Source organism: Heloderma suspectum, chromosome 5 (assembly GCF_057233095.1).
Source record: "Heloderma suspectum isolate Gila_16-S chromosome 5, 16-S_ref, whole genome shotgun sequence".
NCBI classification, from domain to species: domain Eukaryota; kingdom Metazoa; phylum Chordata; class Lepidosauria; order Squamata; family Helodermatidae; genus Heloderma; species Heloderma suspectum.
Window position 1 is genome coordinate 166,154,247 of NC_139462.1, and position 72,089 is coordinate 166,226,335.

General features: G+C 43.1%; 1 protein-coding gene across 2 annotated transcripts; it reads left to right on the forward strand.

Annotated features, from left to right (window-relative positions):
* Window positions 1–1,489: 1,489 nt before the first annotated feature.
* Window positions 1,490–35,878, forward strand: ABHD5 (abhydrolase domain containing 5, lysophosphatidic acid acyltransferase). 2 transcript variants are annotated; one of them, XM_084858244.1, is made up of 8 exons: window positions 1,490–1,661; window positions 16,249–16,378; window positions 19,525–19,610; window positions 20,684–21,056; window positions 26,127–26,281; window positions 30,075–30,186; window positions 31,837–32,023; window positions 34,119–35,878. In XM_084858244.1, exons 3-8 carry the CDS (start codon window positions 19,571–19,573, stop codon window positions 34,206–34,208), a joined length of 957 nt encoding a protein of 318 aa, XP_084714370.1. In that variant the 5' UTR covers window positions 1,490–1,661; window positions 16,249–16,378; window positions 19,525–19,570; the 3' UTR covers window positions 34,209–35,878. The 2 variants fall into 2 exon arrangements, with proteins under 2 accessions (XP_084714370.1, XP_084714369.1); XM_084858243.1 differs by lacking the exon at window positions 16,249–16,378.
* Window positions 35,879–72,089: the final 36,211 nt, after the last annotated feature.

The following is a 72,089-nucleotide window of genomic DNA, read 5'->3' on the forward strand; positions in this document are numbered from 1 at the left end:
AAATAGCTGTAATAACTGTTGCAACCTCCAGTCAGCTGAAGGGTTGTGGTGTGAACTATAGCAGTTCACAGGCTGCTATGTGAGATGGGGCTTCATCTCAAGCTATCTATCTAGAGCTATAAGCTCTAGGCTTATTGCAAGTTAAGAAGACAGTATGAAAACGTACAGACAAAATCACCACACCACAAGACTGGCTATTGCAATAAAAAACAGGGAAATGTCTAGATCTGTTACGTGCACACTTCTATATCTCTATTAGAATATTTAGAAATGGTTGAGCCCCATCAGTTCTGGTCAGGAGAATACCGTGGATGTACTGGACACACACCCCTCCAAGAAATCCATTGGATATCCAATGTATCACTCCATAAACGGAATTATTTTGGATTAGCATGGAAGAATAGTGGTGGCAGTTGAAGGGAAAGCTACATTTCACTAGGCCTGGCTGTTGCCATAACTTAACTAATGAAGAGGGGAGAGAGAAATTTTGTGGGAACAATGGCAGCAATGTGCAAGGTTAGGGAGGCACACAGTGGAATGATTTATAGGCCTGCTCTGAGGGCTAGCTCCAGATCTGCAGGGGCCCTGGGCAAAGTGTTCTCTGGTGGACCCCTTCCTCTGTTACTGGACCCTGGCAGGCTTATCTTGACTGTAGTGGTAGCAGTTGAGCCAAGGGCATTGTGGGAAATTAGAAGTGTGGCTAGATTCAGCCATCTAGTACTGCAGGCCAGGAAAACAAATTTAAGTGGAGCCAATGCAAGCATCTGAAGTGGGCCCTGACTGGCAGCTGTCCCAAGGATGCCAGGTGCTGATTCCAGCCCTACCATCAAATTGATTCCAAGAAGTCTGCCAAGCAGTCCGTGCTCAATATAGACAGGGGCAGATCCTAGAACTCCCCACTGGATTCTGTAATTTGGTAATCAGTCACTCTACTGCTTATAACAGTGAAAAATATTAACAAATGAGCCTCGGGCTTTGATGTGCCTTACACTGAAGCCAATGTCAAAAGTCCTGTTAATATTAATACCGGTTTTAAGTTTTGTTTTGTGAACTGCCCGAAGAGCTTTGGCTAAGAGGCAGTAAAGAAACGTAATTACCATCACCATCTGCCCTGATAAATGTTATTGAAGGGTGAGATACACCTCTATTAATAAAATAGTAGCGCCATATTGCACAGAGGCTTTGGACTTCAATTCCCATCAGCCCCACCCACTATAGCTAATGGTCAGGAATGCTGGGAGCTGAAGTCAAAGGCATCTGGGGGGGGCACCAGGTTGGGGAAGACGGCTGCAAAGGATGGATGACTGCGTAGCCGCAAGGAGCAGCCCGTGGAAGGAGCGAGCGGCCCGTCCCCGTCCCAACGGACTAACTGGCCAATAAAGGCCGCGGGCCTGACGCCGCGCCTCCTCCTCGCCAACAGCCGCTCTACACGCCGCCGCTCTATGGTGGGGCGGGGCTGAGGACTGACGCGCGAGCGCGACTGCCTGTCGGGCGGGTCCCGTGATGGCTGGCGGTGGCGCCGCTGCCGCGGTCGCTCTGTCGCTCGCCGCGCTCCCGGCCGCCGCCGCCGCCGCCGCCGCCGCCCCAGGAGCGGCCTTCGGACGTTGCCCCCGCGCCGCTGCCATGGCCGAGGATGAGGGCCCGGAGTCCTTCAGCGAAGGGTGAGTTCCGGGAAGCGGGGACGGGGCGGGCGGCTCCGAACGGACGCCGCCGCCGCCGCCCCTCCTCCAGCCTAGCGCGAGGTCCTGAAGCTCCCCAGCACGGCCCCCTCCCCCTCGCAGAAGTGGGCTCCGTCCAGCTCGTAGCGCAGCTGCCCCCTGCCGCCGAAAGGCGGGCCCGTGTGCAAGTCCGCTTTCCCAAGACCCAGCCTCCTAGATCGCCCCCCCCCCCATGCCCAGATCGTGCCGGCGTCTCTCCCTGCCCCCTCGTTCCGTGCGGCTGCTTCACCGTATGCGGGCAGCGGCTGCCACCCCGGTTGTGTACGCTCCCGACGGGAAGCTGCAGCCTCTCCCGGTTCTCTTCTTACAGGTGTACTTTAGCGGTATGATGCGCGCGCATTCATGCTTCACGGGTAAAAGAAGTGCACCCACAACAACAACAACTACTGCTAATAGTAATTCTGACGTATGGTATGGCCCTTTGCGGGCATTCTGTGTCAGGGGTTAGTTAGATGGAGAGTGGCCCGAGTTGTTGTGCGGGGGGGGGGGGGTTGATTTAAGTGTTTCAGGATGGGGTAGTGTTGAATTATTCTCCCGCCTATGCTTGTCTCTCCCAAACAGCTGCTACTCCTAGTAGGTGCTGTTTCTTGTCTCCACCCCCCACCTCCCCTGAAATATCTGAGGAGAGGTAGTTTAAGAACATAAGAGCCATGCTGGATCAGACTAAGGGTGTGTCTAGTCCAGTTTTCTGTTCACACAGTGGCCAACCAGCTGCCTGTGGGGAATCCGCAAGGACGACATGAGTACAATAGCACCCTCCTGACCATGTTACTCACCAAGTGGCATACAGAGGCACACTGCCTCTGGTAACTGTAGGTAGCATATAGCCATCTGACTAGTCAATTTGGGGTGAAAGCCTGCCTGCCCCTAATTCATCACTGAATTGTTCATCACTGCCTGCCTGCTGCTAATGTGCTTTATATACCTCCCCCCCCCCCATTTGTACATGCCTGTGTGCGCACACAACATTGACAGCCACCTGATTCTTCTGACAACACTGGTCTGCCACTGTTGTATCTACTTTGGCCCTTTCTGCTTGCTATATATTGGGTTATTCCTGCTCTCATCTGTACCGGAAATGTAAGGCAGGCCTTTTGTGTCTATTACTCCAGTGATTACATATGTTCCTGCTGCCTTCTCTTGAATCTACTTCATAACCTTGGCTTATCATCCTGGACCCAAGTACACTACAACCTCAGTATACAGTTTCTCCATGTGTAAGCTCCACTATTTTGTACACATTTCATACAGTAGTTTGATTTTTTTTTTAAAGAAGAGGTCTGCTAGGGTTCAAGTTTGCTTTATAACAATAGTCTCTCTGGTCTGAAAAGTGTGCTCCATAATTCAAGAGGTAGTTGATCCATGGTGCTTAGTATACTCTGCTAATGCTTGCTCAGAGGCTTTCTCTTTATTGAGCTTTACATTTGAAAGCTGTTTGAGGGTAAATTCTGGAGAACTCTGGCTCAGATTAAATTCTCATAAAGCTAGCCCCACTTTCTGTGTCTGCTGTAACAGTCCCACATCCACTCTTTCATTATAGCAGTGCCATCTGGCTACCACCCCACCACAGGCTTGTATGTGTGTATATTTTCCCCAACCATAATTCATTGGGTCCTCTAATCCACAAAGACTAGTGCTACTACATACATATGCTATGCTGCCTCTTACGCAATTTCTGCTGTTTCCCATACAAGCCTTCTCCAAAAGTCATAGAATAGTAGAGTTGGAAGGCACCTATAAGACTATCAAGTCCAACCCCCTGCTCAATGCTGGAATCCAAGTCCTTTTAATGTGTTCTTTATTTGGCAACCACAACAATGCTTCAGTGTACATTCCCTTCCAGGACACAACTGATAATCTGCACAACTGACAACCTAATAAATACCTCAGGTTTAGCATGTATTCTGTCAATATGTGCACCAGTATGTAGTACAGCCCTGTTCTTCAGCCCTTATTACCATTTGAACCTTGTTTGCATTTAGTTGTTCTCTTCTTCCTGTACCTCATCCACTTTATACCTCTACTCTGTGTATACCTTCTATACACATCTATTCAGTTGTACCCTTTTACTATATTTGCCTCACCTCAAAAATACCTCTGGCGTAAACACTACTTCTGCTGCTCTCTCAGTCAACAAGGTATATTTTAGTAACATCTTCTTGCCTAGGTGTTTGCCCTCTAGTTTCACACGTTTCTCCATTTTGTCCAGTACTGTTTACCTTGACTGGCAGTAGCTCTCCAGGGTCACAGGCAGAAGTCTTTTGCATGACCCATGAAAGCATGATCCTTTCAGCTGTGTGCAGGCATATGCTCTAGCTATGGTCCCCACCTCGTAATTCTTTTCTTTCTTGTCAATATACAGACCAACTCCATAAATATTCAGTATTATGCTTTCTCTGAACCCTTTCAATCTCTTCTCGGTATTCCCTTTTCTGTACAAGCTTCCCACTATATATCCTCTGTAATGCTTATTTATGTATGTATATTTCACTTCAAATTCAGCACATCACTCTTATTCTTCTTTACTCGATTTCTCCATTACCCAGTATATCTTACATATACATTTAAATAAAGGTTTTTGTTCCCTTAACTCTTGCGCTATTGGCCTATGTACAATGATACTCTTCTGCTCAACCCAATAATTAGACCCCTTTGTACAAGTTGTGTATCTAGCATATCCTGCCCTGGCTCTATGCCAGCAGCAGCATAACACAACACATTTTGGGCAGTATCCAAGCATGTCATTTGCCAGCGCAAATGACACTGCACTAGTGGAAACTAGGTTTGGAACTATGTGCAAGAGGAGAATCCAGCTAAAGTTACACTTGCGCAAGTGCGGTTGTGCATTATGCTTACACAACCTGTTGTATAGCTGGTTGTGCATTACACTTGTGCAAGCGGTTGTGCATGTGCTTGCACAATGGACTGCACACGTGATATGTACAAACGGTTGTGCAAGAAGTTGCATGACTGGCTGCGCAAGTGTAATGCGCAACAGAAAGATTCGGTGGAGCTCTACTAGCACTATTTGAGTTTGCAGAATGACACCGTTGGATATTGCCACTGGTGTCCTCTGGCTCTGTGGACTGCAATTCCTATCATTCGTAGCCAGCATGGCCAGTCCAACACATCTGGAGGGCGCAAGGTTGGGGTTCTGTACCCATTTTTTGCATCCCTTGACCTTGTCTTTTCTCCAAGGTGTATATTCTGTCACAGTGCAACAAAAGTATCTCCACAGTCAAACCACAGCAGTTTACTAACTGTGTACCTGACCTACATAGATTCCCCCCGCCCAAGACAAAATGATACTGTATAGAGTGCACTACTGTAATAATACTATATGCAGCACAATATAGCAGTGTATGTAGCGCTAATGTATAGCACTTATGAGTGTTCAAAATGTTCCATGCTCAAAAAACCTGCCTTGGTTCAAACTCTGCCCTATTTGCATGTCAGTGAAATACTTATACAGTACAGGCATTTATTGTAATGTGAAACATTTGTATAGTTTCATTCGATATCACTGTGCTTCTGAGTCACATTCACATGATAATTTGAGTTTTGACAGCTGCAGCTTTTTAGTCAGCATTTTAGTCAGCTTGTGGTAATGTTCCACCGGTCACACCTGTTGTGTAACCTCTGCCACCCAATATTCATTGATCCAGGGTTCAGTATTAACACTTTAATATATTGCTGCAGCAGGAACATTGGTGTTTTCAGTATGCCCAGAACTAGTGATGAATCCCAGAACAATGGGCCATCAGATTATGTATAGAAACGCAGGGCCATGAGGACTTTAAACCCTGCACACCTTTTCCTCAGCTTGTTTGATGAGGGATACTTAGGGTCTAACTACATGTGACATTAGTTGTGTGTTTAATCAAGGTGCTTTCCTGGCTGACATTTGCTGACATTTAAACAAATGTGGTTTAGCCCTTAATTCAGGGGTGCTGAACCTCTTTCAGTCTGAGGGCCAAGCTCCATTTCAGAGAAGCTCTTAGGTGCTACAGACCAGTGATGCTGTGTGAGGATGAAGTCAAAAGGGGTGGGGCCAAAAATGCCAGCACATTTTAGCTTAAAGGTGTTCCTGACTAACTAAGCATTAGGAGAAGCATTTCAACCATTTAGAATTTGGTTGGGGGGAACTGCACAACAGCTAGAAACCAGCTAACAATTTGTGGTCAGGGGGAAAAGGATGGGGTGTGGGGAAGGGGGCATGGCCATCTGAGAAACCCCAGGAGGGCCGGATTTGGGCCCCGGACCTGTTTTCCACCCCTGCCTTGATAGTGTCACTCCCTACACATGATTACCAGACAGATGTGTATTATAGTACTTCATACATTCATTCTGTAGCATGCTTGAAGTAACCTAAATCTCCCACCACCACCCGCCTTTTGTATTATGGAGAGAGCCATGACTTTAGAGCAAAATGGTAAAGAGAGTGCTTACTACATTTAAGGTGCAAACCCATGCATGTTTAGACAGAAAAAAGGCCCACAACTCCCAGCATGCCCCAGCCAGCATGGCTGACTGGGGCATACTGGATGTTTTAGGCCTTTTTTTCTGTCTAAACATGCATAGGATTGTGCCCTTAGTTAAGTAGGCCTCTCTTCACAGGAGCACATCCACTAGTTCGTTCAAACTAAACCTTTGTGGGGACTAACATCTGAATTTAAACGTGGTTTTCCTTGGTCTGTACTAAAGTTTCTGTTTTCCAAAAGTTCAACAAAATCTACTATAAAGCCAAAAGGATGTTCTTAGAATCTCTTGTGAAAGAGGCCTAAACGACATTATGTGATTATTGTAGTAAGATCATCTAGAGCTTTAGAATGCATTATTTAGTGAAACCTAAATAGCAATTATCACTTTTAAGTGAACCTTCAAATCAGCAGTCCTGGCACTGTTAACAGTTTACATAGTCCTGGAGAAGATTACTTGCTGACATAAACTTAGGCGGAGCTGTACATGATCTATATCTCATCATTAAGATCAGTCTGTGTCTTTCAGCACACGAGAGCATGGCCTTCATGTAGTGGGGCAGTAGGGCATGGGATAAGTAAGTATAGTTCATCAATTGCATTTTGGGGATTTATTAGACCCTTGACAATAGGAAGCATATTTAGATAGACTAGTTTGAAGATTTGAGGTGTGGGATCAAACGACTAGTTGGAAGAAGACGTCACATATCTCCCATACTATCATTAATTTATTTGGGGGTTGCATCCAAATATAAATTTAAATTTAAAAAAATATAGTCACTAACCCTGTCCCATAAACAGGTGTGCAAGAATTTATGCAGTGATACAATATGTCCATTAGCAGTTACCTTGCTTCTGTAAGCAAAAAGAGCATCTTTGGATCTAGTTTATTTTCTTGTGCACTTTAGCATAAAGTGTAAAATTGCCCTCTTGTAAGCAGACACTTTTCATACCAAGAATGGCACTATTGGATCTACTGGAGGGTCTTTCTTTGTGCATCTGCAAGAGTTTCTGTAAGCAGACTGAATATACTGGTGCAGGTTTAGATGCTGACCTAACCTATTATGCCTTTCAGAACAGGTATGACTGCTTATAAGGCTTTGTTCCACATTTTGTTGTAGTACCATCTCACAACTCTTGAGAAATAATATGAATAACTAACCATGGGTTTGAGTACAGTTAAGACAACCTTGAGGTATGCAAGGAAGGAATATATGACATGGGAAGGAGCAAGCACACCAAAAAATGGGGTCAGGTGGGTCTTACCTCAGTGGTAGAGTACAGGTAGAGCACATACTTTGCATGAAGAAAGGCCTAGGTCCAATCCCTGGCATCTCCTGGTAGGGCAGGAAAGACCCCTTTCTGAAACCCTGGAAACATTGCTGCTGGTTAGTGTAGACACTACTGCGCTAGGTGGGTCAGTAACTTGGCAGCTTCCTATGTACTCAACTACTATTTTATTTCAAATGAGACATCACTGAATTTCAGATATCTGTACCTTGGAAACCATTGTTTATGCCTGGATGTGCACTTTACTAAGACTGTCTTGAATCCAACAGTGTTCTTCCTCCAACAGAACAGAAACCGTTGGTGGACTTCCTAGTTTTCTGCTCCCCCCTGCAGCCCCTTGCATGCTCCCCAAATAACCCACTAGAGCAGATTTGTGGGGACGCAGGAAACTGCAGGAGGGAAGAGTGGATGGGGAAATCCCATTCTGCCAGCAGTTTCTGTTCCACTGATGGAGGAACACTGTTGGATCCAAGCCACTGCCCTAATATCATGTAGGTCGAGAATTCTCTTCTTTAAACCCAGGGAAACATGATGGAAGGCATATCTTATTTGCAGTTCTCATGTTAGTATTTGGCAAGTCAAGGACCAATGTAATTCTCCAGTTGTGTGCTTAGGAGATCCTGGGTGGCAGGAATCTCTATTGTTTTTACTTTGATTGGTAAGTGCCATCTTCTCTCAATACAAAGTTCAAGTTTCCTATACAAGGAAAGAGTTGTTTTTACCTCTGACCTAATGTAGCAACGTACTGCAATAATCTGCCAAGGGCCTCTTGGAACAGCTGGTGTACAGTACACTTCCTAGAAATATTGTGAAGTAGCTCCCTCCCCTCTCCCTAAGTATTCCTCTCCAGTGTAGGGAACTATAACCCACTACTTTGTTTTAAAGATAAACTAACGGGAGAGGATTACATGTACCCACATTAAGGAAAGCTCATTCTGATAGATCTTCAAAATTAACTACCTGCCAGTAGCAACCTGATAAACAATTATTGTACTTTTTTTAATGTATGGCAGTGTATGTGACTTTCCCTAATGTCTGAATTACACAGTGCTAGCAGCTCAGATTATCAAAGTAACTTCAGAGTTAGCATTTGTGTTCTTAGCAGGGATGTACGAAAGTCACTTAACTTTTCGCAGCTTGGCTTCGCGGTGGGGGGGAGGCGCTTCGGTTCTCCCCCCGAAGCTCAGGTGAGGGGGGGGAGGCTTCCCGCCTCGCCTGGCCGAAATTCAGGCCGGGGGGGAGGCTTCCCGCCTCGCCTGGCCGAAATTCAGGCTGGGGAGAAGCGCCCCGTCTCCCCGGCCGTGAAACAAAAAGTAAAAAAAAAAAAGACCCCGTGATAGGCTACGTGACGATTTACGTAGCCTATCACGGCTAGATTTCCAAAGTCAGCCGTGATAGGCTACGTAAATCGTCACGTAGCCTATCACGGGTGACTTTGGAAAAAAAAAAAGCGCATACGCAAATGGCGGCTCCCATGGGGACCGCCATTTGCGTTCCTTATTTTGGCACGTCCAGTCTACGTAAAGATTTACGTAGACTACGGCGAAAATAAGGGCACGCTATTTGCGTTGCCCTTATTTTCGCCGTAGTCTACGTAAATCTTTACGTAGACTAGACGTGCCAAAATAAGGAACGCAAATGGCGGTCCCCATGGGAGCCGCCATTTGCGTACGCGCTTTTTTTTTAAAAAGTCACCCGTGATAGGCTACATGACGATTTACGTAGCCTATCACGGCTGACTTTGGAAATCTAGCCGTGATAGGCTATGTAAATCGTTACGTAGCCTATGCACGGGTGTGTGTGTGTTTTTTTTACTTTAGTTTTTTTTTTTTTGCAATGGCGGTGGCGGCAGCCAGTCAGGAGACCGGCTGCCGCCCGCGACGAACCACTGCCGAACCGCCACCGGGACCCGCCGCCGGGAGGGACATTTGCCAAAGGTAAGTCCCGTCCGGGGGGGGCAGAGAATTTCACCGCCGATTTCGGGGGGCCGAATGCGTTGGCGCTCGGCCCCCCGAAGATTCGGGGAGAAATTCTCCGCCATCCCTAGTTCTTAGTCCATGACCAGGAGCTGTCCCTACCCTCAGTACCATTGTACTTTCTTCCTTTCCATGGCCCTGATGCTGTTGGGTAATGGGATTCATCTCTCCATGCAAGCACACTTTATCCTTTCCCTTGCTTGGCTCCAAGTAAGTGGGTGAATTGGGTGTTTGCTTGCTGCCCACATTCCCCAGCCAAAGACAAACCATGATCTGGACTTACTGATGTAATTAAACCTTCAATAGTACTAATTACAGTATTATGAGTAATATTACAACTAATATCCTATAATTGTTATTCTGCCTCACGTTCAGTTTGATTGTTGAGATGTGATTCAGATCTGGTATGAAATTGGAATTTAAAAAAAAACCCTGTGATATCCAGTTATTTACAAAATAGCTTTAGCAGTTATGCCCACTGCATCACTTTTGAGTCCCCTAGCTCTGTCTGCGAGTTCTAGCTCTGTTTCTTTTTTCACCGAATGGGTTTAAAGGTATTTGAAATTGCATTTCTAATAACTTACTATGAAATGTGAGACATGTGGATTTGTGCTGATATTACTTGCTGCATGGTACCTGAATTATCTTTAGGCTGCTGTCTGAGTGAGCTGTCACCAGTCAAACCCTGCCTGAAACTGTTTTTGCGTAGCCTCAGTGTATGACACTATAATTACGCTACCTGGCGATTGTTGTTCCCACTGCAGTGTGCTGCTATGACACTACAGGCCATGATGATATAATAATGCAGGATTCATTATGCCTTATTCAGAACCCTTTCATATGTACTAATTGCTTTCTCTTCTGAAGCCTGGATTCCCATATTTTATGTCTTTTAATGCTGTTGTGTAAACTCAGGTGAAAGATGGCTTTTGTCTTTGTGTTCTTTATATAAGCCAGAAAGTAAAATGGAACAATGCAAGTAACTACCTGCTCTGCGGTATTCAGGAGGTTTTGTGTCGTGTTATGCTTCTACATGTCAGCCTGTAAAATTCTGTCTTAGTACTAGAGTTTTAAAAGTGCTGCCTTCAGAATGCAGCATTCTGTGCAAGTTTTAACTTTGAATTCTTGACTTTATTCCTGTACAAACAGTGAAGATCACTGCAGCCATATCTTCAATTCACTGTCTCTGGAAATCACTATCTCCATTCACAATAATGCTTGGCAAGCAAAGTATGTTGGATTCTGTCACTTCCTTTCTGTGATAAACCAGTCATTGGACCCTATGTGAAAATCTGGGAATAGGAGTGGTTATTGTTTAAGGCTGCAAAATGATGTTTTGGGGTTTAAATGGGATTAACCTCTTCTTTAATATGTTCCTCATGCAAATAAATTTGACTTGTTTAAGAGCCAGGATTCTAGCATAGCCTAAACAGTGAAAGGTCTTGGTGTTCTTTAACTGCTTTTATTTTGTTTTCTGTTTGTCAGATTTGAAAAAAGGTGGGATATAAATACAATAAATAAATAATAAAATAAATAAATTTGTTTGTATTATGCCATCAAACAACTCAGTGCTTTCCTTCTTTGCTTTAACATTTAACATTCAATATGTAGTTTGGGATCCAAAGAGCTGTTTAGGCTCATACAGGGGGCATAAGCTAGCCCAGTGGAATTTTGGCTTTGACCAGGTGACTACTATGCCATATCAGAAACTGCTTTTGAAACTCACCTCAGTTTCAGAAGCAGTTTACCATGTAGTACCAGAGCTTCTGTCTGAGAAAACCAAATCTAAAGGCCCCTTGGATTCATGGAACTAGTTTCGCAGTTCTTTTGATCCTGGCCATGATTTTCACTGCTGTACCAATATATCTTAAGGTTTTTCAGTATCAGGCTTAAGAAGCACATACATAAGAAACAATTAAGAAAGCTCCTCTTGGGTTCACACATATCCAAGAGAATATTTTACTTCAAATTTGTTTTTGCAGTCTGTCGCTTTGCTTCAAATCAGTTTGTAGATTGGTTTGACTAGGTCAGGGTATTTTGGCAAAGTCTCACGAACTGGAGTGCGACAGTCATGTTAGACACAGCTAATTTGCCGATTCAAGCCCAGAAGAGTTCTCATAAGAAGCTGTTCATATTAAAACAGTGGTCATGCTGCTGTATTTGTGTGGCACAATTGTTGAATTTGCCAATTTCAGAATAAATGTGATAGATGTGCCTCTTGTGATCTGGTCCTGCACTTAGGATATCTGTTCTCACATGAACCTGCCCATAATTTATTCTTTGGAGGTCCTTCTCCAGGTTCTTCTGCCTTCAGAGGTTAGATGGGTGGCTACTAGAGAGAGAGAGAGAGAGAGAGAGATACTTTTCTGTAGTGGTGCCACTCAAATTGTGGAAAACCCCTCACTTAGGTATGTTTGTCTGGTGCCACCTTATTACATTTCAGGCACCAAGTGCAGTTTGACTTATTCTTCCAAGCTTTTAATTGCATATAATAGCTTTGAGGGTAACTGCCCTGCCCTATTTTGGATTAACAATTGTTTTATGGATTTTTAGTTACACATTCATTATTGCTTTTTAATCTGTGACTTTATTGGGTTTTTTTGTTTTATTGCTTTTATGTGGATGGATATTCTAAGGTAAATAAAACAATATGTAATAGCAAGAAATAACAAGAAAATGTTTGTCAACAAGTGTGCCTGCTTTCAAAGTCAAATAGAACCCCAGATGCCATCTGAATCCTAAACACAGTATTTGGAAATGAGTCCTCAAATCTTTGAAGTTTGCCTCCACGAAACTCTGTTTAAATTTGCAGCTTAAATTTATGTTACTTTGTCCAGTGTACGGGGGCAGTGGGGAGCAGCAGGAACTCCTTGCTATAGGAAATCAGGCTACTTACCAGAAGTGTGGCTAAGAGTTTACTATCCTCAGATGGACAAAAAAGGCCCCTAGTAAATGTTCCCATCTGTAATAAAGAGCATCTGTCTTCAAAAGCTGAATGAAATTATGAGTTACACATTTAACTCTGCCCTTTTCATTGGCGGTGTGGGGTGGTAATCCTAGTATGCTGGGAGGAGTGGCGATTCCTTTTTTACGGTTGAGTCTGAGGCAAACTGTACTTCGTTATTCTTACATCTGTGTTTTATTATTGTTAATATGCACCATTTTTGGCTTCAAGGTGGGATATAAATTTAATAATAACGATAGTGCTGGTTAATCTGGTGTGATTGGAGGATCCTACTTTATAGCAGAAATTACATGACTGATCGTCAAGTCCCCTCCAGCTTGACAGTCCCTCTATAATAACCATGTAGTCATCTCCTCTAGGTACATCTCCTTGACATGTACCTAAAATTCAAGAGCAGTTATCTCCAAGGTTCTGATCTTTTTTAAAAACAGAATTTTAGTTGAGTTTTTGAATCAATTTCTATTTTAGATACGTATCACTGACTTTGAAACAAAATGTCTCATGCTAAAAAATTACTTGGCTGTGATCCAAAGTGCCATGCAAGATATCCTGTGCATGCACTGTGAGGGTTTCAGTCCTCCTTTCTGAAAGAAGTCCCCTAACCATGCCTTCAAGTCTCCCTAAAGGTCAGAGGTCCTTCCAGAGCCTTACCCCATGAGGCATAAGGGACTGCTTCCAGAATGGGAAAACTAATGAAAGTGCTTTTGTATATGCATGTGGGTTTCATTTAATCCTGACCCCTCTGTAATGTAGGTATGCCTTGATATAACAGTCATGAGTAGCAAATGGAACGATCCGTGGTAGTAAAGGTATAAGTATGTACAGAATTTGGCTATATTTTCATTGGCATTGTAATGATATTTGAAGTAATTTCTGATATGTAGCCATCAGTGGTATGAAAAATGTTGTAATTTTTATGTATTAATGATGTTTAATTTCTGTTGCAATTCTTTGTTTAGTAGACAACAGGAAAAGTGAGGTCTCTAACATCCTATTTAGCATTTTTAAAAAATCGAGTGTCTTGTACATGCATCTGGAGGGCAGGAAGTAAAAATTTATGACAGAGCAATGGACTTTGTTTTCTCTGTTCCAGCACAATTGCTTCATTGTACTGCTACTACTTGGACACTTCTTGGAAATTTATGTTGCTAACACACACAACTTATAGATGTTGTGTAGTGAAAACTGAGGTTTATAGGTCAACAGTTGACATGTTTACTGAGATAAAAAGTTGCTCTGTTTCTTTTATTTAATTTAAATATTTATACTTGCCTTGTTTCAAAAGAGTTTTCCAAGCTAGCCAATTTAGTATACTTGGATTAATTATCAAAATGCTTCAACAGGCCTATTGAAGTGAATGGGGCTTAGGCTGTGGTGGGGTGACTGGGCAATTGGTCTGAGAAAGTTAAGCTTCAGGTGTTCACAGGCAGCCCCTTCTCATTCTGAAAACAGTTTCTGGAGGCTATGTGCTTGATCCAGTTTCTTGGGTTGAGATTTATTTTCCCTTGTATTTTATGTATATTGTACACACTGTTTGAATAGTAGTGCATATTTTTCTGTCATAGCAGAACCATAACTTGGGTCTCCAACAAACTACTGAAATTCTTCCTAAACAGATATTACATATTTCAAGGCAGGCCCAGCACAGCTATAGTCCAGTCCTTTAGGGAAACACATTACTTCTCGTCCTCTGCCTTGCAGAGCCCCCAAACCCCTTCATTCTCTTTATTCTAAAATTATTATTTTAAGTTGGTCTGTTCTTTCTGAATAAAAACATATGTCCCATAAAAACCCTGACACAATATGCCTCTGGCCTTCTTGGAAGAAAGGATACATGAGACATGGAAGAAGGCAGGAGAAAGGTTTGGATTCAGGCCTTGGTTGTACTGTGTTGCTAAAATGTGGATTGAGTAAGTGTCCACAACTTCCTTATTTTAATAACAAATAAGTGGATGCCCTACTGATTCTTAGTAGGCGGAGGGAACAGACCTGTCACTTTTCCCTTAGCTCTGTACCTCCATCAGCAGATCCCTTTGAGTCCTCCTCCTACCACAAGTCTGCTTAGTTTGGGCAGTCTTAGCCCAGGAGCCTGCTTAGCTCAGGAGCTGGCTTGAGTGGATGTACTACAGGAGCTGATCCCTGTGCCTTTTTATTTCAAGGAGTATGTGGGCAGTGGATCCAAGGAAGACTGGATTTGGCTGGATATAAAGTGAATAAGAGGCCACACATTTCTCTCCTGCATAACTATCCAACCACCTCTCCCCACCCTCCCCCCGTCAGGCTCACCTCTAGTGAGTCCAACCCCCTGCTCAATGCAGGAATCCAAGTCAGAGCATCCCTGACAGATGGCTGTCCAGCCTCATCTTGAATGCCTCCAGTGTGGGAGAGCCCACTACCTCCCTAGGCAATTGGTTCCATTGTTGTTTTGCTCTAACAGTCAGGAGGTTTTTCCTGATGTTCAGCCGGAATCTGGCTTCCTGTAACTTGAGCCCATTATTCCATGTCCTGCATTCTGGGATGGTAGAGAAGAGGTGCTGGCCTTCCTCTCTGTGACAACCTTTCAAGTATTTGAAAAGCACTATCATATCTCCCCTCAGTCTTCTCTTCTCAAGGCTAAACATGCCCAGTTCTTTCAGTCTCTCTCCATAAGCCTTTGTTTCCAGTCTTCTGATCATCTTTGTTGCCCTCGTCTGAACCCTCTCCAGCTTGTCTGCATCCTTCTTAAAGTGTGGTGCCCAGAACTGGACACAGTACTCCAGATGAAGCCTAACCAGTGCTGAGTAGAGGGGGACTAGTACTTTCTGGGATTTGGAAGCTATACTTCTATTAATGCAGCCCAAAATAGCAATTGCCTTTTTTGCAGCAACATCACATTGTTGGCTCATATTCAAGATTGCCTTTTCCAGTCTCCCAAAAGCCATAAGAAGAATCCTGCTGGATCATAACCCCCATCTAATCCAGTCTCCTGTTTCTCATCGTTGCCAGGCAGCAATTTCTGGAAAACCCACAGACAAGGGATAAAGTCAGTGGCCGTCACCAATTCTTTGCCCTTAGCAGCTGGTATTCAGTTCCATTTGGCTGTTGTGGCTAATAGTAGTCGATAAACCTATTCTCCATGAATTTGTCTAACCCTGTCTAATCACTAATCATTAATTTGTTTAATCATGATCTCTGCAAATTCCACTAATTATGCACTGGATTAAGTACTTCCTTTTGTCTGTCCTGAATCTGTTGCCAGTTAATTTCATTTTGTGACTTCCATGTTCTAGCATTATGAAAGAGGGGGAGAAAACCTTTTCTGATTCCACTCTCTATGCTATCATAATTTAAACAATCTCTTTCGTGACTCTTACTCATATTTTTTCTAAACTAGATGGCTTGGGCTGCGATCCTATACCCATTTACATGGGAGAAAGCCCCATTGAACTTGGTGAGACTTACTTCTGAGTATACATGTATAGGATTGTGGGGTAGTCCACATTTAAATAAACTAGACCACTTTGGCTGTCTGCATATTAGTGTCTAGACTGGGGCCCAGTTTTTTACCTTGTGTACGGACCCCCTGATATAAAAGCAATGATAGATATGATAAGATATGGTTTAATTGGGTTCAAAACAATGCACCAGCGGACAGAGGCTGTAGCAGTGACCTAGCTTGAAAGTACCTAGCTTTATTCCAATCATAGTCAGTCTGGAAGTACAAGTATCACCTCTGGGAGGTGATTACTGTGTGAATGAGCCCCCTGCTCACAACATGCTGATAGGTTGCACCCCATCTTTTCCCGCCTTGTGTTGTGTTCATGGCATATTTTTGCTTCTAGAGAAAATATAAACTTTAAGGAAAACAAACCTGTAAACTGGTATGAGGAGTGTTCCATTTTTCCACACTTCTTGGACTCCACCATATTTCTTTGGGCTCTAGAATTTATACAGCCAGATCTCAATCCCACGGTGAGTTCTTTTCCATTTAGGGTTGGTAATTTTAATAAGAATGGCTGAATGTGTTATGCTATGCTTGGTGTTTTGGAATATTAAACTTTGATCAATGCAAAGAATTTATTACTTCTATGAAAAATTAAGACTGTGCAAATAAAAAAGCTCAGTATTCCATGGTATGGAAGAAATATTGTAGCATAGTAAAGGAGGGGGAAAGATTTTTACTTGACACTGTAAAACACCAACAACCAGGTGGTTTGTCTCTTCCTCTCCCCCTCCAAATAGTCTGTTTTGATCTAAAACTGTTAGACTGCAATAGTATTTTTGTTGGCTGATGATGCATATGCATATCATGGTTTTTTCCCTGGTTGTCCCAGCACAAGCCCAAGAGCATGCAGAGTTTGGGTATGAGTAAAATGATGGGTTTTTGAAAGGAAGAAAAATTCATGAATGTGTATACTAGGGGTATGCATCAACTTAGCATGAAGCCCAAATATAGAACTCAAGTGGCCCGTTTCAGAGGTACTCATATCACATGTGAAGTGGATCTGGTCATGGAGGAGAGTGACTGGTCATGAAGTGTCATACCTCCTTTGGATGGTAGTTTTTTTGTAAGCACCCAATTTGATACATGTTTAAATTTCCTACAAGCAAGCAATCCCTAAAGAAAAAGAGAGAGGGAAGGAGAGGGGACTGTAGTTCTGTGATTGACAGCTGTAACTTCCAGCCAGAGAATGAATGACATACCAGGGCTCTTCAGTCACAGTGCTGGGGGTGGTGATGGTGGTGGTGAAGTAACGTATCAGAAGCTGTTCCATCTGAGGCTCCAAAACAAAACAGGCCCATATCCAAAGTGGACCCCAAAGCAAATTCATAAATAATAAATAAATACATCTGTGTACCCCTCTAGTGCACATTCATTAGCGATCCGCAGAGTATTATATTTATTTATTTAATCTATCTATTACATTTATATCCCGCCATTTTTCCTCTTTAAGAAACCCAAGGTGGTGTACATAATCCTCCTCCTCTCCATTTTATCCTCACAACAACAACCCTGTGAGGTAGGTTGGGCTGAGAGTCTGTGACTGGCCCAAAGTCACCCAGTGAGCTTCCAGGCCGAGCGGGGACTAGAACCTGGATCTCCCGGCTCCCAGTCCAACACTCTAGCCACTACACCACACTGGTATTGTAAATGACTTGTGCTCTGTTCTTTGAGTATTTTGAGCATGAGTAACTTAGGTTATATTCTGCATACTACAAAGCAGTGCAGCCCCATTCTGTAATAGTTGAACTTAACATTGGCAGTGCACCTTCAAGATTGGGCTAATAAATCTGGCATATTGAACCAACCAATAAAAATATTGCCAGAGTATTCAAGAGACTATTGAATTGCCTTTAACAAGAGTTTGCAAAAAAATCTGTTCGATCAGGCAAATTGAAAACCTGCTGCACATATATTATTGCCATGAATAGCATCTAAATGTCTACGTGTTTCTTTGTCTCCTTAAAAAACTGTTTTTAGCCTTCATTGTGTGGGGAAAGTCTCGCACAAAAGTCAACTCCTACTTTTTAACACACTGGTTCATGGTCACTTTTTGTGTGCCTGTTAATGTAGCAACTAGATAAGTAGATTATAAAAGCATGAGAGCATTATTATTTGTTGTGCACAATGTGAGCATGTGTGATCTCCTTATGGATGGTAGAAAACTAAAGCAACTTAAGCATGTCTTGTGAAAGTGCCCTAGAGGTGTGGGTGTTGTTGTCTGACATTACCATGTAAATTTTATCAGCAGATATATGAAGGGTTTGTTTACACTAATATGTTAATAAACCTTTAAAATTCTTGATCTTAAATCTTAACCCTTTGTCAACTTTGGCATGGAGCATACACTTAAAATAAATAAATCACTGGCCAGGTTCAAAAGGGCTGCACTAATATTTCCTTAGCAAAATATTCAGTTTACCTAGAATGAACCTGTGTTAAACTGATTGAGCCTATGTTAAACTTTACTTTGAGGATGTATGTGTATGAAGACACTGGAGAAAGGATTGAGAAATAACTTAAGTTGTTTGTGTAAAGTTGCATTAGAGCCAAGGCCCTTTGCAGAAGCTGTTTTTTAGGTCCCAGGGCATGGTTTGAAAGCACATGATGTAGCAGCCTTGCTGAAGATAAGTGGGTCTGGTTCTAGTCAGTGCCTTGATGGGAGACCACCCATGAACTCTGTGTATTCTGTCTTGAGTGTATGATGGAGGAAATATGTGATAAAAATATTATAAAGAACTGTGTAACGTGTAACTGATGTTCTTTATACTAAGGACAATTGATAGATTTTTTTTAAAGGCATAAGCTTTATGAATGTATATAGAGTGGATACATACATTTATAAATATGAGGAAGAATGTGTGCGCAAGTTCTGTTTTCTTCTATTTTATTAATGGTGTTGTGAATAGTTACTGTGAATGGATGTTTCTTTGCTTCCCCCCCCCTTTTTTTTTTTGTTGCTGTTTGGTTTGTTTTGCTTTGTTTTTCCCCCCTTTCACTTTTTTTGTTATATTTGCAATTTTTTTTTTAAAAGGAAGACTGCAAATCCTTCCTTTCACACAGTGCTATAATTTACTCAGGAGACTGCTACCCTCACCTGATCACTTGCTTTCATGTCATGCCTTCCTCCGCCCTCCCACCCCCGCCCGCAAGCAGCTCCCTCTCTTGTACTGTTAACAGGCTAAGTCTTTCAGTTCCAGAAGAGAAAGAACCAGCAATGCATGGAACCTCTATGGTTTGGCTCTTTAAGTTGAGGGACTAAAAAAAAATCTAAATCTCTTGAACAAATCAACTTCAGATATTCATTTTGGTTTGAAACCAATTTCAACATATGTGAGAATAACCTGCTCAGCAATATCAGACCTATAAGCAGACCTGCACAAGAGGTGCTTCTCAAGTTTCCCAAAATTCAGCAATGAGGCTATACTGAGTATTACTGATACTTGTGGTGTGCAGTACAAATGAGGCTTGGGTGCTTAGCACTAATTCCGAGTACCACCAGTTTTTCACTGCAAGGTGAATAAAATATATACTGCTGAGTGGACTGGTGATGGTCATTGAATGGAAGACCAAATGAGTTTCTAATTCTCCCCTCCCTTCATTCTTATTACTCTAGGTCAGGATGGCTATCCAGTTGGTTGCCTGCATGGTGTCCTACGTCAATGGTACATCTTAAAGATGCTGAAGAGAAAATATTGAAATGTAAGCACTTTGTGGTAAGGAATCTCAAGCTGACATGAGTCTTGCATGTCTCTCCACCCTCACCTCCTGGAGGTAGTAGCTGGGAGAGCCAAGGGAGGAAAATAACAAAGGAATTGGGCTTTGCTGCATTTGAACATTTAGTGTTACCCAATAAAGAATGTGGGGTATTCAGAAAGATATCACATTCAAATAAACACAGTAAAAGACAACTCATAGTTTCTTCTGCCGGAGAGGGGGAGAGATGTGCAAAACCCATAGCAGACTGAAAAAAAATCTGAAAAAGAGTTAATGGGATCAACATTATCCCAGGCACAAAACTTAGGGGCACATCCAGACAGGCAGTTCTTGTGAGACCTGCTAATGAGAAATACCATAAATAAATGGATATTTGTTTGAGCCTGAGGATGTAGAGAGGCCTATACTGCCAGTGCAGTCCTTGATCTGTTTATGCTATACTTCTTGTGCAAAAGCTTTGTAAGTGATTGAAGAGGTACATGCTTTTGTGTTATTGGTGCTGAGAGAACTCAGCACACTGTCACTTTTTGATCATTGTCTGCCTTCTTCTTTATCAGAACCTTTTCCTTTTTTTAAAATTAATGCATTTGGTAAACATTCAGGAAAAGTGAGATGCAGAAGAAAAACAATTTAATACAAAGCAAATATAACACCACATTCTTATTTAAAAATAACTAACATAATTAAAAGGACCTGTTCGCGTGCAGCTCTTTAGGATAAGTTCCTTTACCAAAGCCATAAAGGATGCTTTCGTAGTCCATGCAGGTTCTCACCTTTCCACATAGATGTGGGGAACTGCAAATTATGCCCAGTCTGCCCAATCCATACAAGGGGAATAATGCGAGTGCCCAAGCCTCATAATGTAACTCTGCCTCCTTTTTGCCAGGCTCTGCTCCCTTCCCTTCTGCTTGTGCTATAAGGAGCCATAGTGGAAGTCAGTGTAGCGATCCTGTAGACTTGCTCTAATTATCTGCCCTGTATTTTTTATTTTTTTGGTAGGGCTGTTTCAGTATAATTGTTTGAATAATAAGATACAGTTTGTATTTCTCTTTCATCAGGTATCACAAGTACGTACAGTAAGCAATATGTCTTCATATCCAATGGAAATAAAATATGGACGCTAACATTTTCTCAGAACCTTTCGCAGAAAACTCCACTTGTTCTTCTTCATGGGTTTGGAGGTGGTGTTGGACTTTGGGCTCTGAACTTTGAAGATCTTTGTGAAAATAGGACTGTGTATGCATTTGATCTCTTGGGATTTGGACGCAGTAGTAGACCACAGTTTGACACTGATGCAGAAGTAGCAGAAGATCAGTTTGTAGAATGTATTGAAGAATGGAGACGGAAAATGGGATTGGACAGAATGATTTTACTTGGACACAATCTGGGTGGATTCCTGGCAGCTGCTTACTCACTGAAATACCCATCAAGGTATCTGAAAAGAATAGACAAACCATTTCTTCCTCTACCTTATTAGAGGCTTGATTATAGGTTTGACGTGGTACGCCCTGAATGTGTCATGGGGCAATTTGATTAGATGGAGCTGTATAATTCCCTTCAAATAGAACACTGTTGAAAAACTAGTTTCATATCTTTAAACCTTTAAAGCTGTACTCCACTTGCATTATGTGTTCTGTTGTGATGGCACTTGCCTATAACTTCTTTGGTGTTTCCTGCTCCTGAATTTGCCAGCATGCCTTTGATTGTGAATATAGGGCAGCTTGCCCTCTGAAAACATGGGAATGGCATGTTGAGTGGCTTGCTTCTGAAGGCTTCAAGTACTTGTCTAAGGTGCTGTGTGGCCAGAATATCTGCTTCTACTGTTTCTCTTACATACCCACATACCATGTGCAGTGGCACTGGCCAGTTTTCTAATTGTTTCTCAGAGGAGATAATAAGTGCAGGACAGTTTAACAACCACAACTTACTCTTTACAATGTTACATATTCAGATAGTGAGCTGGGCTTGACCATGACTACAGAATAGGATCCCTAAAGCATGGGAATGCAACCTAGCACCCTCCAGATATTTTGGACGGAAACTCCCATAATCCTTGCCCATTGTTCATGCTGGCTGGGTCTGAGGGGAGTTGTAGTCCAAAACATCTGGAGGGCACCAGGTTACCTGCATCTGCCCTAAAAGGAAAGGAAGGGAAGGTGAAGGAAAGTAGTGGCAGATGCTAGATGCAAACCATGGGTGGTGTGGACTGGTGCACTTGAAGGACAAGTTGCGGACTGGCATAAAGCTGCGGTATGGGAAGGATTTGCACAAACTAGAACTCCATCCAGTGCTTCCAAGCATTTAGGGTTAGTCATATATAAGTTAACAAAACAATGCTATATTTCTCTGGAAATACCTAGTCTTCAGGGATTTTCATAGCGTCATTCTCCAGATGCTTATTTAAGTACATTGCTTGATCAGCTGCCTTAGATATCACATGAAACTATGGTTTACCATGACAAAAATGAGCTGCTGAAAGCCTCATGCTCTCTGCTCTTCCTCCTTCTCCAGTGTGCCATGAAGAGTAGCTGGGAAAGTTTTGCTTTCATTTTTGCTTAATGACAGCTTGTGTCGTCTGAACTGAAACGCAGTGGTTAATGGTAACTATGGCTTATAAATTAGCCTCTTTCAAACAAACCAGGGTTAACATTAACAACAGTAAAACATGGAAGAAAAATCTTCCAAACTCCTCCTTGTGGCTTGCACTAGAGGAGGAATGGAGTGCATGAGCCTGGTGTTCATAGCCATTGGTCTGAACATGGCCATTGGCCTCAGGTGTGATGATCTCAAGAGTTCTGGTAGTATGTGATGTAAAGTGCACACTATCATATCTGGTAATAACCTGGACTACATTTCATACTTTAAAGCAGGGGTCCCCAATATGTTGCCCGCAGGTGCCATGGTGCTCATGGGCACCTCCTGTGGGGCCTGTGAAGGGATCCCCAACATGGCACCCACAGGCACCAGAATTTTTTTTTTTACATTTATGCTTGTTTTTTAAATATATGGGCATATATTTGTATGTATTCATATCAATGAATACATATGAAGTGCATACAACTTCCTAGCAATTGTAGGCTTCAGCAAAATTGGACCAAATATCCAAAGAAATATTCATTTGAAGGTGGTGTTTATATGCCACCCATTCAAATGTTAAAAGCATTGTAAGGTCCTCAATCCATTGCATTATAGGAGGTGAGTGTTTATCCTTCCATTGCTGTAATGTCAGTCTTTTAGCTGTCAAATGGCATGGAGAATCCATTTACACTGACCATTTGTTAATTTCCATGGAGCAGGTAAATAATTTGAACACATACATCAGTGATTATTAAAGGACTGTTCCAGTACAGAATTTATCGATGTAATAACCTCCTCCCCAAATGAAGCAACTACTGGATATTGCCAAATCAAAAGTTTAAAAGAAACATTAGGTGAATTGCACTGGCAGTGATTAGTTGAATTAGCCAATCCCTTGTGAAAAAGACACTGTGGTGTCCAATAGACACGAAACTAATGTTTTTGCTGTATAAGACAGAGCCTAACATCCATAGATATGACAGGTAGATGCCAGAGCAGCAATCCCACTGATTAGGCATTTTGTGGTGGTGCCCACAGCAGTTTCTCAAATTCCGAAATGTGCCCATGGGTCCAAAAAGGTTGGAGACCCCTGCTTTAAAGTAATAATCTGCTTTTCTTTGGAATTACCTTGTGTACAGTTCTAGTTAATGGGTATGATCAGGTTGTTGGGTGGTTCTCTAGGAAGCTGCATTATATCAAGGCAGATCATTGGTTCATCTAGCTCAGCATTGTCTACACTGACTGGCAGCATTTTCTCAAAGGTCTCAAACAAGAGTCTTTCTCAACCCTACCTGGAGATATCAGAGGTGGAATTTGGGACCTTTTCTATGTGCTCTATCACTGAGCCTCAGAAGTAGTTGTTAGAATAAGCCAGTCTATTATCATGTGTAACTGCTTGGGCAGGGTAAATAAGTACTTGGAATTTAAACTGGAACATCATAATTGTTTAGTTTATCTCTGGGATGTCATATTTTAAGGATATAAATGCATCTAACTAGCCAGATTCCAATATATAAGTACTAGAACGATCACAAATCCAGAAGGATCAGAGTACAAAGGACAAATATTTGCAAAATGAGCTGCATTTCTCATTAAAGGAAGCGAATATTCAGAGTTCAACAAATTTTGCCTGGCCTTACTGGCCAACCAAACACTTGCTATCACCAGGATCCCAGTCCCCGAAGGGGCAGGATTTTTGTCTCTGACCATCTGCTATGTGTCTGAAACACAGCACAAGGTCAGGAAATGTCCTTTTTTCCTGAGAAAAAGGGAAAAGGAGTTTTCCTGAGAGAAAAGACATCTCCTTTTCTCCCTAGCTCTTCGTTTAGAGCTGGTGCAGGAGAAGAAAGTAAGTCCCTCCCCCACCCACCCACCCCAATAATTCACAATGGGAGGGGGGCAGAGGCTTGTTCATGCCTCTGTGTCCAATGGGCACTCCCATCTTGGAGTGCCCATCCGGCACAGAGCAAGCCTTTGTACCTCTGTCGCCTAACCTCTCCAGCTCAGAACTGGAAGAGAGGGAAAGGAACATTAACTTGCTCTGGCGCTGTGCATGGCCGGCACTGGCAGCATCTGTTGGGCACAGAGGCAAGCCCACATGCCTCCAGCTCTGGAAAGGAGAGGCAGAAGCACGCTGGCTGCTCTCCTTTACACCCAAGGACACTCCAAGCTCAGAGCCTCCACTCAGTGCAGCAGGAAGCTTGCATGCCTCTTGGAGTTGGTTACAGCAATGCTGTTGTGCCCAGCAAGTGCAGGACCAAAACAAATCCTAGACTTGAGCAGCACTTTGGGGCAGTACAGGGATGTGGTTCATCCCCTCTCTTTGGCTCTTGGTGCTGAGGAAGCCAGAGGCTCATCCTGCTTACCAGAAACTGATTCTTCTCTCACTGTGGTGAGGGTGGTGAGCATGGTTCCCTCCAATACCATTCTTTTTGCTGCAAAATGAGTAAGCTGGAGAGAGCTTATCCGACAACTGGATAAATTATTTTGGATGTAGAGAAAAAAGACTGACCTTTTACTTAAAATGCCACAGAACACAAACCTTAAGTAGTTAGTTTCCAATTCCACATACAACGATATCTGGAACCCAATATTCATATAGTTACTGGAATATATTTCTGGCAGGTCTTTTTAATGAAATATTTGTCAAGTATGACTTCATAGTTATACAGCCATAATGAAAGTATGGAGATTAGCCAAGGAGTACTTACTCCTCACAACATGCAGTTGTAAAGTTCTTAGGAAATAAGTTTGAGTCAACTTTTTTCACTGTAACACCACAGTGTTGAAATCAAATATTTTTACTTATTTATTTAAAAATGTTTCTAAGGGCACAATCCTCTTCAAGGTTAGACAGAAAAAAGTCCTACAGCTCCCAGAATTAGCTGTTGTGAGCCTTTTTTCTGTCTAAACATGCTTGGATTACATTTTAGAGATTAAAAATAATCTCTAAACAGTATACAGTAGAAACAAAACAAGATAAAAACAAACAAGATGAAAATTGGTAAAAAATATATCAGCAACAACAAGGTATAGCATCCAGTATCAGTCACTGGGGAAAGCCTGAATAAAAAAAAGATGTCTTCAAGAGACATCAGAAGCACATCAGAGATGATGCGACACATATGGTTGAGGGAAGAGCATTCCGAAGGATATGGACAATTGCAGAAAATGTTCTTTCCTGGGTCACTGCCAAGCAGTAAACTGTAGGATGTGGTCTCACTGATACAATTTGCCCTGATGAACACTGCAGTCTAGTAGGCTTCTAAAGGGGGCGGTTTTACAGTGGCCACATTTTGACATAATGCTACAACATGTCTTAGCACTATGTGAACAAGCCTAGCCTCCTCCCAACCTCACATGCTCCCCCTCCCTTCTCCTCATCCCACATAGTGCCTCTTCTAGTTAACCACAGCTTATTGTTTTGTCTGAACTAGAAACTGTGGTTAACATCAACTATGTTAAGTTGAAAACCAAGCCAATGGTGTAAACATTACACCATAGGATTTAGTATTATTTTGTTCCTGACCGTGGTCATTCAGGTACATGAATATATGTCGCATAATTTCACAGTGAGCTATCTCTAACCATGAATTTCACAGTGCGCTGTTTCTAACCAGGCATAAGTTATACATAAGCTCTATGAATATTTTAGGTTGCAGAACACTAGGTGGCTACAAGATAAGCATTAATTTAATTTAACCATCCAGAATCTCTTCTTGCTTCTTGAAACCTGAGCATTTATGGTATAGGTAGAGCAGTGGCTAAAAAAAAAAGGAAGTAAGCAATATCAACTAGCTGAGCTTTTAGTGAAGAAGCAATCCTTCTACTATAAAACAGAAAGGACATCTGATTCTGGAATACAACTTGCACCATTTTAAATACTCTCTTGTTCACGAAACGTCTTAACTTTTATACCCACAGAGCAAAACATCTTATATTAGTGGAGCCATGGGGTTTTCCAGAAAGGCCTTCCAGTGCTGAACACGAGAGGCTTATTCCAATCTGGATCAAAGCACTTGGAGCAATTTTGAGCCCATTTAATCCATTGGCTGGTCTCAGAATAGCAGGACCCTTTGGTGAGTGCTAACTAATAGTTTATTTTGATGGCATTGCCTTGGTCATCAATTCTGAAACTGTAATTGTGTAGATTGTAGGTCAGTATTCAATTTAAGTACTAGCCTGGTGGTGGCTATAGGCAAGAAGGAATTGCTTGCAGGCTAGTGCATGGAAGTCCATGAAGGCAAATGAGCAAGCTGGTGAAGGAGGGACAAAGTTTCTCCTTCAGCAGCTTGGTCTCTCCTCTGCGCCTAGCATAGAAATGCTGGAGGGATGGAGCTGTCTGCAAGGCCCTAGTAGGCTAGTAACTTTCTGGATTTATTTACAAGGCTGCATTAGATGTCTTTTGGAAAGGATAGAGGTAGCAAGATCTGTCTAAATGGTATTAACCTTCTCCTTCCCGTGTGCTCTTTCTTTTTCAGCTTTACATTTTATTGAAAAGCTTTCCAGGTGCGATAGCATAAATAATTATAGATAATAGACAGAATACAGACAGAAAAAAGATTCAAGATAACCTTGGCTTGCGAGCCATTGTGAAAGAGAAACATTGTTTTGTACCATATTTAAACTTATCCTTCCTCCCATCTCCAACAGACATATGAACTTGTAGAGTCATGAAACAGATATTAAATCATTCTTATTTAACAAAAATGTGTCTATATGTTGTCTGGTTTGGATATAATACTTTTATTTTCCTCTCTGTAGAAGACAAAAAGTAGCCTGGTTTCTAAGCAGTTCTTTTTCATACCTCTGGTTACAAACATTACTCCGTTTAATTTATATATTATTGCAAAGATCCCACATCTGTTAAATGAGAGTGAAACAGGTAGTTCATTAGTGGATTTCCAGTGCTGAGCAATACTTACTTTGGCAGTGGCAAATAGATTCTTAATCAAACATTTATAGGTTAGGAAGAGAAATGTAAAGGTTAGGAAGAGAACAATTGTGGATCTAGTGGCTATCTGTGACCAGTGATTTCTTGTATTTGTATTTGTATCATAGATTTCCCAGAGTTTCAAATGAGTGGGCAGGTGTACACATGTGATGAAGAGTACCCACTGCTTTACTTCCCCTATACTGTTTATAAGAGGGACATGACTTTATAAGCATTTTCACTGGTGATGGCCCAAGTGCTCCAAATGTCAGACCATGTGTCTTTTTAATACTATTTGCAGATTAGTGCCAACTACACAGATATGACATAGAATCAGACAAAGATTATAACACAGTTCGATATAGGTTAGCACTTAGACCTTTAGACCCTATTAGACCTTGGATCCTAATAGGCTTTAACAAAACACATTTAACATTGTTAAACTCAGTATCTGGCACAATGGTAGGAGAGTTGACATGGTACCTAACCTGTAACTACTAAAATAATGGGAGCTTGTGTCCCTCTGCTTACCTGGTTAATTTATCATAGCCAATGCCTTGCCCTGATGTGCCTTTGATCGATATATGAAAAAGAATGATAAACTTTAAAGGCTATAGAATCTTTCCCAGGCAGAAAAGATGAGTGAGGTACTATTGTGTCAAAAAGTGTGTCCCAGGCTTAGCTTTCCCCCCTGATATACCGGGCATTTATCGCTAAACATACAGTGGATGTGTTGCTGTGGCTAAAGGCTGGAGGTGTCTGCAGCTCCAGAGCAACTCAACTAAGGGTTTCTTTCTCCAGGGAAAATTTGTTGTTCGGTTGGTCCAGCCACATGTCCAACATGATGATGATTGTGTTTAAAGGTACCCAGTTCTATTTGTGATTGGAGGGTTTGAATTTTAATCTCAGCCTGCCTCACCATGAAAAATTCTTGATTGGCCTTTGCCAATTGGTTAGATGCTTGAAAGTTAAATAAAAAAGGAAGCATCTGAAAAAGGAATTGAATACAGGAGAGAACACACACGTGCTTTTCCCAAGTCATGCAATGTCTGAATTTTCCCCATTTTAGAAAAATCTGCCTTTATATTATAGAATAGTGGTAATATTCTATATACATGATTTTGATTATTGTTCTTAAGTGCTTGAGTGGCTTGTCAAGCCCCAAAAAAAGGAATGACGCTTTGCCTGGAATTCTGATTTTTGAAGGCTTACTCAGTAGCCTGACACCATGCTATAGCAATGGAATTCTTCCATTATGTGAAGAAGAGGCTGTTTGAGGTTTCTTTCAATAAATGGCTATATCATCTGCAAAGAGGCTCAGCTTGTGTGGAACTATTCCTGCATTCTATCTTTAGATGTTATCATTCTGGCTTACTGCTGTGGCAGATGGCTCAGTTGTCAGAATGAAGAGGAGGCGGGGATAAGGGGCAGCCTTGTTCAGTTCCTCCCAAGATGGCAAACCAAGGACTGCAACTGTTCCTTCTGGGAAAGGCCTTAGGCATAGAGCAGAGATGGGCAGAAGGTAGGTCTGGATCTACAGCTGGACTTTTAGTGATTGCAGTAGATTGGCAAGGATTTCTACCTCCCAAGTATTTAACATCGACATCACTCCCCGCCCCATGACCTAAATTATACTGCTGCAATGGAGTAACCATACATGGATTTTTGTGTGGAAGTAAGTACTGAGCTATGTTCAGAACTTACAGCAAATTCCTAGGCTTGGAATTCTCTAATTCTAAGTGAACATCTTTTGCACCAGGCTCTGGTTGGTGGATCTTGGAGGTTCTAGTAAAAATCAAAGTAGATCCCACAAACCCACTACTGGCATAGAGTATATAGTGGTAATAACTCTGAGCCATTCGCCTTCCTACCAGACAGATGGAAAAGTGGCATTATTCACTGATACTACAAAAATGTCAAGAAGTATCTGGTCGTATAGCATTCCTAGACTGGAAGCTTAGATAAGCATTAAATATGCATTCGCTGTTAAGGGTGAACATAGGGTTTGATGTAGGGGTGGGGGCAAAATTTGTTTGGTTCAAATTCTAATATGAAGCAATGTTATTTGCACTTCCCAAACAAATACATAAACCGGAATGCAATTATCATTCTGGTTTTGTTTTTTCTGAATTTTGTGATGCAGTTCTCTGAGCAAAAATGCATACATTCGGGAAATGGCTTACAAAAATTTATACATTAGAGAAAAGTGTTTGCATAAAATGTGTATATTGGGGAAAATTGTGTACAAGAATGCATGGGGAAATTGCATATAAAGTACATCTTCATTTTCATATACGTGAAATTGTATACACATTTTTGTAGAGACTTAAAATGTTTTTTTCCAAGCTCATGCAGAAATGGGATGGAGCAAACTTATGCTTGAAAAAAGACAAACGTTATAAAAAGCAAAACTGATTTGTCAATTCCTAATTTGATCCAAAGGTTCCCTTTTTCTGATAGAAGGAGTGAATCTTTGGATGCAACTCATAACATTTCCTTAAGTTTAGTGAATGTATGTCTACATTGATTTCCCATGTGTTTGTGCCCATCGCTTATATTTGACTTGCCAGAACTGAGCTTCAAATATCTCAGCAATAATCCAGTAGAGCTTGCATATGTGCATACTGAGTTTATTGTAGGCTTACTTCTGAACCCAAAGAAGATTGGTTCTGTGAAGAGAGAGACATGCATACATAGGTCTGCATGGAGATCATAAGTGTACATTCACAGCATGACTTCTCACTTATTCTCCAGCATGACTTCTCACTTATTCTCCAATTCCTGTCTAAAATGACTAATAATGAATTATAGGAGCAGATAACCTAGCTCTGTAGCCACTGAAATAAGTTACAAATCATCATTACTGCGCATTTTGAAAGAGCCATCCTGTGTTCACAATTAGCAATTTTGATTTTTCATGTGTGTCTTTTTTGTGACAGGACTGAGCCTTGTACAGCGTATTAGGCCAGACTTTAAGAGAAAGTATTCATCCATGTTTGATGATGATACAGTCACTGAATATATCTACCATTGTAATGTGCAGTCACCAAGGTAAGCATAAGTTAGCAAAATCCTATAGGTAATCCTGAATTGGTTCTCCAAGTGTGGATCCTTATGTAGCCAATATGGCACCAGGCATGCACAGGAGGGAGGTATCAGCAGGCTTTGGGAAGCCCATCTTGAGGCGTCTTGAGTGCCATTTTTAATAAATAAACCCCAAGGTTTGCAAAAGTACAAAAATATTTATGAAAATAAATCTCTAGGGGTGAAAAAACAGCCCAATGGGCCCTGAGCATGGTCAGTGGGCATGGAATGCTGACAGATGGAGAATGGAGTATTCTGGCAAAAGAACGTGACTGGCTGGAACCCTGAACAAGAACACTCCAACTGCAGCATTGTTTTGCAGGTCCCACTTGTGGTGTTAGTATTTGAATTTACCAAGAAATCCCTAACCTCTCAGTGTAGACATTTTTCATGCTGAAAATCACCGCCTAAGAAGATGCATGAACCACCAATCCCAATTTCAATTTGTTAAGTTAAGAATAACCTCTGCTTGCCAGAAAAGTTGGCAAATTCCAACTCCTTGAAATCAAAGGTGGAAAGAATCTTTGGCTTTTGCAGATGTCTTTTATGCAATTTGCCAGCAGTCCTAAAATATATGGACAAAATTCTGACGGCTGTCGAACATTGACCTGAAAAATTACTAATTTCTTGTGCCCTGTTTACCTCAGGAATAGCTTCCTCTTGTCTTCTGCTGTGACTTTAACATCAGCTGAGAGTGATGTCTTGATGGTGCCAACTGTGCACCATGCTGAACAGCAAGGGCACATAAGAGGCATTCTTGGTGGCTGCCCCATGCTTGTGGAACTCTTATCCTAGCAGGCAGCCACAATCTAAACCTGAATACCTTCTGGAAACATGCAGATTTTCCCTTTTTTATGATGGCATTCAGCAGGGGAAATGAAGCATAATTCTATATAAGCGTTGCTCCGCATAATATTATAACAGGTTGTAACAGGTGAATTCTGTACGTTCCATTATTTATTGTGCAAACAGTAATTCAAGAAACTCCAAAATGGATTACAAAATCCATTTAATTTACTAATGAGGCTTGCTTATAGGAAGCCCCCCTCCCCCCCAATATGCACACTTCCATCCCTTTGTTCTGCAGGCTGGAATTTCACCTTAATAGTTCTGTAAGGCTATCATGAATTTATTGGGGTTGTTCAGCTCAGCAGACATCTTAGACAAGTGACTTTGAACTTGCGTTGTCACAGCATCTGTAGTCATGTGTCTGGCACCAGTCTGACTGAACCTTTGCCATTCACATCCCATGGAAGCACAGTATTAGCACCTGAGTAAGCTGCTTCTGTTACATGGAGAGATAAGGATGGGTGTCACCACCTATGCATCAGTCTTTGTCCTATGCAGCACTTGTATAGTTCCTGCTACTGGTGACAATTAGAACATTAACTGGCTGCTGCTTTATATATAAATGTATTGTCTGCCAGGTTCTTTTTCTGGAGAGGTGTTTTTGTATGGATGTTTGAACTAATGGGAAGCTTCAAGCTGTGATATATTTTCCCACTTTAAATAGAAGGCTTTTTAAAATGTAAGGAGAACTACAGTGTTAAATAGTTCTGTATTTAAGTGAAAATACAGAACTGTGTTTAAAAAAAATACAATTTCTTTTTCATATAGTGGAGAAACGGCTTTCAAGAACATGACAGTTCCATATGGATGGGCAAAAAGGCCAATGCTGCAGCGTATTGCCCATATGCACCAAAACATTCCTATCACTGTGATTTATGGAGCACGATCATGTATAGATGGCAATTCTGGGACCACCATCCAGTCTCTGCGACCAAATTCATATGTGAAAACAATAGTAAGTGGGACATTCTAGTCTTTATGTTGATTTCCGCTATAAACGGCCTGCTCTTTGCAATGTCTTTGAATGATAGCATTAGGATTTTAGGAGGATGAAATCAGATGGGGCAGATAGTGAGATGGGGCAGATAGCGATGTTTCCCTTTTTCCTAGTTCTGACTCGCATCTATAGATGGTTGTGATCAAATAAAAACTTTTTAAAGTATGTTTTTAAAAATACTTTTCTGATGCTAAACTATTATTGCCCTATTTTTCATGCATAAATGTGACAGGTAATACTCATCAACATAAATTTAGATTTATTCAGAATTTAATTTGCTCTGGCTCCAGAGATATGCAACCACAGTAGTGTTAGTGGATCCATCTCCCTTCTCCAGGCTGAGCATAGGAGGGAGACAGTGTTTTTCGCACTGGGTCCTCACCTCCTAACACTAGCAAATCTTTGGGCTGTGGGAAGATTCACGGAAGTTAAACAACTGAATGCTGAGGATTGCACACATAGGCACCTTGCAATGGCCTGCTGTGCATGGAGTGGGGAAACTTTTATTGTTCACACAGATATATCTTCTTTGGATCTCTTTGGATTATGATATGCAGGAGCACAATAAACATCAACATCTAAATAGTTTTCGGCCAAATTCAGTTTGCTTTCAGGATGAATGCCACAAAAACAAGCAAACCTCAGTACATATAGAACCAAAGGCAGAACTGTTTCCTTGCATAGGATGCCCTTAGAATGTATAAGAAACACTACCTGAAGAGTAACGTGTGCACTGGACTTCTTTTTTAAAAGTAATTTTTGCCTTCATCGAATGACTTTTGCAACTTCTGTTGCTACGTGGAGCAAGCTAATCAAGCGCTCATAGCAAAAAGAAAGTGGAACATAAAGATTAATCCCTCCTGTATTGACCAAGAATATCATTGTCTTCCTTTATTTATAAAACTGCCAGCCTTCGTCATCATGGTCAATAGTTGTGCTAGCTGGGGAAGATGGGAGTTGCAGTCTAACACATCTGGAGGGCACTAGGTTGGGGAAGGCTGCACAAGAAATAATGATCCCTGCTTGCAGGCTAATGAGCAAAAAAATGAAACAAAAAGAGAGGGGAATTGGAGGAAAAGAAGAAAAGCAGGGACTTGCGAAAGGAGGAAATGAGTCACTTTGCAGTTTATATTCCAGTCATACACAGCTTTTATATATCTTTTGACTTGGCAACCTGAACGCATTTTGGCTACTCAGAGCCAGTTATGTCTATTATTATTATTATTATTATTATTATTATTATTATTATTAATTTATTCCCTGCCTTTTTCCCAGTAGTGGGACACAAGGCAGCTTACAAAAATTAAAACATATACAATTAAAACATATGGAAATACACAAATGTTAAAATATAAATTAAACAACAATATAATTAAAATTATATTAAAACATTAAAACAGCAATACATGACTACACTTCATTATACTTGATTAACTCCTTTATAATGAGACTAGAAGTGCAGGACTGCTTCAGTGTGAACTGCTCTGTGCTGTCCTGTAGATTGTATCTGTTTGGGGTAAGAAACCTTCAACATCTTGACTGGGTTTGGATGACATGGCACAGCAATAACCCACGAAAAGTTGCAGCACCCACGGGCACCAAGTTGCATATGCAAACCTCTGCTCAGGTCTTGTTGAGTTGTGCAGACCCAACGAGCATGGGTTATGTGAGGGTTAGAAAAACCTCGCATAACCCTAAAACAGACAATGGGTTATTTGAGGGTTGTTTAATCCTCACACAACCCACACTCGCCATATTTGCATGACACAACAACCCCTGAGCAGGGATTGCATATTCAAAATGGCAGCAACACATGCCGTAGCCTCACCACGGTAGGCTGTTGTGTTGTGGAAAGAGTCCCCCTGCCTTTGTAATTCCTGACTTTTGTTTTTGTCAAGACTGTTGCAACAATGGGAATTTTGGCAGAATGCATATTTTCAGCATTTTTAATCACTGCATTGGTTATGTAAAAATTTTTTTTTTCTTGTAAGTGAACTTTAAATTGATTTTTTCTCTATTTTTCTCCCCCTGCCCTGCCCCACCCTTTCTATAGGCTATCCTTGGTGCAGGTCATTATGTGTATGCTGATCAGCCTGAAGACTTCAACCAGAAAATAAAAGAGATCTGCAATTCTGTGGACTGACAGGATTCTGTTTTTTGGAAAAGCAAGCCACAGATATAATTAAAAGCAATACTTTGTAGTATATTATAAAAGTTAAGGAATACAGGTGTTTTAAAACAAAACAGATTTTGTTTGCACCATTTCTTTCAAGACATTTGCACACTTTAAACCATGCAGTGCCTTTAGCTGGGATGGGGAGATTTTAAAAACCCCACAGATTTGTACATTTTAGTTTGAATCTGTTCTTTATAGATTTAGATAAGGTATTTTTTGTCTATATCTTAAAACAACATTTTAAAACTGGATTTTTAACAACTTAATTTCATGGAATTTAGAGCATTTTAAATTGTGCTCCACGCATACAGCAAGAGTTTCTGTAACAAACATTCTTACAAAATGCTGAGTAAAACTGCAGTTTGGCTGCTTCAGCATCCATATGTTGCAGTTTTCATACACTGAACTTTTTAAGAATGTGAAAATACTTCACAGTTTTTTCTTTAAATTGGAAGATTGTGTATAGAATATCTTCACATTTTATTGTACCTTATGATGTGGACTTTGCCAAAATAATTAATACTGGTAAGAACCAAGGAAAAAGAAAAATTAGAAACAGTTGGGAAAAGACTGAATAGCGCTGAATTATTTTTGCTCTTGGGACCTTTGTTGTTCACTACAGTAACTGTTTTTGGGTGTCCAGTTTTTGAGGGGGCTTCATTTTGTAAAATACTAATATTATTGATACGTAATGTTAAAGAGATGATATAGAATCCAGTGGATTTGAAGATTAAATGCCTTCTTAGTAGCATAAACTGTACATTTGTCGATATGATTATTGCAAGACCTATTGCTGGCCCAACTCTCAAGTTTCTACATGAGCAAGAATTCCATATTTCATTAGTCCCTGACAAAATTGTGTCTAATGTTTGGATGAGTATGCCTTGTCTTATATATTACTGGAATTTTGAGCCAGTCTGACTGGAAAAATGCTAACTCAGTAAAAAAAGAAAGAAAAGCTAATTTTGTCAACAGGTATCTTGTAAGATGGCATCTTAGGTTAAATAATACAAATGAATCAAGAAACATAATATCTCAGAATTTTAATAAAAATGTAATTTTATGCAGCATTTTCAATATGAGCTTATTTAGACTCTGGTTCTTTACAAAACTGAGTTTTTAGAGACTTGGTTAAGATAAGGTAAGCAAACCTGTTGCCACCTTAAAGGCAAATGGAGTGGTTTGTAAACCAGACTGTCTACACAATAACTTAGTGGTTGGCTTTTCGAAGATTGAAATAACAGAAACTTTTATCTTTCTTATATAAAGTCTTTGAATCAATCTGAAGTAATTCTTGAAAGTCAGTTATTTTGTTGTCTCTTAAAAGTATACCCTTAGATTGTATTAACAGAAATGGGAAGTATTTCCTCTCCAAGAGATATTTTTTACTTCAGTGCTGTGATAACATGAAACAGTCCCTATAACTCTCTTGACTATAGTGTAAAATTTATGCTGAATATTGGCACCATTGTGCAGTTGAGTTTACAGCTTTTTTTTTAAACAGTCAGAATTGCATAGTAAACCTCGATGGTCAGAATTAAATAACTTGTTGTTATTTTAATACATGAATTTCACGTTAACAAATTGTACAGTGAAACTCTCATAGTTCTGTAGTAAAGAATTCTATTTCATGCTTACTGGTTTGTGTCAGTCAGCTGTTGTACATTTGAAGTCACATACAAAATGCCAACTAACACAAATGCAATGCAGTGTATTTTTGAACAAGTATCAGGTACAACCAATTATTGTTTTAGGCTGGCACAATGTTGGGAAACACTGCCATATTTAGGAAAAACAGAGGATCCAATGCCAAATATATTTTTTCACTTTATTCTTCCAGCTAGTTCTGCTAGCTAACTACTGTTTCTGTAGGTTTTGAACAAATCCTTCAGATTCCCCTTAATGTGTTCTAATTGGTGATTCTAATGAGTACCTATCAATGAGTGCAACTGGCTTTGATTCCAAGTTTGCTTAAGCTGTAGTAAGTAGTGCAGGCATGAACAGGGACTTGTCCACATTACAGTTTATGAAATCCTCCAATGACTTACATAAATGTACTTTCTAGGAACACTGTGTGAACCAGCCCACTATCGAACATCCCACTGTAGCTTATTTAAGCCACAGTGGGTCACGGTGTGTGCCGGTAGCCATTTGGAATATTCAAGCTGCGACCAAGTAATCCATACCAGAGGATTGTGGGCATAACCCTAAAACAGACCATGGGGTTTGGAAGGGTTGGTTAATCCTCAGGTTTGGATGACATGACAAGCTGCAGCCACAGTTTGAATATTCAGGATGGTGCCACAGCTTGTCATGGAATTAATAAGCCACAGTGAGCTGTGGTGATCATGTGAACCCAGTCACTATTTCTATAATGATTCCTTAAGTATTGGGGGCTTAACTAGACATGATGTGGTATGGTAAGGATGTGCTTGGCAAACTTTGATACAGGGACACAAGTTGGGGGTACCACTGTTCCAGTGACTTGGGGCAGAAGGAGATATGGCAAATGGAGGGGGTTGGGACATCAAAGTAGAATGGGCCACAGATGTTTACACACTGTTCCCCTTCTACCCCCTTTCTCTAACTCTCATGTGCCAGGTAGCTCATCCACTGAGCCGTCCTGTCTTGTGGTGCTGCTATTTAATGCCAGGTTGGTCTGCAATAAGACTGCAGTCATTCATGATTTAATCATGGATGAGAAAGCCAACCTGGCATGTATTACTGAGACTTGGGTGAGTAAGCTGGGTGGGGTCAACCTGACTTAGCTCTGCCCACCTGGGTACTCAGTGCAGCACCAACATAGGTTGGAGGGCTAAGGGGGGAGAAAGTCACTGTGGTTCATAGAACCTCCATCTCTATCACCAGGAAACCACCCCACCTTGGAGTGGGCCTTGAGGGGCTGCACCTGGTGTTGGGCCATAGAGACAGCTTGGGGATGCTGCTGGTGTACTGTCCACCCTGTTGCCCAGCATCCTCCCTGACTGCTGGTAGAGGCAGTCTCAAGTGTGGTGTTGGAGGAACCCAGGACTGTGGTTCTGGGTGACTTGAACTTCCATGCTGAGGCTGTCCCTGGAGTTCCAGCTCAGGACTTCATGGCCTCCATGACAACCATGGGGCTGTCTCAGTTATGAAGCAGGGCATACTCTTTGTTTTTTTCCAAGTTGTGAGCTGGGTGGTCTGAAGACTGGGGCGGGGTCTGAAGACTGGGGTCCATGTAACCCCATTGTCATGGTCAGACCATTTCCTGGTGAAGTTTGAACTCAATGTCTTACTTCCCTCCTGCAGGGGTGTGGACCCATTCAGATGGTCCGCCCCAGGAGACTGATGGAATCCAATGGATTTCTGAATGCCCTTGGGGATTTTCCAGTGGAGAGAGCTGGTGGTCCAGCCGAGGCCCTAGTCTCACTGTGCAATGGTGAGATGTGGAGGGCCATCAACTTGATTGCACCTGAGTGCCCTCTCCAGCACTGTGGAGCCTGTTCTGCTCCTTGGTATACTGCGGAGCTGCAGTCAGTGAAACAGGCTGGACATCGGCTAGAGTGCAAATGGCATAAAACTCCAAGTGAAGATGACTGAGCACGCTCTAGAGCACATAATAGTGCCTATTGCATGGCAATGCAGGCAGCAAAGAAGACTTACTTTGCTGCCTCCATTGCATCCTCAAGTCCAGTGGAACTCTTCCGGGTAGTCCAGGGGTTGTTCACAGCAAATGGGGCCCTTGCCCCGACAAGGACCTGCTGTGACCTTTTTGCATCGCACTTTGAGGACAAAATCGCTTGTCTCCACAGCAAACTTGATGCTGTTGTTATCACAGTTCCAGTCACGGTGTCTGATGCCACCATCTGCCCAATTTTGTGGGATCAGTTCCAGTTCCTGTGGCCTGATGATGTGGACAAGGTGCTTGCAATAATGCGACCAACCACGTGCCCTCTCGATCCCTGCCCCTCTTGGCTGATAAAGCTAGCCAAGGAGGTATGACTGGGTGGGTCCAGGAAGTGGTAAATGCTTCCCTGCAGGAAGGGGTGCCCCTGCTGTCCTTAAGGAGGCAGTAGTGTGGCCACTCCTGAAGAAGTCCGCTCTGGGCCCATTGGTATTAGACAACTACCGCCCAGTCGCAAATACCTAGGAATGTCAGAGAATTCCGCCACTGATCTCGGTGTTCCCCCCAAAATCTGTGGCGGAACAAAGCCCCCCGCCCCCCCACCCCGCGAAAGGTGTGCAAAACGGAGCACTTACCTGCTGCCGTTCGCACTGCTTTGCAAATGGTGGCCGCCTCTGCGGCTGCCATTTGCTTCTTCATTATAGCCGTGATAGGCTATGTAAATACTTACATAGCCTATCACTGCTAATGCATGGACGCCATTTGCATCCATATTCACTATGCCACTTGCACCCCTGTCTTTTGCTGTAATAGGCTACGTAAATATTTACGTAGCCTATCACGGCAAAAAAAAGGGAACGCAAATGGCGGCTGCCGTAGCCGCTACCATTTGCGTTCCCCTTTTTTTTTTCTGTGATAGGCTATGTAAATATTTATGTAGCCTATCACGGCAAAATACAGGGACGCAAATGGCGGTGGCTACGGAGGCTGCCATTTGCATCCCTGTGCAGGCTGCCCAGCAGCTGGATGTCTGGCTGCAGGCGGCCCCGGCCGGCAGCTCCACAGAGTTGCCGCGGAGCGGAGCCGGCCAAGGAGAATTTCAGGGGGAGGGACGGAGCACCTCCCCCCCCACCGCGAATGTCACCTTTTGAAAAGGTAAGTGACTTTCGTACATCCCTACAAATACCCCTTTCTTAGGGAAGGTACTTGAGAGGGTTGTAGCAGAGTAACTGCAGACACTCTTGGAGGATATTGATTATCTAGACCCATTCTAGTCTGCACTTCAATCTGGTTATGGGGCTGAATCAGCCTTGGTCACCGTGATGGATGAGCTTTATCAAGAGAGGGACAGGGGGAGTGCAACCCTGTTAATTCTGTTCGCTCTCTCATCGGCTTTTGATACCATCAACCTTGTTATCCCCCTGGATCGACTCCGTGGGATGGGTATTGAAGGCACTTTGCTACAGTTGTTCCGGTCCTACCTGCAGGGCTGATTTCAGAGAGTAACATCGGGTGACTATTCCTCGGCCCCTTGGCAATTGAGCTATGGGATGCTGCAGGGCACCATCTTGTCCCCAATGTTGTTTAACATCTATATGAAGCCGCTGGTAGCAGTCATTAGGGGATTTGGAGCTAAATGCCACCAGTATCCTGATGCCACACAGCTCTATCTCCCTGTGACTTCTGAATCAGGAAAGGCTGTGCAAGTCCTGGATCAGTGCCTAGACTCAGTAATGGGCTGGATGAGGGCCAATAAACTGAAGCTGAATCCTGGCAAGATGGAAGCCCTGTGGGCAAGTGGTTCCTGAGTCGAGGAGATAGGCTCATTGCCTGTTCTGGATGGGGTTACACTCCCTCTGAAAGATCAGGTTCGTAGTCTGGGGGTACTCCTAGATCCATCATTGTCACTGGAGACCCAAATGGCCACTACGGCTCAGTGCCTTTTACCAGCTGTGGCTTGTTCACCACCTATGGCTTCTCTTGGACCAGGATAGCTTGGCCACAGTGGTACAGGCATTAGTAACCTCAAGACTAGATTACTGCAACGCACTCTATGTGGGGCTGCCCTTAAGGCTGGTCTGGAAGCTGGAGCTAGTGCAGAATGCAGTGGGTCGGCTTTGGTTGGGAGCTGCCCCTTTTCAGTATGCAACTCCTTTGCTGAGGGAACTACACTGGCTGCCTATTTGCTACTGGGCCAGGTTAAGTACTAGTACTAGTGTACAAAGCCCTAAACCAGCGGTCCCCAACCTTTTTGGCGCCAGGGACTGGTCCAATTTTTCTATGGACCGGGGGGGCGGTTCCGCTGGTGGACTTCCAAACACTAGGACGCATTTGCATCCCTATTCTTTGCAGTAATTGGCTATGTAAAAATTTACGTAGCCTATTACTTGTAGAACAGCGGCTGGAAGTCCGCCAGCAGCCGGAGCCAGCTGGCAGCTCCACAGACTCACTGCAGAGCCGGCCGGAGCCAGCAAGGATTTGGGGGGGGGATGGATCGCCTCCCCCCCCATGGACCCAAGGTGAGCGGGTTTCACACATCCCTGCGGCCCGGTTGCTGACAGGCCACGGACCGGTACCGGTCTGCGGCCCAGGGGTTGGGGACCCCTGCCCTAAACAACTTGGGACCAGGATACCTGAGAGAGCGCCTTCTTCTTTACCAACCTGCCTGATCACTGGGGTCATCAGAGGGCATGCTCCTGGTGGCTCCACATGGACCTATGGCCTGGTTGTAGTCCACCAGGAAGAGAGCCTTCAACATAGTGGCCCCCTTCCTGTGGAATTCCCTGCCTTTGGAGGTCAGGCAGGCACCAACGTTGTGTCGCTTTTGGCACCTCCTGAAGACGTCGTTATTCCAAGAGGCTTTCCCTGAGCGACCAGCCACGGTTTATTATGTTCATCTGTTCTTTTAAAATGTTTTAATTGTTTTAATTATGGGATTTTATTCTTTTATTTTGCTGTTCACCGCTCTGAAATCTTTGATGTGGAGCGGTATATAAATATTGTGAATGAATGAATGAATGAATGAATGACATGTGAGATCTATCATCAGCATCTCCTGCCTGCAATAACTGCAGGCAGGAGAGGATAGAATGGGGCGCATTCCTAAGGAGAGGATGTTTAACGTCTCCCCTGCATGTGGTGTCCTGACCTAAATGCCTCCCTAAACCTGCTGTTTGCCCTATGGAGGAAAGACATACTGATATTTTAGAAGCACCTGTACATTTTACTTTGCAGGGCAAATAGCAGATTGGGAGGGATTTAGATTGGGGAAAATGGGGGGCGGGTGTAGTACTAGTAGTTAAACACCCTTTCCAGCACAGCTTCTGAAATTACATTGAAATTTCCCTGTGATTGCTTCAGGGGGAAAATGTAAGTGTAAAATCTTGATTGCAGATCTCCTGCATCACATCTAGCTGGCCCTCAGTGCCCAATCCTAAGTTCTACTAGTCAATATATTTGTGTATTTGAGCAATATGATTTACAAGCAGATATCCTAAAATCTATTCTAGGCAACAAAGTACAAGGTCCTAATTCAGTGACTAGTTATGCTGATTAATTCCCCAGCAAATGAACTTTTCCAGGTGTCGTCTTTAAAATCCTCACTAAAAATGGGCAAGTTAAAACTGATCCAATCCATTTTGTCTGTAAGCCATGTCATGTGCAAACTAGTTATAGCAGGCCTACGCACCTTGTACCTACTGAACCAAACACAATCTGACTTACCATGTGTGTGACAAACCTCTATTTTTGAAGTCTTAAAAGGGCAGCAGAAATGGGAGGTTTATTGAGCACATGATTGGCACCCAAGCAATGTCAGTAACAAGTTTATGGAATAGTTTGTGTGTCAATCCAGTGCAGGCCACTCTGTTTTTACAGTGTTCCTCCAAGCATCTTTCATCATTACAGAAGAATGTTGACTTCAAAGTGGAATATCCCTGAAATTATTTTGTTCATAAATTTCTCGTGTTACAATAGAGTTGAAAATCATGAGAATACACTGTGCAGCTTGTGACTCACTAAGTCAAACTCAACCCACCAGGCGACTTGATAAACTTTATGTTTCTGCTACTTGCTTGAAATGGCAGAATCAAGAAAATACACAGCTGGTCAGATGAGTCACAAGTTGCACAGGCCTCCCAGAGGAGAATTTCACATTGTGGTATCTCCATTTTGCTGCATGATGGCATATTTATTCAAATCCACAGAAGAATGATGGTGATTTTGTTCACCTCAAGAGGACTTTTCCCTCTAAAAGTCTTTAAAGTCTTACATTTGCATTAGAAGACAACAAAATGTCCACTCTTGTCTGTGTCTCACTCTGCTGCCAGAAGCTACATCATGAAGATTTGCCGTGATCTTGAAACAGATCAAGTACATAATCTCTTAAAATAGAGCAACTGTGATCTCATTTATATAGAGAGCGGCTGTCTGTATGCCTACTTCAGTAGAAATATTGTAGATCAAAGAATGGAATATTTGTAATAATTTTTAGTACATATTTTCCGATTATAGTGAGTTGGATCCAGAGTGTGACTTCCGTGAATGGAAAGGCCTAAGTTGCAGCAGATCCCCTGCTGGAAGAGTGTGGGAAGTGATTTTTGCCAGTCCTGCCTTTCATGCTTTAGAAGATAATCTTCCCAATCAGGTTTTCAGGAAGGTGAAGGGAGGTGAGGGAGGAAGAAGGGTGGAAATAATCTACACACACACACACTCCTACAACAAGACAATTTCATGAGCAGAGTTTTGCTCACGGCAGTGCTAGATTCATGTCAACGACACTTAGAGCATAATCCTATGTGTGTTTAGATAGGAAAATGCCCTACAACACAGCATTAGGGACCATTAGTCTACAGCTCCCAGTTATAGGACTTCTTTCTGTCTAACCATGCATAGGATTGCATCTTAACCACTTTAATATCTTCTCTTTTGGGTGTCAAAAATTCAGTTAAAGGTTTGTGTGTTTTCTTATATTGGTGTTTTAGTTATATGGTTGGAGGTTTTCGTATGTCTAATATTTTTGTTGTGTACTCTCCTGGGAGGAAGGAGGAGGAGGATGATGATATATTTTAGAACCAAGAAAAGGACAATTCTTGAGTGCTGTCTTCAGACCTGAACCTTTCCCTCTATCTCCTACCCCCAAATCTGTGTAGGCTTTTATCCTAAAGCCATATTGCTTTGCCTTTCCTACCCCTCCACTTTTAATATATAACTGGGTCAGCGGGAATGTGATTAAGATGCCCTACCAAAGCACACGATGTCAGCTGTGACAATTTGAACACATTTTTCGTTCATCCAGGAATGTGCATTTCCTCCCTCCTTTCTACACTTTCAGTTTTTGTCTTCTCAGCAGCTACGTTTTAAGAAACCAAGCTGCTTCTTAAAACTGCCTTTGATATTAAGGAAATGTAAGTGCCAATTATATTTCCCTTCTATTTCCATTTTCAAAAGAGTTGTGAGGACAGCATGTGAGGTCAGAAATTGCTGAGAAGTCATATTTTTATTTAGCAAATAAATAATTAGGTGCATACATGCACTGGGTTCTGACAATAATCAGTGGGACAATCTTGGCTGTAGGTACGGAAAGAGCTGACCATTCTCTATACTATAGTTTTATGCCTGCCTACAAAGCTATAAAGTCTATTGTTTTGGGACAATGGCCATGTTTCGCTCAGTGCATCTGTAGGCCCAGGGTATCTTGGGAGAAAGACGCTCTGGCCCAGCCTTGTGGAACCTTTGAAACAAAGACAAACCTGTGCATAAGTATGAGATGAAATACTGAAAATTAATCCAATAAGGGGGGGGGGGGTTGCAGCAAATGTAGCACAAATGGTAGTCACTAATAAAGTTAAGCAACACTCCATGAAGGAATTTAGGCTTTTGAAGAATTTGTCCCATGAGCTCGGGATATCTTACATCCTTAAGTTCTTTGAAACCTGAATGGAACCAGAGGCAACAAAATGCCTGTATTGTATTTTGTTTGCACTATTGTTCCTAAAAAAGTTTATGAGCTTTAAGCTGTTACTTCCAGAGGATAACCAACAAGGCCTCTAATCCACTTAAAACAATCTCCTGAGTCATGTAGCCTGCTTGAATATGTAACAGACTTGAGGACGGACACCATTTTAATTTTGGCTTGGTTTTGAAAACCTTTTGTTTTATGAACAACCTTGCATGGCTCAACGGTGTTTGGAACACCTTTAAAACAATGAAAATTGATATGGTTTATTGAGCCACCTCTATTCACAGAAGTTAAATTCCCGCCTGGTGGACCTCCTCCACATCTGATTGTAGCAGTGCACCAGGCCCAATTTCCGTGATGGAGCTTTGCTCTGGGTTTTGTGGGAAATTTAAATGGCAGCTAGATGTGGCCATCCAGAGCTGCTTGGAGTGCCAGACAGGTGTCTGTGGTGGGCCCTGCCAGGGCTCTGGAGTCTCAACCACAGTTGCTGATGGCCCTGTCAGCACAGGATCTGGCCTGGCTGCCATGGCAAACGGCTTCCAAGTAGCAAGCTCTGCACCCTCCAGGCATTATAGCCCCCTTCAGAGGTTACCCTCCATGCATTCCAGGAATACATGTCAATTTCCCTCCTCAGACCTTCTGCCCAAAGCACAAAGGTCTGGGGTTGGAGGTGATGGGGGTATTGGGCATGGGGCCAGTGAGCATAGCCGTGCTCCTCCCTTCCACAAATTCTTGGAGTGCATGGAGGATAACTTCTGAAGGGAGCTAATATGCACATGCTCTTTAACTATTGCATATGGTAAGCATGTCGATCCTTGCCAGCAGTTGCCATAACTGATGTGCAGTGAAGAAGGTGTGTGTTGATCATCACAACAGGGAAATTCAGATGAGCCCCCTCATGGATTTAAAAGCATGTGTGGCCAGGTCAGTTGGCTTAACCCCACTTTTCACTGGCTGTGCATTTGGCAACTGTAAGAAGGGGCCCTATGATTGCACTGATATAAACTCATAGAGGCGGAATGCTGGGCCAATCATCCCCACTCTTGTGAAGGAGTTCTACATGTACATGTTTGTACATGAGAAGACCCTCTTCTCACAGTTGCCAAATGCACAGCTGGTGGGAAAGGTGTAACTGGTAAACATGGTGGGGGGCAGGGGCGGGACTACACAGCATGACCCTCCCATGTGTTCTTTCAATGTACATGGGGCATTGAGTGAACCCCTTCATGCTAGTGTGGTGTAGTAGTTAGAGTGTAGGACTGCGACCTGGAAGACCAGGGTTCTAGTCCCCACTCCATGAAACTCGCTGAGTGACTTTGGACCAGTCACTGACTCTCAGCCTAGCCTACCTCACAGGGTTGTTGTGAGGAAAAAATGCAGAGGAGGAGGCGGATCATGTATGCCGCCTTGGGCTCCTTGGAGGAAAAGGCGGGATATAAATGTAACAAATAAAGTCACATGGTAAGAACTTGTACATATTACAGTCAATGTGTGTAGAATGTGCTACTGAGTAACTGATCCCTACAACAACCGTAATATATTGCCTCGGTCTCTGTGCCTTGTATAGAAGGCAGAAATTCAGTAAGTGCCTATTCCAGCTGGAAAACGTTCCACCTACTGAATGTGTGCCTCCCATGGCACTGGTGTAGGTTAATAGGGTCTGTCTATATAGAGGAGTGGCAAGCTTGAGGGCAGATCTACAAGTGGATCATGTGAAGACTGTTGAGGGATATTAGCAGGGGTGAATTGGTGACTGGGGGAGGCATGCTGAGCATGTTCTCTGCCTCCTAGTTCTCTCTGTTTCAATCCCTCTCCCCAGGCCATTTTGACCCAGCCAAACTTATTTTTGGTCTCAAGGTCGGTCTGGGCAGAAAATGGCTGAAAAACAGACACAGGTGATTGTAAGGGAGAGGAGTTGGTGGGTGGGGGAAAGTGTTAAGCCCCTTGCAATGTTTCCTATGCCCCCATTACCATTATGAGGCAAACAAAGGGCATCTCTACACCACCCTAAAATCCTGTATTTAAAACGGGGCTTTCTGCTTCCATTTTAAATGCAGGATCATGACTCCCTTTTTCACCTGCTTCCTTTCCCCCCCACTCCTTTCCCCCTCCTTCTCCCCATGCCTGAATCTTCCATTATCTTTCATTGATCCCACTCCTCTTCTGGCTGCTTTTGCTCTTTTCAGAGAGTAAACTGAAGTGGAACACAATGGGGTAATTTGATAGCTCATTATCTGCGATCCATTAAGAAACGGAAAGAAGGCCATTTGGTGCAGGAGACACCTTGAACGATCATGTCATGTTGTCATGTAACGAGCCCATGAAGGAGCAATCTCAACTGCAGGATAAAAGCTCAGTGTGAAGGAGCCCAAAGTGTTGGAACCCTGCATTCACCTCAAAACGTGTAGCCAAGTTTGTGGGGGTGGGTCCTGGGCAAAATAGGGTTTTATTCTTTTATGTTGCTGCTCACGGCACTGAAATCTTTAATGTGGAATGGTATATAAATATTGCAAATAAAGAATTAATAACATAAAATGCCACTTGGTGTGCTTCCTTGTCCATTGGTAGGCCCTGAAGGGCTTATCTGGTGGTAGAAGCAGTGCACTGGGCATCTGGGTCTAGCTGCCATTTTGGTACAGAAATATAATAAATAATTTCCCACAACTCCCTTGATGTAGTGCTGCTCTGGGATGTTGTGGGAAATTTAAATGACAGCTAGACCTTGTTAGAAAAAAAGGAGACTCCATAACCATTGGCGTTTCAAGTTACGTAAGAGCCCGAGTGGCGGGAAAATATAGGCGGAGCAAAAAGGGAATCATACTGACGCGCTCATGACTAACGGCTTGGTAAGCTGATAGTGACTGTTTATTGGATATTAACTTAGTGAGCCGATGTACTAACTGTTTCATTGGTTACTGGTAAGAACAATAGAAGCGATATGATATAGAGGGCTTTTGCACACGTGTCTCAGGGTCCAGACTGCTCTGCACCCGTTTTGCAAAACGTTCAATAAAAAAGTGTTGGATCCACTGCTGCCTGCCTGGCATTCTTTTCTTCTAAACCGAAAGCAAGGACTTTTTATCTAACAATTTGGTGCCGTGACTCGGATCCTGCTTCAGGGCGCGTCCCCTTCGCGCTGAGCCGAGGGGCCGCGGAGGAGAAGTGGCCACAGGCGGTTGTTTTATACTGCCTTCTCCTCACGACGGTGGCGGCAGAAGCGCCTGGGGACCAACGCCAGAGGAAGAGGGAGACGTGATCACTCCTTTTAGGCACCGGCAGTGGATCAATAAGCAGCTGGATGCAGCTGCGGGCGGGACAGAAGAGGCTTTTGGGGTAAGTGAAACAGCTTACATTAGGGGATAAACGCGGGACGGTGGTGTGTTTGTGATTGTGTGAGATGCCTACGGGCGAAGCGAGTGAGGAGCCCCGATCTGCATTTCCTTACCCCGGAGACGGGCTAGGTCAGAGGAGGGCGAAGCGCAAGAATTGCTGACTGAAATTCCCACCGTCATGGGCGGGTCCCAATCTAAGTCTGCGACGAAGTCCCATACGCCCTTGGAGTGTTGTTTGCGCAATTGGTCACATTTTAAGCAGGATTATGGAACTAAGATGACAAAGGATCGTTTTGTCTTTTTTTGCACCTGGGAATGGCCAATATTAGAACCCAAATGGCCACCCGAGGGGTCTTTTGACCCAACCTTGGTATCTGATGTGCGAACAATAGTAGCACAGAGGGGAAGTTGGGACCAGTTCCCTTATACTGATTCGTGGGCAACTTGTGTGCCCCTTGGCGGCAGGCCTGCTCCGTGGGTTGTTAAATGCATGTCCCTTGCCCTTCCCATGGTGGTCAAAAGGAAACCACCAAAAGAAGGACCACCCAGGGTCGTGGCCACGGCACCGGAGGACCTACTGCTTCCTCCTCCCTACGGGACAGCCGTCGCAGGGCGCTCGTTGCAACCACCACCCTCTCCTGAGGGGCCCGCCCAGCGGTTAGATGCCCCCGAGAAGGACCCCTCTCATGAAATAGTACCAGAGGACCCCACCCCTCTAGTTGAACGCCAGGACACTCTCCAAGATCATCTATATTCCCTAGAGGAAAGATTGGAGGTCCTACAGAGAGAGGCAAAAGGGGGACCTAACTACAACCTGCGAAAGGACCCCCAACCACCAGTGAAGTTCACCTTCCCCATCAGAGAAGTCCCCGACCCTACCGCCCAACATCCTCAAGGGACGATGTTTGTTTATGTCCCATTCACAACATCTGATTTGTATAATTGGAAACAATTTAACCCCTCCTTTGAAGAGGATCCCGGGCCACTCCTGTCTCTGATGGAGAATGTGAGGCTTACTCACAACCCCACATGGGACGATACACAAATGCTATTGAACACCTGTTTTCTCAGCCAAAAGCCAACCATCCTTGCGGGGGCACGAGCTAAGTATAGGGAGGAAAATCCCCAGGCAACTGAGGAGGAGACGGCGGAGGTTCTGCCCACAGGGCGACCCAATTGGGGGGTGGCCACAGTGGCACATAGACGCTTACATGCTGACTATTTTCGACTCATTTTAGCAGGCATGAAGCAAGCCACGAGAAGGGCCCCCAATTTGCAAAAAGTCCTGACTCTAAAGCAAGACAAAAACGAACCTCCTGCTGTGTTCCTCCAAAGGCTGAGGGAAGCCTTCGCTAAATATACTGACATTGACTTGAATGATCCAAATAATTTAAGGATCCTCACGACTCAGTTCGTGGGAAATAGCTGCCAGGACATCAGAAAGAAGTTGCAAAAAGTTGAAGGAGGGTTGGCAGCTGACCTAGGAGTTTTAGTTGAAGTAGCTCAAAAGGTTTATGAGAGGCGAGAAGAAGAAGAAGGAAAAGAAAAAGACAAGAGGCAGGCCAAGCTCCTTGCTGCGGTTCTTAAACCTGACAAGGAGGGAGCTAGGAAGGGGAGGAAAGGGGGAAGGAAAGGATCTCCCCTGGGGAAAGATCAATGTGCCTTTTGTAAGAAAATGGGGCACTGGAAGCGTGACTGTGAGGCTTTGAAGCAGAAAGAGAGAGGGGAAAATACGGGAGAAGCGCAGAGAGTTCTGTATGAACAGGAAGAGATTAGGACAGACCGGGGCCCGGCCCCCTCTTAGCCGTCTCTGAGGCAAGACGGGACCCCATGGTCAAAATAAAGGTTGGGGGCCGCTCCTACAAAGCCCTTGTGGACACAGGGGCCGCCCTGTCCGTCCTCCCCCTCAGTGAGCCCCCAACGGGAGGGGGGGGGTTCACCACCATAATGGGGGTCGAGGGAAGGGCAACCCAAGTGCCCCTCTCTCGTCCCCTGTTCACCAAGGTTGGGAAAACACACCTAGAACATGCATTTGTCTGTACCCCCTCCTGTCTGGTGGCATTGCTAGGGAGGGACTTATTGACTAAACTCCAAATTGAGATTGCTTTTACTCCTGACGGAAGGATGGAGATACGGCTCCCTAAACAGCAGAGTAGTAACTACCAAATGGCCCTTTTGAAGGTTGCAGAAGAATCCACCCCAGAGGCCACCAAGGACTGGAGCTTAATAGAAAACAGAGTCAACCCTCTAGCTTGGGCCGGGATTGGAGGGGCCTCTCGTGCCAAGTCGGCAGCACCATACAAAATTCCCCTCAAGGAGGGAGCAAGGCCTGTTCATGTGAAACAGTATCCCCTTTCCCGCCAAGGAAAGGAGGGCCTACAACCAGTAATAACAAAGCTCCGAGAAGAAGGCCGGCTCATTGAGATAATGTCCCCCTATAACACGCCCATCATCGCTGTGCCAAAAAGGGGAGGGGGGGCAAGGGCTTTCGCTTAGTGCAAGACCTCCGGCTCATTAATCAGCAGATCGAGGCCCCCCATCCTGTGGTCCCCAACCCACACACCCTCCTTGTAGGAATTCCGGAAGAGCACGCCTGGTTCACTGTCATAGACCTAAAAGACGCCTTTTTCAGCATCCCCCTCCACCCTGATTCAAGGCCTTTGTTCGCCTTTGAATGGGAAAGCCCAGGGGGGGGGTCAAAAGTTCAATTAGCATGGACAGTCATCCCTCAGGGGCTGAATCTCTCACCGGTGGTCTTTGGCCAGCAGCTCCAAAAGGATCTCGAACCCTGGGTCCAGCAGCACTCAGAGGTGCATCTCCTCCAGTACTGTGACAACCTCCTGATTTCAGCCAAGGCCAAGAATGCGTGCCTGAGTGGGACGGTTTCCCTCCTCAACTATCTAGCAGGGGGGGGGTATAAAGTGTCAAAAGAAAAAGTACAGTTGGCCCAACCAACTGTAAAATTCCTAGGCTACCACATAACTAAAGGGACTCGGAGCCTAGGGCAAGAAAGAGTTGATGTCATCCGTGACACTCCTGTCCCTAAGTCCCCCCGCGAATTGAGGGCCTACCTGGGGTTGACCGGATTCTGCCGACTATGGATAGCAAACTATGGGGAGACAGCGCGGCCGCTGTATGAGGCGCTGCAGAAAGATAGACTGGATAAATGGAAATGGACTAAGGAAATGAATAAGTCTTTTCTCAGTCTTAAAGCTGCTCTTGTGTCACCACCTGCTCTAGCCATACCAAATCCCAGCCAGCCATTTAGACTTTATGTGCATGAAAATAAGGGCATAGCTTCGGGAGTGCTTTGCCAGCGAAAAGGGCCCTCTTGGAGACCAGTGGGATATTACTCCAAGGTCCTAGATGTCGTAGCACGAGGATGGCCAAGTTGCCTGAGGGCAGTAGCGGCAACGGCTCTGGTTTGCGCTGAAGCGGAGAAAATGACAATGGGAGGACCCATTGAAGTTTGGGTGCCGCATGGAGTGCCACAAATTTTGGGATCAGGAGGAGGAAGCAAATTTCTCAACCCAGCCCGGCATTCCCGATATGAAATAGGTTTACTAACAAACGAAAACCTCACTTTTAAGGCTTGCTCCAGCTTTAATATCGCCACACTACTGCCAACATTACTGGGCACAAACGGATCAGGACTCCCAGATCATGACTGCCTTGAAGTATTAGACCTAGACACCAAAGGCCGACCGGACCTTGAGGATGAACCAATAGAGGGAGCCAGAGATCTGTTTGTAGATGGATCTAGCTATATGCTGGATGGAAGGCGCTACACAGGCGTGGCTGTCGTTACTCTAGAGGAGAGTGTGTGTGAGGAAAGGCTGCCTCCTCATTTCTCCGCCCAATCCGCTGAACTGGTAGCCCTGACAAGAGCCCTGCAAGCCAGCAAGGGAAAGCGATTAAATATTTATACCGATAGCAAAAATGCCTTCGCCGTTGTGCATGCTCATGGGCAACTGTGGAAAGAGAGGGGATTCCTTACAGCAAACGGATCTCCAGTGGCTAATGGCGGCCTAATAGTGGATCTTCTGGATGCCCTCCAGCTACCCTCACAAGTAGCTGTTGTCCACGTCCGAGCCCATGGGAAAGAAAAAGAGAAAAAATGGAGACAGGGAAACCAGAAGGCAGATGAGGCCGCAAAAAGAGCAGCCAGAGAGGGAATCCAAGGAACATTCCTCATTCTACCCAAAAGAAAAGAGCGCCCCACATACTCCCCTGCTGAGTTACGGATGGCACAAGAACACGGAATAAGTCCCTGCGATGACGGATGGATCCAGATGACAGATGGAAGACTGCTTCTTCCACAGACCCTGCAGAGGGTTGTTCTAGAGCAAGTTCACCATTCTCTTGGACACCCTGGAGCATCAGCCATGATCGACTATTGCAAGAGGCTGTTTGTCTCCCCTGGCTTAACTGTATGCGCCCACCGACTAGCCGCAACCTGTGAAGTCTGCCAGAAAACCAACCCTCCCAGGGCACCCCCTCCTCCAAAAGGAGGGCGACCATGGGCCTACTATCCTTTCCAGAGGGTGCAGATTGATTTTGCTGAGATGCCACCATGTAGGGGTTACAGGTATTTGCTTGTAATAGTATGTCAAATGACAGGGTGGGTAGAGGCGTTTCCATGTAGGAACTGCCAAGCTAAAACTGTTGTTGCTAAATTGTTACAGGAGGTGGTGCCCCGGTTCTCCCTGCCCGAAGTTATAGAGTCCGATCAGGGCTCACATTTCACCTCAGTTATTACACGGGGGCTGGCACAAGCTCTGGGAGTAGAGTGGCATTTACATTGCCCCTGGAGGCCCCAGGCAAGTGGACAGGTTGAAAGAATCAATCAGAGCCTCAAGGAGACTTTAACCAAACTCCAACGAGGGGTGAAGCTCACTTGGGTTGAGGCTCTGCCAATAGCTTTAACGAAGCTTCGAAGGATGCCAAGAAAGGACATAAAATTGTCCCCCTTTGAACTGATGTTTGGGTTCCCGCCTCGGGTACACTGCGGAAGGAGGGAGGAAGTCAAGTGGGAGGTGGGTGATCAGATGCTAAGGGATCAGTTGACTTCTCTACAGTCTGTTCTTTCACAGCTACGAGCTTATTCCGTTCCGTTTCAGAGACTGCCGTTAGATGCACCTATCCATCTCTTCCAGACGGGAGACGAGGTGTTGCTGAAAAAGTGGAATAAAGAAGCTTTAAAGGAAGGGTGGGAGGGGCCTTATTTGGTGGGACCAACCAGCCACTCGTGTGTAAAGCTTGTGGGTTCTAGTAAATGGACACATTGCAGCCGGATAAAGCCATTTAAGCGACCCTCGCTTCCTTCTGTCACTTGGAAAGAACAGGAGGACACAGGCAACGGTCCTTTGCTCCCTGGCACCCCTCTGGAAGCTGCCAAGGACACAGGCGAAGAAGCCATCCAGGAGCCACAATCGCCTGTAATATACAAGTCACAACATCTGGGAAAAGCTCGGGTTCGAATTACAAAAAACTTGTAATATGAAGCAAGTATTGTGGGTGGTGTTGGTAATGTTAGTTAAAGAAATATTAACGTGGATGGTGATACCTCAAGGACTTGGGCTTGACAGCTTTTAGATAAAACCCCGAAATGTCACACCAACACCCCTCAGACCACTTCTGGTACAGATCCCTGAGAAAGAGAGGCGTCCCTGGAGAACCAGGTTAGGGATCCCAATAACAGAGGAAACTGATAATGTGTGGTTAGAGTGGATAAAGTATACAGCCAAGTCTTTAAATAAGTCTGACTGTTTTGTTTGTGCCACAGGGAGATCTGTAGCAAAGGTGCTGCCCTTTCCACTGGGATGGGACACTCCTTCCCTCCTCACCTGCGTGATCCGTTTGTTCCAACACCCTGATGCATGGGGAGAGGAGGAATGCCAAACCCTCAATAAATTATACCCCCCACTCAAATCAAAGGATCATGTCAGACCTTCCACAGTCTTCCTGCAAAGAAGAAACCATACCGGATGCATACACCGAAACCTTGCAGACACAGAGGGGCGTATAGGGAACCTGACGAGTAAAGTAAGATGTGTTAATTCCACCCACTTTAGGAATAATTCCCTTTCAATCCCACGAGCTGATCTCTGGTGGTATTGTGGTGGCTTAGAGTTGTATGAGGTATTGCCCTCCAATTGGTCCGGAGCTTGTGGGTTAGTTCAGTTGGCAGTCCCCTTTTCAATTGCATACCATCCAGCAGAGAAGACTGGCCAACCCCGGCAGAAACGATCAGTAACCCCTTTTGATGATCAAATATATATTGACTCCATAGGAGTACCAAGGGGAGTGCCAGATGAGTTCAAAGGAAGAAATCAAATTTCTGCAGGATTTGAATCTACCCTGTTTTGGTGGGTGACCATTAACAAAAATGTAGATTGGATCAATTACGTTTATTATAATCAACAGAGGTTTATAAACTATACTCGAGATGCTGTAAAAGGATTGGCTGAGCAGCTAGATGCCACCAGCCAAATGGCTTGGGAAAATCGGCGTGTTCTTGATATGATGTTAGCAGAAAAAGGAGGGGTTTGTGTCATGCTAGGTGGACGGTGTTGCACCTTCATCCCTAACAACACTGCCCCAGATGGCACGGTAACAAGGGCTTTGCAGGGTCTCACCGCCTCGTCTGAAGAATTAGCCGAGAATTCAGGGATTAACAACCCCGTGACTGACTGGTTGGAGAGATGGTTTGGAAAATGGAAACACCTAGCAGCCTCAATCCTTATTTCGCTTGTAGTGATGATAGGAGTTTTAGTGTTATTTGGTTGTTGCATTATCCCCTGCGCTAGAGGCTTATCCCAGGGGTTAATTGAAACCGCTCTGTCAAAACAGATGCTCTTGCTTTATTGTGCTGATAAAGAAACTCCGTTTTAAATGCTTTAAGACGTGAATAAAGACTTAAAGGAGGGAATTGTTAGAAAAAAAGGAGACTCCATAACCATTGGCGTCTCAAGTTACGTAAGAGCCCGAGTGGCGGGAAAATATAGGCGGAGCAAAAAGGGAATCATACTGACGCGCTCATGACTAACGGCTTGGTAAGCTGATAGTGACTGTTTATTGGATATTAACTTAGTGAGCCGATGTACTAACTGTTTCATTGGTTACTGGTAAGAACAATAGAAGCGATATGATATAAAGGGCTTTTGCACATGTGTCTCAGGGTCCAGACTGCTCTGCACCCGTTTTGCAAAACGTTCAATAAAATAGTGTTGGATCCACTGCTGCCTGCCTGGCATTCTTTTCTTCTAAACCGAAAGCAAGGACTTTTTATCTAACAACCTGGCCACCCGGTGCTGCTTGGAGCTCAGGGCTGGAACAAAATGAAAGGGGAGCCCAAGGCAGGTGTCAGTGGTAGGCCCTGCCAAGGCCTCGTCAATTGCCCAAGGATGCCAGATGCTCATGCCATCCCTGCATGTAGTTGTAACAAGCTCTTTTCACAGTGATTGCTACGGTGTAGTAATGGAGCCCAAACAGTAACATCCCGTAAATAGAATTTCCAAAAAAATGAGGGAGGAAAGGAATAGATCAATGTACTTAGAAGAAAATGTGTTTGTGATACTTTTACTTTCACAGATGTATAGGTTTTAGCTGCTCACTCACTGCAATCTGCCTGTGTCACCTTGCCTGTACATCAGCTTATAGTCTGACAAAGGGAAGAGTTTCCTTGTTTCTATTACTGGCAATGTTCAATGTTAAATCTGTTTCCTTCCTTGAAGTCACAGGAGAAGCCACATTTCAGAGGGGTGTGTGAATGCTAATCTCCTCCTCTGCCTCCCCAGAGCATCTCTACATTTCTTCTTTGCTTTGTCTGCTAAAGCTGTGAATAAGTAATGACAGGGCAAGTTAATTTTTCTGGCTGAATCTCACAAAGCTACATGTCTTATCAGAAAAGGTGCCACTGTGAATTTCTTTTAAAAAGCACATGGAGATTATTACTTTGGAGAGAGACAACCTTTTTAAGAGGCAAGACACAGCCTCTTTGCCAACATGCAAATATTTAGCATTCAGCATTTCTGTGTAGAAATTCCAACTACATTTTAAATCCATATTTTTAAAAAGGCAAGAAGAATGTTTGTCATTAATAAGTGGATCTGAACATGTGGCTGCACCATAATTGATGTGAGTACTGGTTTGCTGTTTAGTCTGTTGGTTTGAGAGAATATATAATACCAATCGGTCTGAATTTTTGTCCCAAAGAAAGTCACAGTTACAGGTGTGAACTTTTCTAATTTAAGGCTCAATCCTAAAGTGCAGTGCCACCTGGCTGGGGCGTGCTGGGAGTTGTAGGCCTTTTTTCTGTTGAAATGTGCATAGAATTGCACCCCAAATGGATTGTTTTCCACTCAATATTGAGTAGGCTTTAAATGGTTTTGGTGAGAGGAAAGGGAGTTGTCAATGCTGGTGGCTCAAGATTTTCAGTTTTAGCAAAACTAGAATTACTTCTTCACGCTCTGCATTTGGAAATATACATAGGATTCAACCAACCAAATCTAGAAAAACAACCCTAAATAATCTCCTAGTATAATGCTTCCTCAATTTTTCCTGAGGAAAAATGTAGCTGCCCAGTTACATTAATTAGGTTTATCCCCACTTGTAAGACAAGTGTGGTGTAGTGGTTAACATGTCAGACTAGGATTAGGGGGACCTGGATTCAAATTCCCACACAGCCATGAAGTTTACTGTATGACCTTAAGACAGCTACTTATCTCTCAGCCTAACCTGATAAAAGGGGGTGGGGGAGTTCGAGTTCTCGTTTCCTTTTTTGATTAAAGGAATCAAGTTCTCTTTTCCTTTTTTTTTTTTTAAGGGAGCAGGGAGGACCATGGGCAGCACCATGAGTTCCTTGTAGGAAGAATAGGATACAAATTAAATGAGCAAATGATCATTGATATGGCAGTGTCTTTTCCACATTCACACATAGAGAAGGATCATGGTCTTTTAGCTTCCACATATTTGAGTTCCAAAAATGGCACTATGTATTGTAGCCCCAGTTTCTTAATGCTTCTCTTCTCAGTTAAATAAGTACAAAGGTTGGGCCATCCCTTGTTAATTTCTCATGTGAATGTTTAAGCATCTCTTTGCATGGAATAAGTACTAATTTGGGCATTCCGAATCCTAACCAGGGCTGATCTCTGACCAAAACCTCAAAAGTAGAATAAATCTTGAAGTGTTCCAAGAGAATTCAGGGTTGGTTTGCAGGGGTGGTGGTGGTCTTTTTCACATAGCCATTGCACTTGAAACAAACAGATCTATGGCTACATCCTCACGCTAATTTGTCAGGGACTACAGTTGTTTTGAGACTACACCATACAGATTCTGAAGCTCTTTGCAAATTCAAAGCATGAAGTAGTTCCACTTATAAATGATTAGCAATAGCAAGCTCTCAAATTATACTCCATAAAAGAGGTGAATTATGAAGCATTCTGTGTCACCCATAAAATTGCATAGCTCTACAACAAAAGGTGGTTCAGCAAGAAGTGTCTCTGGGACTAACATGACAAAAACTGCTGTACTGGAGATGGTTAGATGATGGGTCTATAGCAATTTAGGGCACAATCTTGTGCATGTTTAGACAAAAAAAAGTCCTGCAACTCCCAGCATTCCCCAGCCAGCAACTTGACTGGGGAATGCTGGGAGTTGTAGGACCTTTTTCTGTCTACACATGCATAGGATAGCACCCTTAGGATGTAACCCAATGACAGAAAAAAAAGTCCTACAACTCCCAGGGTTCCCCAGCCAGCTAAACACACACAGCCTGGCACTCTTAAGTGAGGCAGCTTGACAGATTAGGGGGTAGGCAAATTTGTGCCTTTAAGATATTTTAGATTACAACTCCCATAAACGCCAGTCAGCTTGGCCAGTAAGGAATTATGGGAGTTGTAGCCCAAAACATCTGGAGGGCACCAGGTTGCCTACCCATGGATTAAATACAAAAAAATAGAAGCAGAATAAATGCACATATGTTGGGTGTGAACTAGGATGTTGCCTTTCTCTTTCATATATCCTCCGCAGCTGCAGAGGGCCCAAGAGATGCCATGCTAACAAAAAGGGGAACCCCATGAGGAATGCCAGACCTCTTTGCTTTTGGCTCTTTGGCATCCCAAGAGATCCCACCAGAAGCGGTAGGATCAGGGACTCTGCATGGCTTTGGGGAGAAGAACAGGAAAAAGAACAGTTACAGAAGCAAAGCTGACACAAGAAACTTCGCTGCCTACGGTGAAGAATAAAATCCCCCCTCCCCCCCCCGCCGCCGCACACTTCCCATCCCGTGAATAGAAGCCAACTGGATTGGCAGTTGAATCCTATTTCAATACTGGCAACGGGACAGCGTCTTCTACCTCACCCGAGGGCAGCAGGCTTGCTTAAGGGTCACAGGGCAGGCTGTATGGCATAAACACACCTCTGCCCTCCAACACAGTGGAATGGCTGGTAGGCCTCAGGAGGAATGGCTGGGAGGGCTGCCACAGTTGCCTCCCCATCCCCTAGCATCTACTGACGGAGGGACAGAGACTGTGTCTTAATAAGTTTGGATTTGTACAGCACCTTTCCTAAGTGCTCAAAGCACTATGTGAACATCAACTCACAAAGCTGATGTTCACAACCCATTTACCTGGGGAGCTAGTGGGCTCTCCCACCCTGGAGGCATTCAAGATGAGGCTGGACAGCCATCTGTCGGGGATGCTCTGACTTGGATTCCTGCGTTGAGCAGGGGGTTGGACTCGATGGCCTTGTAGGCCCCTTCCAACCCTACAATTCTATGATTCTATGATTCTAACTCAGGAATCCACATAACAACTCTGCAAGGTCAGTGAATATTAACATCCCCATATTAGAAAAGGAAGCTTAAGGCCACCAAATGAGCTGTGGTTGACAAGAGCTAGGGGTTTCTTGGCTCACAGCTCTGAACCACTGCATTACACCAGCTAAAAACTGAAATGCCTTGCCTCAGAAATGTGAGCCATTCCTGATCTATGATTTTGCAGGGCCTGCCTCTGCATGCAAGTGCCTGTACAGAAGTGGCTGATTTTCTTGTCATATGTTCTGTTGCAGTGTGTGCCTCAAGTCTAAAAATAACACTCTTTGCCACTTTCTTTGGGGCAGAGGCAGTGTGCCGACTGGCCGCTACATGCCTAGCACAGATGTAAGTACTGCTAGTTTCAACAGGATTTTTTTTTTTAAAGGAGATAGTGTGTATGTCTATATACCTATATCTATACCTACTATATCTATGGGGGTTGGTTCCAGATTTAGTCATACTTGGCATAGACCCATTGAAATCAATGGGACTTAAGTTAATTGCATCTAACTTAAGCAATGGGACTTAATTTACTCATGACTAACTTAAGTCCCATTAATTTCAATGGGTCTATATAATCTCATTGCTGAGATGCAGCTTGGCTCACAGCAGCGGGGCCATTTATCTTGTCTATTAATAGAATGGAAGCAGCAGCTGCAATACCAAGCTACTACTGTTATAATGCGCAATGAAATCCTCCTTCTTCCACCAAGCAGGGATGTGGCCATTTCATGCTGCAGTTTTAGCATATACTTCATTTGCTATGAGAAAATTTGCAAGAGGTTAACAGCATTACTCCTATTAATATGCAAATAGTGTAGACCAGACTGCCCCCCCCAAAACAGGTGACCTCCAGATATGTTAGTCTACAACTCCCACAATCCCCAGCCGGCATGGCCAATGACTTGAGTGATGGGAGTTGTAGCCCAACACATCTGGAGGACATCAGTTTCCGGAGAGCTGGTGTAGGCCCTGGCAATTGACACAGTAAGAAATACAAATGGGGTCGGCAACAAAATGTTGCTGTGTATCCTCACCCCATCCCCTGACAGGAGTGCCCCTGTTGAGGACTCCAGGCATGCCCTCCTCTAGGATATTACAAGCTGCAAGGGGCTCAAGCAGGCTAATTTATTCTTCCCCCCCATCCCCCAATGTCCCACGGCTGTTGGAGGCCACTGAGCATGCTCAGTTCACATTGGCCTGTGTTGTTGTTGTTGTTGAAGGGGGTTGCTGTCTTTGGCTTTAAAAAATATTTTGCAGTTCTGCATATCTCAGGGTTCACCTAAGCATGCTAAACCTTCCTCTTGTTTCTCAGTGGCCCTGGTTTGGTACCAGTCCTGTGTCCACTCAACCACACCTGTGTTTTCTATTAGAGGGAAAAAGTGGGACCTGAAACAGGCTCCAGCAGGGCATTTCACTTTTCCTAACCTTGATTTCCATTTTTATTTTCCAGCTGACAATCAACATTCTGTGGCTATTGAGCATCCGCCGATTTCAGAGACCTGTTTTGGGGGGCGGGGGGCTTCTATTCCCTCCCCCCCGATACTTTGTACTTCTTCAGACCTCAGAGTTTCCCTGAGCATGCAGATAACTCACTCTTGGTTCTTGGTGAGCCCATTTTGGCTACAATGCTGTTGGAACTCACTTTCTGAGTTCACTATTAAAGTGAGTGATGATACCAGGATATAATATACAAGGTTTTGGAGGGGAGGTGTCCTCCTAGTCCCCCCCACCCCCATAGATACTTTGTACTTCTTCAAACCTCAGAGTTCCCCTGAGCATGCAGATGCCTCCCTCTTGTTTCTCAGTGGGCCCATTTTGGCTATAGTTCTGTTGGCACTCATTTCCTGAGTTTGCTATTAGAGGGAGTGATGATTCCAGGATATAACATACAAAGTGAATCCACTGGTGTTATTGTTGTGCTTTTTGAAAGATAAGAGTGTGGAAAAAGACTCAGAATTTCTTTTGAACATCCTGACATTAATGAACATTCAAATCACTTCACAGTTGAAGTCACAAAATATCCCTATAGGAGTTGACATTTTTATGGAACATAGGATCCCTTGCAGCAGTGATAAAACCAATGGACCTACTGAGAATTCAGAACAATCCTTTGAGGAGAATTGTCTTTGAAAGACAATGACAATTATTTTCTTACTTTCCTTTCACTACTGGAACAGACTGAGCAAGCTCCATCAGAGTGGAAGAGGCCAGTGGAGGCTGGTGGCTGCGATGTCAGCAGGGCAGTGAATCTGCTCTGAGTTTCAGTTCACCTTGGATAGCTCCTTTAGTGTTCTGACTGGTTCTGACTGAAACCTAGAGCAGATTCGCTGCTCCGCTGACATCAGAGCCACCAGCCTCTACTGGAAAAGGCTTCTTTGCCACCCAGTAGAACTACTAAATCTGTTCTTCTCCTTGCTTCTACTGATATTAATAATGTTAAACCATCTTTCTGTTAGTAGATCTATCTGTGGTGTCAGTTATGATGAACGGTGAAGGATTAATTCCTGCATTTTCTTTTTATATATAGGTATATAATAGATTCGCCTTCATGGATCACTGCCTTGTTGTGGCGAAGGGGCTTGCGTAACTCAGTGAAGCCATAAGCAGGGCCACCCAAGACGGAGAAGTCATGCTGGAGAGTTCTGACAAAATGTGGTCCACTGGAGAAGGAAATGGCAACCCACTCCAGTATTCTTGCCAAGAAAACCCCATGGAACATATCACAAGGCTAAAAGATATGGCGCCGGAAGATGAGCCCCTCAGGTCAGAAGGTGTCCAATATACTACTGGGGAAGAAGAACAGAGGAAATTTCCAAGTAGCGCCAGAAAGAGTGAAGCGACTGGGCCAAAGCTGAAAGGACACTCAGCTGTGGATGTGTCTGGTGGTGAAAAGAAAGTCTGATGCTGTAAAGAACAATATTGTTTAGGAACCTGGAATGTAAGATCAATGAATCAAGGTAAGCTGGAGGTGGTCAAACATGAGATGGCAAGACTAAACATCGACATCTTGGGAATCAGCAAACTAAAATGGACAAGCATGGGCGAATTTAATTCAGGTGACCATATCTACTACTGTGGGCAAGAATTCCTTAGAAGAAATGGAGTAGCACTCATAGTCAACAAAAGGGTGGGGAAAGCAGTACTGGGGTACAATCTCAAAAATGACAGAATGATCTCAGTACGAATCCAAGGCAAACCATTCAACATCACAGTAATTCAAGTCAATGCCCCAACCTCTGAGGCCGAAGAAGCTGTGGTTGATCGGTTCTATAAAGACCTACAACACCTTCTAGAACTAACACCAAAAAAAGATGTCCTCTTCATCATTTGGGATTGGAATGCTAAAGTAGGAAGTCAAGAAATCACTGGGATAACAGGCAAGCATGGACTTGGTGTACAAAATGAAGCAGGACAAAGGCTAATAGAGTTTTGCCAAGAGAACACGCTGATCATAGCAAACACTCTTTTCCAACAGCATGAGAGGCAACTTTACACATGGACATCACCAGATGGTCAATATCGAAATCAGATTGATTATGTACTTTGCAGCCAAAGATGGAGAAGCTCCATATAGTCAGTAAAAACAAGACCCGGAGCTGACTGTGGCTCAGATCATGAGCTGCTTCTTGCAAAATTTCGGCTTAAATTGAGAACATAGAGAAAACCACTAAACCATTCAGGTATGACCTAAATCATATCCCTTATGAATATACAGTGGAGGTGAGGAATAGATTTCAGGGATTAGACCTGATAGACAGAGTGCCTGAGCAACTATGGACGGAGGTCCGTAACATTGTTCAGGAGGCAGCAACTCAATCCATCCCAAAGAAAAAGAAATGCAAGAAAGGAAAGTGGCTGTCTGATGAGGCTTTACAAGTAGCTGAGGAAAGAAGGGAAGCGAAAAGCAAGGGAGAAAGGGGAAGATATATCCAACTGAATGCAGAGTTCCAGAGAATAGCAAGGAGAGACCTTAAGAAGGCCTTCTTAAATGAACAATGCAAAGAAATCGAGGAAAACAATAGAATGGGAAAGACTAGAGATCTTTTCAAGAAAATCGGAGATCTCAAGGGAACGTTTTGTGCAAAGATGGGCATGATAAAGGACAAAGAAGGCAGGGACCTAACAGAAGCAGATGAGATTAAGAAGAGGTGGAAAGAATACACAGAAGAACTATACAGGAAAGATCGTAATGTCCCTGATAGCCATGATAGTGCGCTTACTGAACTTGAGCCGGACATCCTAGAGAGTGAAGTCAATTGGGCCTTAGGAAGCATTACTAACAACAAAGCTAGTGGAGATGACAGTATTCCAGCTGAGCTATTTAAGATCCTAAAAGATGATGCTGTTAAAGTGCTGCACTCAATATGCCAACAAATTTGGAACACTCAACAGTGGCCACAAGACTGGAAAAGGTCAGTTTACATTCCAATTCCAAAGAAGGGCAATGCCAAAGAGTGTTCAAACTACCGTATAATTGCGCTCATTTCACATGCCAGCAAGGTGATGCTCAAAATCCTACAAGCTAGGCTTCAGCAGCATGTGAACCGAGAACTACCGGAAGTACAAGCAGGGTTTCGAAGAGGCAGAGGAACTAGAGATCAAATCACCAACATTCGCTGGATCATGGAGAAAGCAAGAAAATTCCAGAAAAACGTCTATTTCTGCTTCATTGACTACGCTAAAGCCTTTGATTGTGTGGATCACAACAAACTGTGGCAAATTCTTCAAGAGATGGGAGTACCAGACCACCTTACCTGCCTCCTGAGAAATCTGTACAAGGGACAAGAAGCAACAGTAAGAACCGGACATGGAACAACCGATTGGTTCGAAATTGGGATAGGAGTATGACAAGGCTGTCTATTGTCGCCCTGCTTATTTAATTTATATGCAGAGTACACCATGAGAAACGCCGGGTTGGATGAATGACAGGTCAGAATTAAGATTGCCGGGAGAATTATCAACAACCTCAGATACGCAGACGATACCACCCTATTGGCAGAAAGCGAAGAGGATCTAAAGAGCCTCTTGTTGAGGGTGAAAGCGGAGAGTGCAAAAGCTGGTTTGAAACTCAACATTAAAAAAAGTAAGACCATGGCATCTGGCCCCATCACTTCCTGGCATATAGAAAGGGAAGAAATGGAAGTAGTGACAGATTTTATTTTCTTGGGCTCCAAGATCACTGCAGACGGTGACTGTAGCCATGAAATTAAAAGACGCTTGCTCCTTGGGAGGAAAGCTATGGCAAACCTAGACAGCATAGTAAGAAGCAGAGACATCACCTTGCCGACAAAGGTTTGTATAATCAAAGCTATGGTTTTCTAGGTAGCAACGTATGGCTGTGAGAGCTGGACTATAAGGAAGGCTGAGTGCCGAAGAATTGATGCCTTCGGACTGTGGTGCTGGAGAAGACTCTTACGAGTCCCCTGGACTGCAAGGAGGTCAAATCAGTCAATCCTAAAGGAAATCAACCCTGAGTGCTAATTGGAAGGACAGATACTGAAGCTGAAGCTCAAATATTTTGGCCACCTAATGCGAAGAGAAAACTCCCTGGAAAAGACCCTGATGCTGGGAAAGATTGAAGGCAAAAGGAGAAGGGGACGGCAGAGGATGAGATGGCTAGATTGCATCACCGATGCAATTAATATGAATTTGAGCACACTCCAGGAGAGAGCGGAGGACAGGAAGGCTTGGCTGCTATGGTCCATGGGGTTACAAAGAGTCAGACACGACTTAATGACTGAACAACAACAAAATATAATAGATTCCTATTTAAAAACAAACAAAGCTGCCTAGTGGTTACAGGTGGTATTCCACAGCTTTATGATGGCATGGCATCTGACTCAGGCTCTTGAAAGGGGACCAAGGTCAAGTGTCGTGCTCTGTTGTCATTATGGATCATAAGATAGAACACATGATGGCAACCTCCAATTGATCTTGCTCGACACCCCGGCAGTTGCTAAAAGGTGATATAAATGAAGAAGGAGATCTAGATTACTGCATGTAAGCAATAAATTATTCCTGTATCCTTTCTGGAAAATTAGCATCCATTCTGAAGCATCACATTTATTTGTCACCTATTTGAACTAACTTGTCTTAAGTGCAGCTGTTTACCTCATATTTATTCATGTCACCCTCCGAGCCCCTCTTAACATTCTAATCTACTCCACAAGTGCTTTTGAAATCTCTCGCCTTTGTTAAGATATGCTGAAAATGAGCAGGAAATGAAAGGTTCCTGATTTAAAATAGCTCCTGTATGTTCTTTAACTCTCTCTGCAGGGTGCACAATTAGAATTCTAAAATAAAGGTTAAAAAACAAGGGTATTATCAGTAACAATAATGCACACAGTTTAATTCGGAGGTTCTTTCCATGGGTCTGTATGTTTGTTATTTAACCACAACAGCAACAACAGCAACAATAACAACAAAGAGACTTGTGACACCTTAAAGACTACAAAAATGGTTTCAGCATAAGCTTTCATGGAGACTGTCCACTTCATCAAATGCATAAAGTGTTAACCTCAAATTGGCAGATTTATACACACATGCTGGGGTGGGGTGGGGGATGTAAACTGTATTGTCAGAGAGAATTGAAATGCAAAAAGTACAGACAGGAATGATTAGCTTAATGATTTCATTCACAAAATGTTGTTGGATGATAACAGGCATTATTGCAATGGTGAGCCAATGAACATATGTTAATTTCTCCTCTTAAGTTGTAGACACAGATATACATTTTCAGAGCAAGAATTCAAGCTTCAAGTATCAATTTTATGATCAAATGGACTGTACTCTAGTATGGGAAGCCAGTGTTATACCAACTCTGATCTTCTAAGGGTTCATAGCTGGCTGGGGAATGCTAGGAGTTGTAGGACCTTTGTCTGTCTAAACATGCATAGGATTGTGCCCTAAAGCACTGGTGGGGAACATGTGATCCTTCAGATGTTTTTGGACTGCAATCCCCACCAGCTGTAGCCAGCATAGCCAGTACTGAGAGATTATGGGAGTTGCAGTCCAACAACATCTGGAGGGCCACATGTTCCCCATCCCTGCTCTAAAGACCAATCTAAGCTAGAGTGCAGTTTGTTTATTTTTAAATTAGGCCTTTGTCTCTCAGTTTCCCTGGTTTTGACCATGTGCTGATCTAAATCAGGGGTCCCCAATGCGGGGCCCCGGGCATCTCCAATGGCACCCCTGAAGTTGTTGCCAACATCATGCCCATGGGCACCTGCAAAACATTTTAAAAACATTTTCTCCCCATTTTTTAAAAATACATACATGCATTTGTATGTATCCATAGCAATGAATACATATGAAATGCATACACATTTCTAGCAATTATACATAGGCTTCAAGAAAAGTGGACCAAATATCCAAATAAGTATCCATTTGAATATTGAAAGTGTTGTAAGGTCCTCAGTCCATTGCATTATAGGAGGTGAGTGTTTATCCTTCCAATGTTGTAATATAAGTCTTTGAGCTCTCAAAAGGTGCGGAGAATCTATTTACACTGGCCATTTGTTAATTTTCATGAAGCAGGTAAATAATTCAAAAGAGCATGTACATCAGTGAATATTAAAGACTGTTCCAGTATAAAACCTATCTGTGTAATAACCTCCTCCCAAAAAGAATCAACTACCAGACATTTGCAAAACATATATTTAAAAGAAGCTGTATTGTGGTGCCAGCAGTTAGCTGAATTAGACAATCTCTTATTAAAGAGACATTGTGATGTCCAATAGACACAAAATGAAAGTGTTTGCTGAATAAGATCCATACACGTGGCAGGTAGATGCCAAAGTGGCAATCCACGGTTAATGCATTTTGTGGTGATGTCCACAGCAGTTTCTCAAATTCCCAAATGTTCCCACAGGTCCAAAAAGGTTGGGGACCCCTGCTCTAAAGTAATAATCTGCTTTTCCTTATCCAGTATACAGTTCTATTTAATGGGTATGATCAAGCTGTTGGGTGGTTAAGTGCAGATAAGTCCAATAATGGCTGCCGGAGAGTGTTGTAGTTCTTGCTAAATCCTCAGACATGTCATTATAATGACAACACATGACAGTGGTCATCATATCCTTTACAATGTTTAGTGAATGTTATTGTACAGAACAAGGATGCTATGAAATAAGGTTCATTTCTTTTACTGATAAGCCCTATTGATAAGACACCCCAACCTTACAAAGTCCACAATTTTCCATAGTCAAAATTGCTTTGTTTAAAAGCAAGATACTCCCTAAATTATCAATTGATATTATCAATTGACACCTTCCTCTAAAAAAGACTCAAGGCATCATATAGCATGGATTAAAACATTAAAAAAGTTTAAAACAAGTTAAAGTGCCAAGACCCAGTAAAACAACTAAATTAAGAAACCCCATCATATGCAAGCGAATGCCTGAGGGTAGTGGAAAGTCTTAACCTGGCAGATCTCAGTGGGGAGAGCATTCCACACTCGGGGGGCCAATACCGAAAAGGCCCTTTCCCTTGTTGTCATCCTCTGAACCTCCCTTGCAGGAGACACTTGGAGGAGGTCCTCAGATCTTAATTGTTTAAATATATATATATATATTATTTATTTTTCAAAAGAAATTACAAAAACAACAACCCCACATTCTTATTAATTCAAAATCCCTCCCCAGTCCTTCCCCAATCCCTCCCCCAGCTCAAACAGTTTCAGGATTCTTCTTCTCCCCTCTTTTATTGTCTATCTCTGTTCCAGGGTAATATATAAATTCATCCTATTTCATTCCTTTATTATCTTTTTCTTTTCATGAGTCCCACAGATTTCTCTAAGCTTCTATCAAAGGTGTTCCATTTGGCTCTTTTTTTCATAAGATCTATGTATTTTTTCCAATCCTTTGTGAAGGTGCCTCTTTTCTTTATTCCTCTGTGCACTCTTAGCTTCTGTGTCAGCTTTTCATTTATTGCTATGTCCTAGATTTTCTTTTCCCACAAAGATATTGTCAACATCCGGGCTATCTTCCAATTACTTGCAATTAATTGCCTCGCGGCTGTCAACAAGAAACCAATTAACGTTTTTTCTCTTATCTCTCTATTTTCTTTTACAAACATATTCAATAAAGCTAATTCTGGTGTTTTACAAATCTCTTGATCAGTGATTCTTTCTTTTTCTTGAAATATCTTGTCCCAAAATTTTCTAACCCTCCTACATTACCACCACATATGTATCTGAGTACCACTAATTCCACACCCTCTCTAACACAAAGGTGATAGATTCTTATTCATTTTGCTAACTTCACTGGTGTCAAATATCACTTCTGAACCAACTTTAATCCACCTTTTATTTTGGTGGATATTGCTTGAAAGGGAAATGTATCTAAAAGTTCTTTCCAGTCTTCTTCCTCAATCTCCTCATCAATATCTCTTGCCCATATCTGCTATATTGTTGCATTCCCCCTTATCTCCTGCTTTATCAGAATTTTATTTATTTGGGTTATTGTACCTTTATCTCCTAACTGATAATTATCTACAAATTTCTCCCATTCGGTTAAATGTCTTATATTCTGCCTTCTTATCCTTCTGATTCTTATAAATTTACTGATTTGCATCCATACTAACCATGACATTCCCATACTTCATACATGATTATTCCATATTTCTTGTGTTATAGGATTCTGCTGTTCGTAAACATTTCTCATTTGGGTCAATCTTATTTCTTTCAACTTATTTTCCCCCACTGCTTTCCCTTTTATATCAAACTCTGAGGGCGCCCAAATCGGTATTAATGGAGAAACCCTTGGCATTTGTTTCTCTTTCCTGAAGTTCCATGCTGTTAATAATCCTTTTACTGTACTTCTATTATTTCTTATTTGTTGTTTTATATACTTTTTAATATAAACATATTTTGTAATTCCTCTTCCTTTAATCCCTTCCCTTTCTATTTCTATGCAATTTACTCTTGCCCCTTCCTTCATTATTGTTAACATATGTCTTAACTGGTGCGCCTCATAATAAATTTTCAAATGTGGTATTCCCCATCCTCCTTCTTGCATGGATCTATATCTGAAAACCTTTGCTGTTCGTGGCATTTTGGTCTTAAAAATAATTTTTTCTATGCTGTTTTGCCATGTTTTAAACCTTTTAAATGGGATTTCTTGTGGAAGCACATTAAAAAGATAAGTAAATGTTGGTAGTATCATTATTTTTATAGTCATAATCTGATCAGAAAGTGTTAAATTTATTTTTTCCCCATCTGGCTATGTCATTCTTTATTTCTTTCCATAGCTTCCCATAATTTAGTTTCAGGACATTCTTCTGTCTTTTAGCGACTTGAACTCCTAAATATCTAAATGCTTTTGTTACTAAGGGAATACCTGTCATTTTTGAAATTTCTATTTGTTCTTGTGGCCCTACATTCAGACACATCAAATCCGATTTCTTTGTATTTACCTTTAGTCTTGCCACCTGTTGAAATTCTGTTAATTCTCTTATCAGTTCCTTTATTCCCTTTTCTGAATTACCTAACATAAATAAAATGTCATCTGCATATAGGTTCAGTTTAAATTCTCTCTTGCCTATGAGTATCCCTTTGATATCCTTATTACCCCTGATTCTTTCAGCCAGAAACTCAATTATCATTGTAAACAAAAGTGGTGAAAAGGGGCATCTCTGCCTTATTCCTCAATTAAGGCTTATTTCTTCTGTCTCTAATCTATTGTACCTTATTTTTGCTGTTGTTTGTACATATATCGCCTCTATTATATGTTTAACCCTATTCCCCAAATTATACTTATTTAGCAGACTTAATATAAATTTTGTATTAACCATATCAAATGCCTTGTAAAGATCAAGTGTCATTATTACAACCAGGATCTTTATTGTCTTACAAATATTAATCATACTAAATACCTTCCTAATTGGATCTGCAATAAACCTATTTTTTAAGAAACTATATTGATCTGGACCTATACAGTAACTAATAACTTCTTTCAGGCATTTTGCCCATATTTTGGTAAATATCTTATAATCCAGATCATAATTGTAGTGTAGGAAGGTTCATACTAGGAGAGGTGCTCCATCAGGTATTGTGGTCCCAAGCTGTGTAACCAGCACCTAGTACTGGGTTGAGAAATGTACAGGTAGCTAGTGCAAGCAGGCCAGAACTGGTTTTCTATGTTGAGACTTTCTGGTCCCTGCTATTAGTCTAGTCACCGCATTTTGCATAAGCTGCAGTTTCCAAACCATCTTCAAAGGCAGCCTGACATAGACCATATTGCAGTAATCTCACATGGAGGTTACCAGAGCATAGACTACAGAAGCCAGGTTATCTCTGTCCAGATAGGAGCATAGCTGGGCCACCAGCCAAAGCTGGTAGAAGAGGCCACCTGAGCCTCAAGTGACAATGAAGATTCCAGGAGAACCCACAAGCTATGAACCTGTCCTTCAGGGGGAGCACAGCTCCATCCAAAACAGGCTGAACAGCCTCCATCCAAAATGAATGTTTAACATGCACTATACAAAGCTATCTTGTTCTCTGTTTGTTCCTTAATCTAGGGCTTAAGGTGTATGCTAAACTCAGTACTGAATCTTCTTAACCCCATGACTGAAGGCTCAACCACATTGGCATTCATGAAGTTGCACCATTGTACACCAGTTCTTTTTAAAATGTACACAATCAAAGCAAGGCTATAAATGTACATGTGGAGTTGTTCTAAACTCAATATGTATGTTTATAGCCCTGCAACATTGGCTTGTTAGACTGAGTTTTCCTATTGCTTTTCATCAATATTTATATTTTATCTTCCATTCCTTCTGAGTTGGGTTGGGGGACTAAAAATGTTGACTCACAGTATGCAGCTGGTTGTTATATATAAAGGGATCTTTTCCCAGACTTGTTTTAAATACACCCCACCCCACCCCCAGTAATTTACTGTCTTTGACCATGAAAGTTATTTTTAAATACATTTTACAATATAATAAATGCAGTTTATTGATCTGGAGTCACCAAACACACAGACACGAGCAAGCCAGACTCATTTTAGGATCACATTACAGCAATTATCCCCAGCACTCTATTCATCTCTAAAATAATGCATTTCATGTGGCTTTGTTCAGTCGAGGCTACCAGTCCTGGGCAGGGCCAGCAGGGGGAAACCATCATGCACTAAGCTTCTCCATCCCCTGTGCTCCCTGTCTGCCATTATGTACTTGGCCTTTTTCTCCCTGGCTACACTTTCATCCCTTTCTCCCAGCAAGCAGGAAGTGATCCCTTTGTTTGGATTACAGGCAGGCTATTGAAAAGTAACAAATAACCCCACTGCCATCATTCCTATTATAGTGAATAATGACCATCCAATGACTCCATTATGGGAGGAGGACACTTAAAAATGCTGCTGTTATTGCTGCTGAGTTTCACCTTGTGTAGCAGTGGGAGAATGCAAAATGCTTTCATGAAAAATCACCCATGTCAGCGTTCTTTGCTTATGCAAGATGCAATTTCTTTTTCTTGCCAGCGTCACTTGGTAGTCTAGCCCCCTTGCTTGCCAGCTCTTTACATTCAGTCTTGGTTGTTGCTACTCCCTCCCCCTTTTGCATTGACAAAGAATAGGAAATCTTAAATATGCAGACAGGCAGCTGTAGGCAGGCAACATGATCTGCAGGAGAAAGAGGCTATTTCAGGCTTCAGCCATGTTCTGCTTTCTGACTGCAAAGCAGACATAGCTTGTTATGCATCAACAGATGCGTCAAGGAATCTGGTGACATTCCCATGAATGTACTTCATTTTTTGTTGCTGGCCCTTGGAAGACTGGAAAATGTATTGCTTTAGTGTATTCATGCTGCTGGTAGTAAGGTGTGCAAATAGAGACTGGAAGGATGAGTTGCTTTAAAACACACCAGTTAAAGATATTTTCCAGTCTTTGAATAGGATAAGGCAGCCTTCCCCAAACTGGCACATTGCAGATGTGTTGGACTACAAATCCCAGCATCCACAGCTAGCTGGCTGGGGGTAATGGGAGCTATAGGCCAACACATCTGGAGGGCACTGCAGTGGGGGAGGCTGGAATAAGGAATTAAACCAGAAATGTTTACTTGAGAAGGACAGAGGAGTTCTGGAGCCCTCCAAACCAATTAAACAGAGACCTCATGTCAAGTGTCCTATTGTAAAGATCAAAAGGGCTGGCCCTATTTGTCAGAGTGAGGCAACTGAATCTAGGTGTCATAGAATCATAGAATAGTAGGGTTGGAAGGAGCCTACAAGGCCATCGAGTCCAACCCCCTGCTCAATACAGGAATCCAAGTCAGAGCATCCCCAACAGATGGCTGTCCAGCCTCGTCTTGAACGCCACCAGTGTGGGAGAACCCACCACCTCCCTAGGGAATTGGTTCCATTGTCGTATTGCTCTAACAGTCAGGAAGTTTTTCCTGATGTTCAGCCAGAATCTGGCTTCCTGTAACTTGGGCCCATGATTCCGTGTCCTGCACTCTGGGAGGATCGAGAAGAGATCCTGGCCTTCCTCTCTGTGACAACCTTTCAAGTCCTTGAAGAGCGCTATCATATCTCCCCTCAGTCTTCTCTTCTCAAGGCTAAACACGCCCAGTTCTTTCAGTCTCTCTTCACAGGGCTTTGTTTCCAGTCCCCTGATCATCTTTGTTGCCTTCCTCTGAACCCTCTCCAGTTTGCTTGCATCCTTCTTAAAGTGTGGTGCCCAGAACTGGACACAGTACTCCAGATGAGGCCTAACCAGTGCTGAGTAGAGGGGAACTGGTACTTCCTGGGATTTGGAAGCTATGCTTCTATTAATGCAGCCCAAAATAGCATTGGCCTTTTTTGCAGCCACATCACATTGTTGGCTCATATTCAGCTTGTGATCGACAACAATTCCAAGATCCTTCTCGCTTGTAGTGTTGTTGAGCCACGTATTCCCCATCTTGTAACTGTGCATTTGGTTTCTTTTTCCTAGGTACAGAACTTGGCATTTATCCCTATTAAATGTCATGAAAGGGCAGCATATTGTTAGGTTATTTAGGGTGCAATCCTATGGGCTGCGTCCTCACTGTTCAGAAGCCCCCAGACTCGGAGGCTTCCAAAATTCCTATGTCCTGCCAGGCTGAAGCCAGCAGGGTGGGAGAAGCGGCGAAGGTGATCTTTGCCTCCCCAGCCTCCGATCTCCTA

Excerpts from the sequence above, each read along its gene's own strand:
- ABHD5 (XM_084858243.1), top strand. The coding sequence starts at position 1,504 with ATGGCTGGCGGTGGCGCCGCTGCCGCGGTCGCTCTGTCGCTCGCCGCG. Across the intron at positions 19,611-20,683 it reads TGAAGAGAAAATATTGAAAT|GTATCACAAGTACGTACAGT; the intron begins GTAAGCACTTTG and ends CTCTTTCATCAG. Across the intron at positions 21,057-26,126 it reads TCACTGAAATACCCATCAAG|AGCAAAACATCTTATATTAG; the intron begins GTATCTGAAAAG and ends TTATACCCACAG.